This window comes from Monodon monoceros, unplaced genomic scaffold (genome assembly GCF_005190385.1).
Source record: "Monodon monoceros isolate NGI ecotype Baffin Bay Population unplaced genomic scaffold, NGI_Narwhal_1 Super_Scaffold_18, whole genome shotgun sequence".
NCBI lineage: Eukaryota > Metazoa > Chordata > Mammalia > Artiodactyla > Monodontidae > Monodon > Monodon monoceros.
In genome coordinates, this window is record NW_021703774.1 from 160,834,478 (window position 1) to 160,905,739 (window position 71,262).

General features: G+C 45.4%; 1 protein-coding gene and 1 non-coding gene across 5 annotated transcripts; both read left to right on the forward strand.

Moving 5' to 3' along the window:
• The first annotated feature begins 5,560 nt into the window (after window positions 1-5,560).
• On the forward strand, window positions 5,561-42,492 carry PAFAH2 (platelet activating factor acetylhydrolase 2). 4 transcript variants are annotated; one of them, XM_029230694.1, is made up of 10 exons: window positions 5,561-5,696; window positions 6,664-6,817; window positions 7,595-7,691; window positions 11,700-11,768; window positions 12,152-12,293; window positions 13,237-13,350; window positions 17,237-17,328; window positions 18,758-18,928; window positions 21,432-21,586; window positions 28,941-30,074. In XM_029230694.1, the coding sequence occupies exons 1-10, from the start codon at window positions 5,607-5,609 to the stop codon at window positions 29,033-29,035; spliced, it is 1,179 nt and encodes a 392-aa protein (XP_029086527.1). In that variant the 5' UTR covers window positions 5,561-5,606; the 3' UTR covers window positions 29,036-30,074. The 4 variants fall into 4 exon arrangements, with proteins under 4 accessions (XP_029086527.1, XP_029086529.1, XP_029086528.1 ...); XM_029230696.1 differs by lacking the exon at window positions 28,941-30,074 and adding an exon at window positions 42,410-42,492 and having other exon boundaries at window positions 5,568-5,696; window positions 21,432-21,535; XM_029230695.1 differs by lacking the exon at window positions 28,941-30,074 and adding an exon at window positions 27,186-27,518 and having other exon boundaries at window positions 5,568-5,696.
• A 20,339-nt stretch (window positions 42,493-62,831) lies between these two features.
• On the forward strand, window positions 62,832-62,904 carry TRNAG-GCC. The gene has a single exon. It is a non-coding gene; the product is annotated as a tRNA-Gly (tRNA).
• The last annotated feature ends 8,358 nt before the right edge of the window (window positions 62,905-71,262 follow it).

Here is a 71,262-nt window from a genome sequence, read left to right on the forward strand (position 1 = left end):
ATTTGGGTTGCTTCTGAGAGGTCTATTTGACTGGGTAAGTTTGATTGGAGAAAGCTTCTATTCTGGAGTGAGGGGCCTAAAGACTTGCTCACCTTCCAGGTCGGTTTGGGGGGCTTTCTCGTCTTAATCCCAGACTAATCCACATTAGTCCTTTATCTTTTCTGTTTCCTACTGAAACACCTCCAATATCCGCCCTCACCCTTTATTCTCCCACCATCATCTTGCTCTTTCACTCCCGGCGCCCCTGGAATCCCACGGTGAGCTCTCTCGTTCGGAGCCCACAGCCCCACCCCGAGCCCACGGCATCACCTCTCTGAAACGTGGCCTTCTTTGTGCTCCACACTTTTTATGTGCTTCACTCTTACCCTCAGTTTCCTGGTTTTCATACTAGTGAAAGAAGGGTCACCATTCCTTCTTTCACAATCCACGGAAGTGCCCAGGACTGGAAGTCAACCCATAATACGAAATGGAGATGACAGTTGCTCTCTCCGTCTTAGCTTGAGGCAGTGTTGTGGAGCCAATAAGTTAATACGTGTGAAAGTGTTTTATAAACTGTAAAGCCTCCACAAGCGAGAGATTATTTTTATTATAATTATTAATGCTCTGAAAAACTCTTATCTTGGCTCCTTTTATAGCTCTGTCCCCTTGTTGCTCAAACCTGCCCCTTGAGCACTTGGTGTCTCCATTCTCTGAGAGCAGGATGTTAGTTCCTCACTTCCCCAGAGACCACAGACTAATGAGCTCTGAGACTCCAGAGAGCTTTGTCTGGAAGGAAGCCCCAGAGAAGTGCTTGTCTTGGACTCTGTCCTGAAATAGCCAGTGATGAAAAGTCCACACAGCTGGCAGAAGGGTGGTCCCTGAACACTGGAAACGGGGCCCCAGCGGGAGATGGACAGCTGCAGTGTAAGCCCTATCCGTTCCCTCTGGGCTCTTCTGGGCCTGTTTAGTAGACGCTGGTTTGGGGAGGGGTGTCTCAGACTCGAAAAGGCCAGGAGGAAAGAAACCATTTTGTCAAAGGGTTTAATCCAGAAAACCACAAAAATCCCGGAAAAAAAAAAAGCTTACCTGGGTATGAGGAAAGAGAGACATAACATTGTTAATTAATTCCTAGCATTTTATGAGCACTTAAAATGTACCAGGCCCTAGGCAATATCACTTTTCTTATTAATTTTCACTTATGAAGTGTCCTCATTTTACTTATAGGGAGCTTAGGCTGAGAGAGGTCATGTAGTTTGTTATGGTTATAGTACCTTCTATATGTCAGGTGCTTTACATACATTCATTTAATCCTCGTCAGCAGCTTCATGAGTGATTTATTATTTCTACCATGTGGAGAAGTTATCAGAGGCTTAGAATTGAAGGACCTTGCTCAAGGTCACACAGCCAGTTAAGTGATGGAGGTGGAGTTCAGACTGTCACCAAAGCCTTTTTTTCCCCCACTGTACCATATAGCCTAATTTTTAGATCAAAAAGACAGAGATTAAAGATTTGAGAGGGTTTAAATCAAAGCCAAATGAAGGAAGCATTTTTGGGGTCCCTACTATGTGGAGAAAGCATGAAGATAGATGGTTTGGACTCTAAAGAAATGTAAAACACAGTCTACCTCTGTAGGATATCTGAAGAGGTAAGGCATACATGTGTAAAAAATTAAGTAGCATTCATTGGATAAACTGACTGTTGAGACCGGTTATATGCAGGGCACTGCATTAAGCCTAGTAACTGGCAGGAACATGCTTCTAGGCGGCCATGGGGATTAAACCAAGTGGTATCACAGTCATTATCATTTCATTAATATGAAAATGGCGGACTGGAATACCATATACACTCAGTAAATATTTGCTGCATGCACACGTCTGAATAAAAGAAAAATCCTGGGTACCATCTGGACCAGAGGTTCTTGAACCTTGGGGATCAGAAAGCTTGGGAAGCTTTATAAACTAATTGACCTCTGGCAATGGGGGCCCTAAAACCTATATTCCTGAAAAGTTTTCCAGTTGATTGTGATAATAGATTCAGGAACTTCTGATCTAGATTCTACGTGGACCACTTATTGGAGGCAAGTTACTGATTGAAAACTGCTAGAATACGTACTAATTCAAGAGCTGTCCTGAGGCAGCCTGTGATTGGTTATCAGGTGAGGGAGGCAGACAGTACTCAGAGTTGAGAGGAGGGAAGGTTGGAAGGACTTGGAAAGCTTCACAGAGGACCAGAGGTTTCACTGGGCTTTGATGGTTGGGACAGGTTTGGGTGGGTAGAGAGGCCTTTAGGCAGGCACCACCGCAAATTGTTTAGATAAGGTGAGCCAAAGAAGGTAGAGACACCTGGGCTGATTTCCGTGGAGAATTCCATGGCATTTATTAGAAATAACTCTGGATGCTCGGTGTGGATGTTTCTTAGGCAAAATTTGCAAGTCAGATTGGATTTTCCCATCTTCCCATTCTACTTGTGCGTCAGTCAGTATGAGCCCAGGGAATGCAGATTCATTTTCATGTTAGCCGCACTCTGGCCAATTAGCTTCTTTAGTTTTTATTTATTTCCAAGTTTAATTTAGTTGATGACCTTCCCAGAAACTTTGCAGGACTGCCAGAGAGTTGTGCTTCCCTTCTGTTTGGCTGTTCTCAAGTGCCCTCATCCTGATTCCTATCTCACGTAGTGCTCTCTGTTCTGATTAAGACCAACATCTCTTCCTGTAAGACGCTACTATCGTTCTGGTCACGCAGTGTTGAAACCTGACTCATCTTTGGCTCTTCCCTCTCCCATAACTCCCCAGATCCACTTAGTTGCCAGATCCTGTTGTTTCTACTTTTCACACAATCAACATATATTTCCTGGATACTTCCTAAGAGCCAGGTACTACACTAGGTGCTTTAAATGCATTCTTTCATTTTATCTCCATAGCAACCTTAGGAGGATGGGTAGCATTCCCATTGTACAGATGGGGAGTCAGGCTTAGAGTGATCAGGTAACTTGCCCAAGGTAAGAATGCTAGGCAGCGAAGGAGCTGGGCCTCAAACTTGGGTCTTTCAGACTTTATATCTCCCATGTCCACGACCTCATTTCCAGAGTAGATCCCAACTCCTTAGCCTAGCACTTGAGGGACTGCTACCCTCCAAATCTGATCACATCGTCCTTTCTCACCTTGCATCCATCACGAACTTCTCGAGATTTCTCAAGTGTGCTTTCTCACCTCTGTGCCTTTGCTCACACATTCTTCTACTCAAAAGTCAATCTTCCCATCTTCCCCCTGCCCTCCACTTCCAAGCTAAAGGAGCTCTCTTTCTTCTTGGAACTCCCACAGTATTTTGTCGGACCCACTTTTAAGGCAGTGAGAACTTGCCGCTGCTTCATTGTCACGTGGCTGCCGTGTCCTGTGCCCCCTCCCAACCCGCCGTGGGTCCTCTGTACATTTGCCCTCGAGGGGAAAAGGTCAGGGTCTGAGACTAAGCAGCACACGTTCCGCTTCCTTTTGGATGAATGGTCCACTGACTGCCTCAGGGGCTTAGCTTCTTTTAAAAATGAATTAGGTTTATTTTTAAATTTGCTTCAGAGAAACAAAATGAAGAAGTCTGTAGTAGAAAGAATATCACTTATTATCTTCCAAAGTTAAATAGAATGACATTAGTATTATTGCTTGTCTGGGGTTTTCCATTAGATCAGACAATTGGAAGTTGGCAGTGAGGAGATCTATGTGTTATAATAGCTCTGGTGACCTTGAGCAGCTCTCATAACCTCTTAACCTTGATTTCTTCATCAGTAAAGCTCATTTATATACTGGGCTGAGGGGGGGTGGTGGTGCAGAGGATGACTGTGAGGAGAAATGATCTCTAAGTTCTCTTCTTGCCCAGGCATGCTTTGACCTGAACTTTCTGATCCATCCCAGAGCATCTTAAAGAAAGCTGAATAATGTAATGACTGAAAATGTGGCTCAGCACTCAGTGTATCTGTTTAGGTGCTTTTGGTTCAAGCAATAGAATCTAAACCCAGTTGGCTTAAATAAAAAAGGGGATTTATTGGCTCTTGTAACTAGGAGGTCTAGGACTGGTTCAGGTTTCAGGTACAATCTAATCCAGAGATTCTTAAAGTCTTCACAAATATGACTGTATTTCTCTATGATTCTCTCAGCTCTGCCATCCTCCACAAGTAGCTTCATCCACAAGGTAGCAGAGTGGCTGCAACAGTTCAAGGCTTCATAGCCGCACATCACTCTAGCTCAAAACAAGAAAGGACTTTTCCCCCTCAACCGTCAAACCAAAGTCCTGGGCTTTACTCTGGTTGGACCAACTTATGTCATGAGCCCACTCTTCATCCGGTTACTGATGGGGATACCAAGGGATGATTGGCCCAACTCTAGAAGTTAGTGAGGTATCAGCCCCACCCAAATGACAAGGCTTCTGTGTAGGAGGGCAGGATAGAGTGGATATCAAGAAGTTTGATCACATTCTCCACTGTCACAGCCACACCGCCCGTGATCAAATTCTGGCTCTGCTAGCTGTATGTTCTTGGGTAGATTACCTATAGCTTTATTAAGCATCAGTTTCCTTATCTGTAAGATGGGATAACAACACATGTCCCAGAGGATTGTTGTAAGGAGTTAATTAAATAATATATGTATGTAAAGCACTTGGTGTAGTTCCTGGCACAGAGTAAGCGTGATGCTGCTGTGATGATGTGATTGAAGAGGGACGGACAGCAGTGGCATTAACCCCAATTTAAGAAGCAGCCAAGTTACAGGAATGTTTTCTAGTCAGAGCATGCACACCTGCCATGTTGAAGGCTCCTGTTTGATTTTCTGCCCACATTATACTCTTCCGTATCTCTACCCCTTTCTGCTCTTACATTATGTCCTTTCTAGAAATGCTTTCCTTCTCCCCTGCCTCTAAAATCTTCCTTATATTTCAAGGCCTAGCATAAGTGCTTTTATAGTTAATAGTTTCGGTCAGTGATTTTGTATATATGTAACTGAGTCTCTCCATGAACAGGGTCAGTGAGGGTTAGGAGCTCAGGTCTGGATTAGACAGACCCGAGTTTGCCACCTAGAAGCAGTGTGACTTGGGGAAGTTATTCAACCTCTTCATGCCTTAGTTTCCTCATCTGTAAAACAGGGTCTAACCCTCAGACAGTTATTGAGAGAATGAAATGATGCAATGTATGTAAAAAGCTTAGTTCAGTGCTGACACAGAGTAAATAATTGATGGTGGTAATTGTTATTCTTAGCTTCGTGAGGACAAGGTCTGTGTTATAGTCTATGCAGCAGTTACTGCTGTGCTGGGCACATAATCGGATAAACACTTGTTAGTGGGTTTTGAAGAGTATGGAGGCTCTCTTTCCTTTTCATGACCATCTCCTTACCTCTCCACCACCAACAACAGAAAAAGCAGCCCCTAAACCTTAGTAAAGGCAGTGTAGCAAAGTGGATGATGTGGAAGATTGACTGAGTCACCGGCAGGAAGGAGGGGTGATAAGGAGGGGTGGATAGGGGTGGCAGATGACACGAATAAGCAACAGGAAGCTGAGAGGAAACCAGCAAGAGGCTGTTCTGTGTTCCACCCTCCAGCCATCAAGTTCAACCACGGCCCAGGTCGTTGTTCAGTTCAACTGGTGGTGAAATGGGGGTCAACCAGTCCGTGGGCTTTCCACCTGTCACGGGATCCCACCTCGTAGGCTGTGGGGATGTGATGGAGGGTCAGAGTCTCCAGGTAAGTGTCTCCAGCACGTCTCCGCTGCTTCTGTCCTCACGGGACTTATCGGTAGTGAGTCTGATGCTGCGATTCCAGGTGGGGGGAAACTGAGTTAGAGCTGGTCTCGATTTGGTTGTAGAGCCCCCAGGTCTCTTTTCCCTGACCTTTTTCTGCCTCTTTCCAATTAGAAGCATCTCAATAGACAAGAGATTATGGGTTCTTTTTCTGGCTCAGAGGAAATGGGGCCTCTAGCTTCAAAGGTAGCTCTCAAATGTCTTGAGAGCAGATGCCTGATCCTGGAAAGGTTTTGGATCTCATCTTAATCTGAGTGTATGAGAGGAAGAGCCGTGGACCATGTGCCATTGACCTTTGACTCCCTGACCCGGGTAGGAAGACAGTCTCCTTTTTCTCCTCTCCTGCCTTCGTCTATTTCCCTCTGGTACTTTGGTTCGGGACTTTCCCATCATCAGCTCCTAGGTTATTCTCTGCTGGCCTTGAACTCCCCCCTCCCTTGTGAGAGGCACACACTTCCTGGTAACCTCTCAGCTACTCCCATGTAAAATCAGTGTGCTGCTGTTGCTTCCCAGGGGTCAGCCTGGAGGATTGTCCCGGGTGACACACCAATGCCACCCCATTCAGCATGAGGGCTAATCCCTCGCTCCTGGGACTCCTCCAGGCCTGGGCTCAGGGCCAGATTGAAATCTTTTGATATCTCAAGCATTGGGAATATTGTAGTACCCCTCAGATGTAATCCAAAATACAGTTGGCTCTTTGAAATGACATAAGCCTTACATGTATGCTAAACATAAAATTGCTTCTTTCTGGATTTTCTGAATACAAAATTCAGGTATATGAATTGAAGGTAAAGTTTCCCTGTTTTGGTGCTTTGCTGGTGCCCCAAGCTCCTGCTGAATGTGTCTGTTGGGAAATCTAGCCATGCTTGGGCTTCTTGCTCTGAGCTGCTGCTCTCTTTTCTTCCTTACAGGGGAGCTTCTTTCGACTCTTCTACCCCTGCCAAGAGGCAGAAACGACCACAGAGCAGCCCCTGTGGATTCCCCGCTATGAGTACTGCACTGGCCTGGCTGATTACCTGAAGTTTAATAAGCGCTGGGGAGGTTTGCTGTTCAACATGGTTGTGGGTAAGATTCTCTCCCAGCTGCTTGATTATGTTCCTAGGAGATCCCAAGGCAGACACAGTACATTACAGTTTGCATTGCCCAGCCCTTTTGTAGTGGGGCATCCATTAGCCAGTGTGGTATGGAGAGTTGGAGAGAATTATGTACATAAGAGCTTTGGTTATAGAGTTAGACTGTCTTGGATTCGAATCCAGACTTTATCGTTTACTGTGGGGCTTGGGCAAGTTACTTAAAATGTGTCTGAAAATCTGATACTTTTGCAGGGTTATAGTGTGGGACCTGTGTAAAACATGTACTCTAGTGCAGCGCTTGGGATATAGCATGTGTTCCATGGATGGTGGCTATTACTCATTTATCCAGCACGTATTAATTCCACTCTGTGCCAGCTATAGTGTAGATCAAAGAAACATTCTTAACTGCCAAGGAGCATACTGTCTCCTGCAGTTGCCTCTCTAGCTCCTCCCTCTTCTGGGTCAGATGACATTGAATCATCCCCTTTCCCCAAAGGCCCCACTGTTAGGAACTCTACCCACTGCCTTGGCATCTCAGGGACTTACTCTGTAAGTTGTTCAGTACCTCCCCTTTGGATTTATCTGCCCATTTTCTGTTGTGTTTATGCTCCCTAGGGGAGAAGAGGGGAAAGAATAGGTGATTGATTGTCCTGGGCTGCTCGGGCGAAAGGTGGTTCTCCTGAGAGGAGGGCCACATGTCCTCATCACACCTGTGCCCAGGCTGCCCTTCGCATTCAGCCGGAGATTCTATAGCCCTTGTCTCTGCTAGGATCTTGTCGCCTGCCTGTTAGCTGGAATGGCCCCTTTAAGACAAAGGACTCTGGATACCCCTTGATCATCTTCTCCCATGGCCTGGGAGCCTTCAGGTAAGAGCTGCTCTGCCCCAGACCTTGTCATATTCCTTGCCTGTCATATTCCTTGCCTTATTCTCAAAGGGCAGGGAAACGCGTATTTCCATTTGTCAGTTTTCTTATCTACCACGTGCTTCATCCCAAGGCACTGGGTCCACCTTCTCTAGAAGGCCTTCCCCCAGGCCCCTTTCACCCGGTGGAGCCTTTTATATCCTTGGCTTCTCATGTTCCGGCATTTATATAAATACTTGCTTTTAGCTTTCTTCCTCTATAACAGCCTAGAAGTACTAGAAGGGGCTTGAGCTTTATGGTCAGAGAGTCATTTATTCAACCTACACTGAGGGCACCTCGGCCTGGGGCACTGGCACGGTGACGAGGAAGACAGACTCGTTCCTGCTCCCGTGGAGCTTGCAGCCTCAGCTGTAAATCTCAGCCGTACCACCGCACTCTGTGAGCTCGGGACTGTGGTAGAACTCTCTGAGCCTACATTTCCTCATCTGTCAAATGGAATGCCGCTCCCACAGTGTGGGTTATGAGGACTCAGACAGGCACCTAATAGGTGCACACGCCTGCCAGTTTTCCTCTCTGTCTCTCTACGTGGAGGATCGTGGGGTGATGAACTGTAAGATCTCTTTCACCAGATTTCGGGAGACACTGATCCAAGTTTTACAAGTCAGTATCCATTCAGAATTCTCCCCATGAATTCTGATTTTTACACCTTGGTGTGTTATATGCATAGCTTAATAACTGTAGTACATGCGTTCTTATTTAAGCTTGTGAATATTCTCTCTGTAAGTTCATTCATCAACGTATAAGTCTAGTTTATGTCCCAGAGTGTTACACAAAGCCATCTATTTTTGCCTTTTCACACCTCCCACCCCCACCCAAACCATTGTCTACACTGTAGCCAGGCAGATCTATTTTAAAACCAGATATGATCTTGTCATTCCAGCACCTAGAACAGTGCCTGGAATATTGTAGATGCGCGATAAATATTTGTTGAATGAATGAATGAATGAATGAATGTCACTTCCCTATCTAGATCTTTTTAATGGCCCTTTGAACTTAATTCAGCTCTTGTCATTGGCTTACCTGAATGCAGGTCCAGGACAAAGCTTCCAGCCTTGTTGCTTGCTACTTGCCCTACTCCAGCTCTCCAGACAAACATCCCTAAAGGCACCATGTTACTTTCTGCCTCAGGGATTTCATTTGTGCTGTGCTTTGTGGCTGTTCCCTTTGCCTGGAATACTTGCTGTTCTCCTTCTCTCTTCCTCTTCCTCCTTTTCGTCTTTTGCCTGGCTAATTCCAAATTACCTTCAGGGTCTTAGTTTGGGTGTCACTTTCTTAGGGACACCCATCCTGACCCCTATATTATATTAGGTTAAGTTTTCCCGTGGTGTGCTTTCATAAGTACCTCTCAGTACTTAACGTACTTGTAATGAATTAATTACTTATGTGATTATTCTTTAATGTCTGCCTTTTTAACTAGATTGTAAGCTCCACAAAGGCAGAGACCATGTCTGTCTTCTATCTTTCCCAGTGCCTAGGGCATTACCTGGAAAATAGTAGTTTCCCTATGAATATTTATGTTTTGCTAGGTTCCATACATTCAGCAGGTATCTGCTGAGCACCTGCTCTGTGCCAGCTCCTTGGCATGAAAAGAAGGTGGGACATATAGAGATAAACAAATCAAGGAATTTGCATCCACTAGAGGAGACTGAATATGGATTCACATAACTGTAGCACATGGCAGGAAGTGGAGAGCAGATGTGGAGATGAGGCTAGAAAGGCAGCAAGATGGTTTTCTTTTTTTTAATTAATTAATTTTTATTTTTGGCTGCGTTGGGTATTCATGGCTGCATGCGGGCTTTCTCTAATTGCGGCGAGCGGGCTTCTCATTGCGGTGGCCTCTCTTGTTGCGGAGCACAGGCTTTAGGTGCACGGGCTTCAGTAGTTGTGGCACATGGGCTCAGCAGTTGTGGCTTGCAGGCTCTAGAGCGCAGGCTCAGTAGTTGTGGCATACGGACTTAGTTGCTCCGTGGCATGTGGGATCTTCCCAGACCAGGGCTTGAACCCATGACCCCTGCCTTGGCAGGCAGATTCTTAACCACTGCACCACCAGGGAAGTCCAACATGGTTTTCAATGTTGATTTCTTATTCAGTAAATTTAGTACCTGCTGTGTGCTATGCTGGGGTTGGGTTTGCAGTAGTGAATAAAATAGAGATCCTGCTTTCAGATTGTAGTCTAGTGGGGAAAAGAAGCTAAGAAATATTATTTCCTAAGCTGACAGGTATTTTATAGAGAGAGCAGGTGAATACATGACTTTAGAGTGGTCTTTTTGGTCTAAGAGTCTGTATTGAGGCTTCAGATCTCAATAAGCTGGGGTGAATCAGTTATAAATACTCTTCATTAACCATAGTGAAATTCCAAGAAAAGGGGCAGGGAGGTAAAGGGACATGGTTTCCTCTTGTTGCATCTGCGGTTAATTCAGGACCTGAAATCCTTCCCATGAGTCACAGACCTCTGGCTTCCCATCCCAGGGAGGAGTATATATATTTAAACATTACCTAGCCATTTGTAATGTGCCTCTGTCTCCTTTGGTTCCCACACAGTCCTGTGAGGTACGTGGGGAGGGGGATGCATATTTTACAGATGAGCAAACAGGCTCTGAAAGGCAGACTTGTCCAAAGTTACAGTTTAAACTGGGAAGGGATCAGAAATCTCTGGCTCTCAAGTCCAGTTCTTTGCCTCCCTGAGAGAAGTGAGAAGGTGCAAAGAAACTTAAGACACTGACTTTCCGCATCAATTAGGATCTGAGTAAGTTGTATTTCACAGAAAAACCCCAAACAATAGTGACCTAAATAACATAAAATTTATTTTTTGCTCAGATAAAAAGAAAGCTAGAGGTAGACAGAGCTGATATGATAGTTCTACAAAGCTGTCAGAAAACTAGACGTGTAGCTTCTATTTCTAAGGGTATCTCATGACCCAGGCTGCTTTAGGTCTAACCATCACCTCCACAGTCTATGCAATAGGAAGGGAGAACTCTCCTGAAAGTTCTATATAACACAACTGCTTACATCCCATTGACTAGAGCTGCTCTGTCCATTATCGGTAGCTTCTAACCACATGTGCATATTGAACATTTGAAATATGGCTGGTCCAAACTGAGATGTGCTATAAGTATAACACACATTGGATTGCAAAGACTTCACATGAAAAAAAAAAGAGAATGTAATAAAATATTTCATTAATTTAAAAATTTTGATTATATGTTCAAATGATGATGTTTTGGCTATATTGGGTTAAATAATATATATTATTAAAATTAATTCTACCTCTTTCTTTTTACTTTTTAAAATATATCTACTAGAAAGTTTTAAATTACTTAGGAGGATAGCATTATATTTCTATTGCTGGGCTAGAACTTAATCACACAGACAAACCTGGCTGCAGAGAGGCTGGGAAATGTCGTATTTTTTTGCATGACAATGTCTTCAGCTGAAAATTAGATTCTATTATTAAGGAGGAAGGGAAAAATAGGTGTTTGGAGTAGGCAATTAGCAGTGTCTGCCATATTTTTTCTGGAAAGTTGGAGGACAGACCAAAAAAACCCACATGCTAAATCTCAGATGCATATTTGCATATTAAAGAAATAGCCCGAGTCCCTGTCCTCAAGGAGCTTACCAACTAAGTTGGGAGGCATACAATATATAGACAATAAGAATGCAATTGTTTGAAGTAGCCAAACTATTGGGGTTGGGGGTGGAGGAGATGCGTCAGTGTATGGGGTTGAAAAACACGGTGGATTGACTTGCACATGCTCCCTGGAGGAGGACCCTGGAGCCTTGGTGAGAGCAGGGGTATGCTGGCTGGAAAAAGCTCCTGGGCCAGGGCTGCTGCAAATGAAACTTCCTCCATTCCATCTTTTGAGATGGCTACTAGCAGAGCATGGTTGGACTAGGGGCTAAGGGTAGGCCATTCTTTTGATCACTTCTCTCGGTTCCTTCCTGGATCTTTAGGACACTGTATTCAGCCTTCTGCATGGAGCTGGCCTCCCATGGCTTTGTGGTTGCTGTACCAGAGCACAGGTGAGGGATGACAGTCACAGTGAACCATCATGGGTTGGGTGCCTGCAGTGGGCTAAGGTATAGGCTAGTTCCCTATAGATGTATTATTTCTAGTCCTCACAACACTATGCAAGGTAGGGGTTATATTCATTTTAAAGGTGAGGAAACCAAGGTTCAAAGATGTTGAATAACTTGCTGAAAGTGACATAGCTGAATTGGGGTTCAAACCCAGGTCAGTCTCCAGAATCCACATTTTTTTCTACTCTCCTATGTGTGCCCCCGATCTTTTTCCCTATTAGCTAAAGGATAATCTAGAATGTCTTGGCTGAAAAGGAGGATTTGGTAAAGGGGAGAAATAAGTCCAAGTGTCTTCTGGTTTCTCTCTGGTGGCACATGTATTGCAGGGATGGGTCAGCTGCAGCAACCTGTTTCTGCAAGCGGCCCCCAGAGGCAAACCAGCCCAACAGCGAGTCACTGGAGGAGGAATGGATCCCCCACCGTCAAACTGAGGAAGGGGAGAAGGAATTCCATGTTCGGAATTGCCAGGTAGGCTTATGCCAGTGGGGAGGGAGAGTAACTAAGCCTGTCTTCCCTATAAAACACTCACTAAGAAGACTTTGAACTAACCTCTCTTGAAATCTTAGTCATAGTGGTTCTGAGCTTGTCACATCAGAGAAATGAGGTATTAATCAAGACTCTTACAATTGCAAGTGACAGAAACCCAACTTAAGCTTGTTAGGCAAAAAGGAGAATTGGTTGGCTTATATAAGCAGACAAGGGAAGGGCAAGACTGCTAGTCCCAAATGCCATTGGGACTTGTTTTTCACTCTTATCTCTGTCCCTCTGCTGGTTGGCCTCATCTGCTAACTGGCTTACCTTATGAGGTTGCACATGTTTGCCCTCACCATCTGAGAGAATAGGGCTGTTTTGGGGTTGTCCCCAACTTCTACCCCAAGGCGCAAGATGAAAAATCCTGGATAGAGACTCCGAGGCTGGGGAGAAGTACCAAAATACGAAGTTCCCATCCAAAATACATTGCTAAATTTTTGGGGGGAGGGGCAATCCTCAAAAGTCAGGGTTAACAAGAGAAGTAAGGGCAGGTGAGTACTAGGCAGACAAAAACAGTAGACATGTGCTATAAGTGGGCAAGTCGAATCCAGTACTGGGTTGATGATAGGAACACTTTTGTGTCCTTTTGTTGTCAAAGTGCTTTCATATGGCACACTGTATACCCATATTACAGCCCTGTGTACCACGGATAGGTAGGTAGAGTCTGAACAGCAGGGCTGACTTCGTTGTGCTCTTAGGTGGTGCTTACATGTGTGGCTGTGAGGGAGCTAAGCCTTTCTCAGGGTGTGGGGACCACAGTGCTGGATGAGATGTGCGTGGGCACGTCATCTCTGCGTTCTTCCTCGGCTCTGTAGGGGAGCGAGATCCCCGCTGGATGGTTGTGCAGTATTCCAGCTCCCACTGGCACTGTCTATTGCAGGTGCATCAGAGGGTAAGCGAGTGCCTGAGGGTGTTAACTGTCCTGCAAGAGGCCGCTGCTGGGCAGACTGTCCTCAACACCGTGCCTGGCGGGTTGGATCTGATGACCTTGAAGGTATGGCAGCAGATGGTATGACCTGGAGCACATTTTATTCATCAAGACTTTCTTGCTTGCAAATAACAGAAGCCTAACTCACTAGCTTAAACCAAAAGAGAATTTATTGGCCCAACTAAGTAGGAAGACCGAAAGCAGATTGGCTTCAGGCCAGTATGGCTAGATCCAGGGTCTCAAACATTGTCATCAAAGTTCTGGCACTCTCTCCCTTCTCCTGGCTCAACTCCACTCTGTGTATATGGGCTTCATTCTCACCAGACTCTCTCCATTAGGCAAGAAAGGTGGTTGCTGGCATATTCCAAGCCTGCATCTCAACTCAGCTCCAGACCTAAAAGGAAAAGAAACTCTGGTAGCTTTCAGCAACCTGGAAAGGCCATGGCCTGCTTGGGTCACATGCCCCTTCTGGGCCAGTCACTGTGCCAGAGGGATAAGGTATTCTGGTTGGCCTGCCTACGTTATACACCCACTTCCGGGTCAGGGGAACTTGAGCACCAGGACTGACAGCCCCATGGGGCCGCATGGGTGAGGGAGTGATGGTTTGTTCCGCAAAGGAAGAGCTATGGAGCCGCATACAACGCGTGTTGTCTACTGCAGGCTCATTCCTGCCTTTAAAGGAATCCCAAGAATCCCCCAGGAGGAGAGAAACTGTCCCCCCCATGGAATTTGGTGCCTATGAAGGCACATTTTCCTCCCCTATCCAGTCCTTTCCTCTGTAATTTCAAAAGTAGCTCAGGCTTTATTTAGAGGACCAAGAAATCACACAAAAGCATGAAGGAAAAAGAAACGGAATTTTTGGATATTTTGATGTTTGTCCTTCCAGTTCTTTTAAGATGCATTTTTTAAAAAACAATAATGTTGGGCTCCCCTGGTGGCGCAGTGGTTGAGAGTCCGCCTGCCGATGCAGGGGACACGGGTTCGTGCCCCGGTCCGGGAAGATCCCACGTGCCGCGGAGCGGCTGGGCCCGTGAGCCATGGCCGCTGAGCCTGTGTGTCTGGAGCCTCTGCTCCACAACGGGAGAGGCCACAAAAGTGAGAGGCCCGTGTACCGCAAAAACAAAAAAACAATAATGTTACTATTTAATACAAGCTGTTTTGTGGCCCTATTCTTCATTTAGCAAAACAGTATGAATGTCACAGTATGAACGTCTTCTTATTCCAGTTAATATTTTTCTATGGCATGATTTTTTTTTTTTAGGAGTTAATTAATTAATTAATTAATTTTTGCTGTGTTGGGTCTTCATTTCTGTGGGAGGGCTTTCTCTAGTTGTGGCAAGTGGGGGCCACTCTTCATCATGGTGCGCGGGGCTCTCACTATCGCGGCCTCTCTTGTTGTGGAGCACAGGCTCCAGACGCGCAGGCTCAGCAGGCTCATGGGCCTAGTTGCTCCGCGGCATGTGGGATCCTCCCAGACCAGGGCTCGAACCCGTGTCCCCTGCATTAGCAGGCAGATTCTCAACCACTGTGCCACCAGGGAAGCCCCTATGGCATGATTTTTAATAGCCATGTAATATTCCATTGTATGAGTGAGAATGGTATATACATATATATATAAATATAAAATAATTACTCCTTTATGAGGACTTCCTATGATAAGAGCTCTTTTCACAAACATATGCATTGTTATCTCTTTACATAGAAAGAAACCAAGGATCTAAGAGGGTAAGTATCTGCCCAAGGTTACACAGCTAAGCAAGTGGTAGAGTCAAACTTTAATTTGGGGCTTTTTGCCTATGCAGTGTGCCCCAAAGCCTCTTTAGAAAATATCTTTTAAAGGCTCTGGAAGAGTCTTCCAGGAAGAAGCATCAGCCTGAATGGCCAAGAGGTAAGGCAGGACCTGAAATCTAGAGAGCTTTGCCCGCTATATTGGTGTATGTCATCAGTCCCCACCGGATAAACAGGGCCAGGCACCACAGTTCAGGCCTGTGGGCCTGTGGGCCTGAGACAGACATCGGGGGATGGCGGGCTATGTGTAGTTGGATTAGTTAAGAGGCAGCCTTTTGGAGAAACACAGAATGAAAAAAGCTAAGTGAATTTTTATCTATAAGATTGAGCAAGATCCAAAAATTGATTACTCACCCTGTCGGCAAAGCTGTGGGGAAGTAGCCTCTGCTCCGTTGCCAGTGTGGGTGCGGATTGCCCCATGCAGGGCAGTTTGGCAATAGCTCTCAACAGCACGAATGCACTAGTGTTTGACCCGGCAATGTCCAATTCTGGGAATTTATTTTACACATCCCTGCACACATGTAACATGATGTATGTACAAGGTTATTCATCCCAGTGTTGTTTGTAATAACGAAAGATTGATAGTATCCTAAATGTTCACCCATAAGTGACCACAGCTGGTTTAATAGATTATGGAACAATGGATGTATTATTTTGGATAATACTAATTGCTGTAACACGTAAGCCCCAAATCTCAGTGGCTTAACAAAGAGAAATTTATTTCTCTCCCACATGATCCAGGCTCCCTTCTTCTAATCGCTCCACCCTCTTCCACCTGTGAAACCCAACTTCACCATGTACGTTAAGCCAGGAGTGGGAAGGAGCATGGAGGTTTGCATGGAAGAGTTTTTATAGACCATGCCTGTAAATGGAGATAATCACTTTCATATTCTATCACAAGACCACTATCGCTCACATCAAGTCACAAGGCCACATCTAACTGCTGGGAAATAGAGTCTAGCTGTGTGTCCAGGAAGAAGAACAGTTTTGGTGATCACTAGCTGTCTGTACCATGGTGAAATCAAATGTAGCTGTAAAAAAGAATAAGGAAGCTTTTACAGTGTAAAAGGGGGGAAAGTATATATTCATGTTTACCTGTGTAGGCATAAGTAAGCTCTGTAAAGACGCAAGCAACTTACCTGTCTGGGTAGGGAGTGGGCAACTGTGTGGACAGGGAATAGGGTAGGTAGGAGACTTCTCTATATACTCCTGATTTTAGAGTTATGTAGATATATTAACTTATTAAAAAAGCTGAAGAAACCTTGACCAATCCAAAGGTACTGAGCAAAGAGGGGAGAATTTAGATACAAAAACTTGGGATAGAAGTTGGGAAGAGCAAAGGACAACATGGGTTCAGGGCAGAGGCTGGGCAGCAAATCCTGGAGAGACTTTTTTGAGCCCCTTAGGAGGCAGCTGCAGTGGTTTTTTATATAACCATGTCCTGAAGGCTTCTGGGGACAACCAGAAATAGATGCTTGCAGAGCACGTTAGAGAGAGCAGGCTCACTTTGCTAGATAAAAGTCAGGACAGATGTCAGAGGAAGTAGAACCTGAATTGGTTTTGGTACAAGCAGTCCTTGCTTCAGAGCAAAGTGGAGAGGCAGTAGGAGCGTCCCCATTCTGTACTTGACTTGGAGCACGTGTCATCCATCCCTCTGGTTGGATTGGTTATAAGGCAAGGATCTAAATAAAGTGAATTCTTATTCTTTTTTTTTTTTTTGGCCGCACCGTGCGGCTTGCGGGATTTTAGTTTCCTGACCAGGAATCAAGCCCTGGCCACCACAGTGAAAACACTGAGTCCTGATCACTGAACCTCCAGGGAATTCCTGACAGTTCTTATTCTTAACGTGCTCTTATACTGATAGGTCATATAATTTCTGTTTATTCATAGATATTTGAATATCTACCTCGTCCAGATATTATAGGTGGCAAGATTATTAAAATAAAGATGAAAAATGTGGTTTTCAGAATTCGTGCCTACAGAAGGCTGTTCAGTCCAGGGATGGCCTGACCCGTTGCTCTCCAGTGGGCAAGAGGTGCTTAATACCGTGGTTTTGGAGGTCTCGCCCACTGTATTGTGTTTCTGCATCATTGTCTCACTGTTTCTTCCTCTTGCCCTTGAAGAGTTCCTAAAAATGCACCCCTGTGTTTCTGACCTTTCTCAGGGCAGCATTGATGTGAGCCGCGTGGCTGTAATGGGACATTCATTTGGAGGGGCCACAGCTATTCTGGCTTTGGCCAAGGAGACCCGATTTCGGTGAGTTTCCCAGTGATGCTGCTGTTAGCTCCACACACCATACACTCATTCAGCATGTATTTTGTGCTAGGTACTGTTTTGGGAGGTGGGGATTCAGTGGTGAAGAAGAAAGCAACGTCTCTGATTTCATGGAATTATGTTGCTGTGGGAGGAGACTAGCAAACAAGTAATCAAATCCCTGGCACCCAAGTGCAACGAAGAAAGTAAAATAGGCTGATAAGCTGGAGTATGTGGACGCTTCCTGGAGAAAGTGACATAAGCTAGACTCAAAGGCAAAGAAGCCAGCCACATAAAGGTCTAGGAGAAGATCATTCTAGGCCAAGGGAACAGCTAAAGTCCCTGAGGTGGAAAGAAGCTTGCTGTTTCAGTGTGGGAGGACCATAGTGAGCGAGGGGGAAGCAATTCGAGGTGTGATCAGGGAGATAAACAGGGGGCCGGTCATGGGGCCTTCTGCAGAGTAAGGAAGTTAGATTTTATTCTGAGTATGATAGGAAACCACTGAAAGATTTTAAGTATAGAAAAATCTTATTTACATTTAAAAACCACTATGTGAAGAGTGGGTTGTAGCAGGATAAGACTGGAAACAAGGAGGCTAAATAGAAGGAGGCTATTTCAGAGTCAAGGTGAGAGATGAGGGATTTGCTTTAGGATGGAGGTAGTGGGATGGAGAGAAGTGAAGGGAGTCAGGATGGGTTTTAGAATTTTCAGGACTTAGTGATGTTTGAGGTGAAGGAAAGAGAGGAATCAAGGTTTTTCATCTGTGTGCCCATCATTTGAGTGGAAGATGATTGTCCTTTATTGAGATGGAGGAGACTGGAGGAGCATTGGGGGTGGGGGATAGTAGGATGCTAATCTTAGGGCCTTAGTTTTGCCCTTGGTGACAGAGATTTCTGCTGGACAAACTGGCCATGACTTTGAGTTGTGGCAACAAGGAGGCTTTCCCTGACGTTCCTGCCACGTATGCTCTGGGCTTACTTAGCAGCTTGTGCAATCAGGACACTAAATTGTATTTTGCTACCTTGTGTGGTTCTATCTCCACTGCTAGTCTGGGAGCTCCAGGAGAGCAACAACTGTGTCATTTATCTCTAAATCCACAGCACAAGGCTAAGCACATAGTAGGTACTTGATGAGGTGAATGAATGAATGAGTAAATGAATGAAGTGCCATTCTGTGTGACTCAAGTCAGCTGCCTGAGAGTAGCTCCAAGAGAAGGAGGAGGTCTGATCCTTGTTTTCAGAGAGTTTAAAAATCTAGAGGATTTTTGGCGATAGGTAAAAGTGATCTCTATCCAAGATCCTAACTGAAGGGTATGGGCCCTGGTTCCCCTTCCTGGCTTTCTGAGCTTTTTACCCCACCGAAGGGAGAACTACCCTAATTGTTCTTGCTTGAGTTTCTACGTGGCAGTTCCATGTGTCTGGTCCTGTTCCAGGTGTGCTGTGGCTCTGGATGCTTGGATGTTTCCTCTGGAACGTGACTTTTACCCCACGGCCCGAGGCCCTATATTTTTCATCAATGCTGAGAAATTCCAGACAATGGAGAGTGTCAACTTGATGAAGAAGATTTGTGCCCAGCATGATCAGTCCAGGATCATAACTGTCCTGTGAGTAAACTCCAAGATCATGATCCCCAGTGGCCTCTCCATTTTCTGCTCAGCTGTGGCTCCCGTAATTTCCTCTAAATTATCCAGAAGTTCTACCCATTGATAGAATACATAAATACCTCCTGAATTTCAAAATCTTAATTCCTTTGGAATTTCATATCTGTCCTTCTTTAACACTTAGCTCTACCTACAGTGATTTATTCACTAGCTTATATGACTTTATGACAGGGTGTTATGGGATTATGTGTTAGAGAGGAAGAAGTGTGGGTCTGGGTGGACTCCAGGAATCTCTAATCTCATTTGGGAATTTTATTGAGTCTTTTGAAGAGTATGGATATAGTAGACCTTTGACACTCACAAGATGGATTTTTAGAGACCTTCATGAATACCTAAATTCAGGTATCTTCCATGAACCATCTATTCTCTGCCTGAGAGAAACCATATTCTCTTCACTTCCATCATCAACACTGTCAGATGGTTTGATTTTAGGAGGCATTTTTCACAGAGAGAAGATTTTGAGTGACTTTAAGAAATGAACTTTAGGGCTTCCCTGGTGGTGCAGTGGTTAAGAATCCACCTGCCAATGCAGGGGACACGGGTTCAAGCCCTGGTCCAGGAAGATCCCACATGCCGCGGAGCGACTAAGCCCGTGCACCACACCTACTGAGCCTGCACCTAGAGCCTGTGGGCCACAGCTACTGAGCCCGTGTGCCACAACTACTGAAGCCCACACGCCTAGAGCCCGTGCTCCACAACAAAAGAAGCCACCGCAATGAGAAGCCTGCACACTGCAACAAATAGTAGCCCCTGTTCGCCACAACCAGAGAAAAGCCCACATGCAGCAATGAAGACCCAACGCAGCCAAAAATAAAATAAATAAAATAAAATAAATAAATTTATTAAAAAAAAGAATGAACTTTACATAGGAAGTGGCTTAGAGCTACAGATGCAGGACTAAAGTCTCACTGACAAGTCTCTGACTTGGTCCTGCCCTGTACTTGAGCCAAATAGCCCACATGATTCAAGGATCCCAGGTCCTATTTCAGCGAAATGACAAGTAACTACATGTCATGGCCCTATGGACTCATTCAGGCGGTTGAAATGCCAGATCCAAAGCCCGGACTGCTAGGGGTCTGCTCAGTAGGCCATGGCTTCTTCCCTTGCCCATCTTGGCCCAGGCTGTCTTCCTTGGGGCCAGCCCCTCTCCTTTCATGTTGATTTCATGACAGCAGCGGACTGCTTGACAGTTTCCCTAAGCCATTCAGATCCAGGATAACTGTGACCTCTGGAGGGGAGGGAGAGCATTTGGGAAGGGGTACACAAAAACTGCGGATTTAGCTCTGTTTTTTTATTTTAATAAATTTATTTTATTTATTTTTGGCTGTGTTGGGTCTTTGTTGCTGCACACAGGCTTTCTCTAGTTGTGGAGAGTGGGGACTATTCTTCGTTGCAGTGCGCGTGCTTCGCATTGCGGTGGCTTCTCTTGTTGTGGAGTACAGGCTCTAGGCATGCGGACTTCAGTAGTTGTGGCACGTGGGCTCAGTAGTTATGGCTCACAGGCTCTGGAGCGCAGGGTCAGTAGTTGTGGCTCATGGGCTTAGTTGCTCCGCGGCATGTGGGATCTTCCCAGACCAGGGATCGAACCCATGTCCCCTGCATTGGCAGGTGGATTCTTAACCACTGCGCCACCAGGGAAGTCCCTGGATTTAACTCATGACGATATATTATTTCTTAAACTGAGTGCTGGATACTCAAGTATCCATTATATTTTTCTTTATACTTTCGCATGTACCTTAGATAATAATCCCTTTTAAAGTCAGTTTTTCTGCATGATATCAAATAGAGTTTAACATTTAAATCTTCCTTCCCTCATTGAATTGACTAGTAAATTTAGTTATGAGTAATTTAGCTAGAAATGAACCTAGTGAGAATTTCACCTTCAAATTAAGTGCATTTGATGTCAAAGGACTTAAATTCTGATCTAGAAACACTCTTTTACAAGCACTTGCCGTAACTTTTCTGATTACTTAAAGGCAAGTTATTTCTTTTTCCTGTTTACTTTGTGTACAGTTCTGAGCTAAAGATGGAGCTGTTAAGTTTTGTGAATGTTCAGAAGTCACTGGGTAAAAACCATGGGGTGATAGTTTATAATAACGTGGGAATGGCAGGTGCTGCAGACCTCGCCTCAAAGCCCCATCCGCTCTCCAGCTGACTCCGCCTTTTCCCTGCATAGTCCGGCCTTATGGTCTAGGAGTTGAAGCAGCTTTGAAGCCAGGTATACCTCCTTTCAAATCCTAGCTCCATCCCTTACTAGCTGTGTGAACTTGGGCAGATCATTTCTCTCCTCTGGTCTGTCAAAGAGGAAAATACTTCCCTTGCAAGATTGTTGTGAAAATTAAGTGAGATAATGCATGTAAAGCACCTTGCACATTGTAGGTGCTTAAATATTTATGTGCCCTAGCCTCCAGAGCCTTACCAGATACTTGTTTTTCTTTTCTTTTAGTGGTTCTGTTCATTGGAGTCAAACTGACTTTGCTTTTATGGCTGGTAACTGGATTGCTAAATTCTTCTCCACTCAAACCCATGGGAGCTTGGACCCCTATAAAGGTCAGGAGACTGTGGTGCAGGCCATGTTGGCCTTCCTGCAGAAGCACCTTGGTAAGGAGAGAACTGGGGCTCTTGGGGCAGCTGGTGGGGGGGTCTCTTAGATTTCCCTGCACAGTGGTCTATACTGACATGTCTCGGATCAGGGAGATTTATGGCAAAATGTGAATGAAGGAGAGAGTTACATAGAATTCTAGAAAGAACACTTAGCTGAAAGTTTGGAGATCCTGATTCTGTCTCTACCACCTGAATGACCTTGGCCTAGTCATTTAACTTTTCTGAGCCTTGGTTTCCTCATTGTAAATGGAACATTCACCTCTCTCTACTCCACTACCTGTTCTAACTCATTAGCACTCACCTTATCTGTGTTGTGGAGGAGGTTATGACGATAGAAGATGGGCTAAATTGTGGAAGTGCTATTTACAAAAAGAAAAAGTATAGAAGGATGATGACTAATGTCATAAATCACAGGCCAGCAAATGGCCAGACCTGTAGAGGTCTTTGGTCCAGCCTCCCACCCAGAGAAGACATCCTCTCATATCTTCCCTGCTGTGTGGTCACGCAGCTTGGAGAGTGCGCTGCTCTGAGGGTCAGCCCTCTCCGTCACAGGAAACTTCAGTAGTTTTAAGAATTGATATTCTAGTTAGGCTTTTTTTGGTTACAAGGACTAGAGATCCACTAATTTGCCTCAAGAAGGAAGGAGAGTTTGTTTATGACAGTACACCTGGCCAGGCAGGGAAGGGAAAAGTTACAGGAACCGAGGTAGCTTGTAGGACTGACTTCTCTCTGTCCCTCTCTTGGGCTCAGTCTCTCTGTCTCTTCCTCTCATGACATCTCTGTTTCTCTTTGCTCCGGTCTGCATTTTTCCTCTTTCCACTCTGTACTTTTACTCTTGCTGAGAGCATCTGCGTATTCACTGTTTCTGCTTCCTTATCACTTCGGTTGGCTTGAACCCCTTGCGGCTTGTCCTCTCCCCTCGTGGCATCCTTTCATCTTCCGCTCCCTCTGTTCACCGCCATACTTCTGGGATTTCTTAGACCAGATTGCCAAGAGAAACAACTGGGTTGTACCAGCTCATCTTTACGGGCCAAAACACATTGTAGGCCACTGCCCAACACGGGCCCAGAGCTCTCTTGATCAGAGGTCCCTTTCTGATCCAGTCAGAATGGAGTAGGCTACCATTATCTGTGCAAGGCTGATCCCTCAGCAGGTGCTAGGCAGTAAGGCAGCTTCCTTCAGAAGGGAAGTTAGGTTTGACCTAACTCTAACCTAAGACCAAGATCTGACTCTTTGTAACTCCTCCCCACTTGCCCTGGGTATCCCCTCAAGAGCTACCCCGAGAAGCCTCAGACCGCTGTACATGGCAGCTCTTTAGATATTTGAAGTCACCTATGGTGTCCTCTCTGAGTTTTCTGTTCGTTAAGCTAAATGTGCCTGGTACCTCCACCTGTTCCCTGTGCAGTTTCCCGTGGGGCCTTTATTTCCCCCTTTGGATGTGCTGTTTGTTGGTGTGCCTTTTAACGTGTGCTGCCCTGACTTGAACACGACATGCCAGATGCGGTGTGGCCAGTGCCTGGTACAGCAGGACTGTCACCTCTGAGCTCTGGACCCTAGACTTCTAGTTGGATGGCCTGAGTGTATTAACCTTTCCACCAAGTGCCAAACAAATCTGATTTGGATTGACTTTGCTTTTAAAATGTATCTGTCCTATTTCGAATGTATTGACTTTTTGAACCTAAATTTACATTTTAATATTTATGCCTGTTCATTTCATCTTGCTCATCATGAGCCATTGTGCCCGCATGGGTTTAGAGCCTTTAGGGTTAATAGAGACCTTAGAGCATCATTCTTTTTTTTTTTTTTTTTTTTTTGCGGTACACGGGCCTCTCACCGTTGTGGCCTCTCCCGTTGCGGAGCACAGGCTCCGGATGCGCAGGCTCAGCGGCCATGGCTCATGGGCCCAGCCGCTCCGCGGCATGTGGGATCTTCCCGGACCAGGGCACGAACCCATGTCCCCTGCATTGGCAGGCGGACTCTCAACCACTGCGCCACCAGGGAAGCCCTAGAGCATCATTCTTATCACTTGGTAGGAGAGGAATGGATCCATGTCTCGAGACTTTAACGGGGCCTGATTACACGGTGCTCAGCCCACTTTCCCTGTTTCCTCTTAGGCATCATATCATTAGGGAAGAGCTAAAGATGACAGGGGAGCCCACCATGGCATTATTGCTCTCCCCTGAGTAGCAATGTCCATCGAGCTAAGATACTCACTATTGGAGACCAGCAGAAGATTAGGAGAGTCTTAGATTGTAGCAAGATTGTTGAGGACGTGCTTTATGCCAGGCCTTCTGCTAAGTACTTTAGTTACATTAGCATGTATAATCCTGCAGATGGCCCTTTCTGATGGGTGCTTTTATTATTAACTCCATTTTACAGACGAGGATACTAAAGCTTAGAAAATTTAAGTAATTCATCCAAGGTTATCTGGTTAGTAAGTGGCAAAGCCCGAATGCCCCCTAGGCTGTCTGATTGGAAAGCCCAGGTGCTTCATTGCTGCACTGTTCTGGCAGTGGCTCTGCTGACCCAGGGATGCACTGAGTCTTCGGGAGACACAGAGGACAGGCCCTAACTCTGATGGAACGGAAAAGACAGCTAGGAAAGGAGGCTCCCTAGACAAAACGATGCTTGTCTTTAATGTTAGAGATGAGTAACGCTCACTAGGCAGGGAGGGGCCAAGGGTCTTCTAGACAGAGGCACAAAGACAGGTGTGGGCTTGGTCAGTTTTGAGAAGCTGTGTTTAGTGTATCTGGAGTTCAGGATAGTGAATTGTTGGAAGAGAAAGGTAGAGAAGTGGGCAGAAACCAGATCTAGAAGCCCATGTATTTGCTGAAATAAATTTGAATTTTTAAAAAAATTTATTTAATTTATTTTAAATTTATTTTTGGCTGCATTGGGTCTTTGTTGCTGCGTGTGGGCTTCCTCTAGTTGTGGCGAGCGGGAGCTACTCTTCGTTGCGGTGCACGTGCTTCTCATTGCGGTGGCTTTTCTTGTTGTGGAGCACGGGCTCTAGGTGCACAGGCTTCAGTAGTTGTGGCTCGCGGGCTCTAGAGTGCAGGCTCAGTAGTTGTGGTGCACAGGCTTAGTTGCTCCGTGGCATGTGGGACCTTCCCGGACCAGGGATTGAACCCATGTCCCTACATTGGCAGGCGGATTCTTAACCACTGAACCACCAGGGAAGTCCCATAAGTTTGAATTGGGCTGTGAGTGTCCTTGGTGGGTTCTAAGCAAGGGATTGTCATGATTAGACTTGTGTTTGTAGTCTGGGTGCATCATGGAGGATGGGTGAAATGGGGCAGGTTGAGAGCTGCCCAGCAAAGAGCCCAGCTAGGAGGCTCTTGCAGTATCCAAGTGACTAAGAGATAGGACAGTGAAAAAAGGCAAAGGCTCTCAGCTTGGGGTAATTAGTTTTGCTAAGAAAGAAAAGCTTTTTGGTGGCCATTTCCCACAGTACATTGTCACGTGGGAAACTAAAATAGGTTGTAGGTGGCTCAGGTGAACTTCTCACCACTTTTAAAAAATACCTGTGATCCTAAAAAATACCTCTGAGCGCACATGTTCCGCTGACACAGGGATTGTGTTACCTTCTGTTAAGAAGATTTGTGTTTCTTTCATACGAACTACATGCAGCTCCTGTCTCCAGCTACTCATCCTCCCTCCCACTCTCCTGGAAGACATTTCACACCTTCTTCTTTCTCTTCAAAGCTCTAACACCTTCCCCCCCATCCTGTCTCTCAGCTGCTTAACTTTGTCTCCCACTTCACTAAGAAAATGGAGGCAGTCAGTACCTCCTCAAAATCCCAACGCTGCATCTACCTACCTTTTTGCACACACTCAGCTTTCCGTCTGGTTCCTAGAGGTTCCTGCTCCGGTCGCCTAACTGGGCCAACCCCTCCCCCCGCATGGTGGATGTCACCCTCTTTGGTCTGCTCAGGATGATTGTGCCAGCAATTCTTTCCTCTTTACCTTAGATCATCAATTTTTCCCCTCTGCTGGTTTATTTCATGCTGAAATTTCTCTTGAAAAGAATCTGTCTTGACCCACACTTTGCCCCCCAGTTACCACTCTGTTTCCCTGTTCCTCATGATAGCGAACTCCTCACAAGAATGTCTTCACTTTCTCTGATTCTTCTCTTCCCATTCTCTTTTTTTAATAAATTTTGGCTTGGAGACTTTTTTTTTTTTTTAAGAAGATGTTTGGGGTAGGAGTTTATTAATTAATTAATTTATTTTTGCTGTGTTGGGTCTTCGTTTCTGCGCGAGGGCTTTCTCTAGTTGTGGCAAGCCGGGGCCACTCTTCATCGCGGTGCGCGGGCCTCTCACTGTCGCGGCCTCTCTTGTTGCGGAGCACAGGCTCCAGACGCGCAGGCTCAGTGGTTGTGGCTTACGGGCCTAATTGCTCCGTGGCATGTGGAATCTTCCCAGACCAGGGCTCGAACCTGTGTCCCCTGCATTAGCAGGCAGATTCCCAACCACTGCGCCACCAGGGAAGATCCCCATTCTCTCTTGAACCTACTCTATTCAGCCTTTTGCATCCCAGTCCTCCATGAAAACTGCCTTTGTCAAGGTCACCGGTGACCTTCACAGCACTAAATCCAGCAATCACTTCTCCTCATTCCTCATCTCACTGGAACCTCAGCAGCTGCGGACAGAGTTGGCGACGCCCTCCTCTGTGAAGCCCTGTCTTTACTTCCAAGACGTCCCCCTGTGACTTCCTCCCCCTCAGTGTCTGCTCCTCCTCCATCTGCTTTGCTGCTTCCGGGACTCAGGGCTTGGACCGCTTCTCTACCTGTATCTCCTCATGTCATCTAGTCTCATGGCTTTAAATGCCATATCTGTGCTGACAACTCTCCAGTTTATGTCTCCAGTTTGATCTCGCCCATGAACATCAGATTTATATAACCCACTACTCAACATCTCGACTTCTTAAGGACATCACACACAAGAACGGCTTTCAACTGCAGTCTTTCCCTCCTCAGTTAATAGTAACTCCATCCTTCTAGTTACTCAAACCAAAGTCCCCATTCTTTTCTCTTACACCTCCCATCTAATCCCTCAGAGAATCCTATAGGCTCTACCTTCAAAATACAAATGGAAAGTAATCACTTGGGGCTTTCCTGGTGGCACAGTGGTTAAGAATCCGCCTGCCAATGCAGGGGACATGGGTTCGAGCCCTGGTCCGCGAAGATCCCACATGCCGCAGAGCAACTAAGCCCGCACGCCACAACTACTGAGCCTGTGATCTAGAGCCCGTGAGCCACAACTACTGAGCCTGTGCTCTTGCGCCCACGAGCCACAACTACTGAGCCCACATGCCACAACTACTGAAGCCTGCATGCCTAGAGCCCGTGCTCCGCAACAAGAGAAGCCAGCGCACCACAACGAAGCGTAGCCCCCACTCGCCACAGCTAGAGAAAGCCCATGCGCAGCAATGAAGACCATGCAGCCAAAAATAAATAAATGAATAAATAAATTTATTTTTAAAAAAAGAAAGTAATCACTGGTCACCACCCCAACTACCATTCTGTCCAACTCTTCTCTCACTTAAATCACTCTAAGAGTTTCCTAACTCATCTCCCTACCGCCACCCTACACAGTCCTTTCTCAATGAAGCAGCCAGAGTGATTGTTTCAGAAAGGAAGCCAGATCTTGTCACTCCGCTGTTCAGGATCCTCCAGTGGCTCCCATTTCTCTGAGAGACAAAGCCAACACCCAGCGTCCCTCCTGCGGCTGCTTCCCGGGCCTACTTCACTGTCGCTGCACAAGCCTCCACACCCCAGGCACACTCCCGCTTCACACCTTTGCACTGCTGTTCCTGCTGCCTCAAATGTTCTTCCCGTGTAGTCTCATGGCTCACTCCCACCTCCACATTTTGCTCAAAGCTCACCTTCCTAGTGAGACTCATGTTGACAACCCTCTTTAAAATATTGTACTGGGACTTCCCTGGTGGCGCAGTGGTTAAGAATCTGCCTGCCAATGAAAGGGACACGGGTTCGAGCCCTGGTCCGGGAAAATCCCACATGCCGCAGAGCAACTAAACCCGTGTGCCACAACTACTGAGCCCGCGTGCCGCAACTACTGAAGCCCACACACCTAGAGCCCATGCTCTGCAACAAGAGAAGCCACTGCAATGAGAAGCCCACGCACCACAACGAAGAGTAGCCCCCGCTCGCCGCAACTAGAGAAAGCCCGTGCGCAGCAATGAAGACCCAACACAGCCAAAAATAAATAAATAAATAAATTTATTAAAAAACAACCCAAAAAACCATTGTACTGTCCCTTCCTCCTGTCACCCCCATCTCCCGGCCACCAGCACTGCTTCTGTCTGGCTCTCATTTTTGCCACAGCGCTGCTCACCTTTTCATATCCTATGTAGTTTGTTTTGTTTGTTGTTATCTCTGCCTCCTAGATTGTGAGCTCTGAGAGGATGAGGGTTTCTATTTGTCTGTGGCTGTATTTTTGGCACCAAGAACAAACCGTGGCACATAGTGCTGTGCTCGGTAATTTTTGTATTAATGAATATGTCGCTCTGTTTGCCGAGGACCTGTTCCATGCCAGGTTCTTGGCAGGGCCCTGGGGATCTGAAGCTGAAGGAGAGTGGTCGCTGCCTTCTGTCCCAGGTTTTTTGTTTGTTTTGAACAAAAACACCATTTGCCTGCTCAGCTGTGTCCTACTCCCTCAGCCTGCGGCCTTGGACCCTTTCTGACTGTTCTCGCCAAGTCATTAGATCCATCTGCTCGTGGTCCCAGGGCCCTCCGTTGAATTGTACCCGGTGTTATGCTGCTTCATGATGTTGCTGTCCTATGCCCTTCACTGACATGGCCCCACTTCCACATTCACTGGTTGGCGTGTGAAGGATCTGTTCTTGCTCAGCAATATCCATGGGCTTGGAAGTGGGCTTTCCACTTTCTCACCCTTTCTGACCGGGGTTTGAATTCTGTCTCTACCACTCACCATCTGTAATGGCTTTGGACAAATCAGGTAGCTTCACCGAGGCTCAGTTTCCTCAACTGTGAAATAGGGCCAATATGGTACTTAACACATAGGGATATTATGAAAATTAAATGAAACAATGCATGTTTAGCAAAGTTCCTGGAATGAGTTATCCTTCAATAAGTGCTACCTTCTGTTATTATTATCGTTACTGAGTTGTTATGGGTCAAGCAAGTCATTTATGAAGCACATGTATGAATAGTAGTTGTCATTATTTCTTCCACCATCACAGCCACCGTAACCAGTCCTTTTAGTATCCCAGGTGCTCCTCTCTCTAGTGTGACCCAGTAAATCCATGGTAGCTACTCTTTGATCTAACCTTACAACCGTTTACCTAACCTGGATTTTTTCTCATTCAGACCTTAACGAGGACTATGACCAATGGAACAACCTCATTGAAGGCATCGGACCATCACTAACCCCAGGGGCCCCACACCATCTGTCCAGCCTGTAGGCACAGCGGGTCATTTGTGAAAGGTCACTGAGATGAGTTCCCATTGGGGGCCTGCCCAGGGACACCCATGTCCTCCTATCAGGAAGTGGTCATCATGACCCTTCTGCACAGATTGAGAGGATATAATCACACTGCTGATTGGATAACCGGGTACTTGGATCTTGGACTTGTTGATCGTAAACTCATGTTGGGACTTGGGTCACTCACTGATTGGCAAACTGACTTTCTGGGGACTGAGCCCTGATGGTGTGGGGAACAAGCAGTGGGACGGGGCAAGGGAGGACCCAAGCCCCAGGCTGAGCACTGTGAACGCTGTTAACCCAGCCAGCTGACTCCCTCATCTTGGGCCAGTGTGGCTTCTGCAGTGGAAGAAATGGAGCCAAAGGATGGAGGGAAAATTCCCACTGTCCGGACCTCTAGCCCAACCTGCTGCTATTTCTTCCTCCCCCTCCCCCTTCTCCCTCCCCAGTGTTGCTTGGTGAGTTCTAAACACTTTAGGTAGCTTTCTAGGATATGGACCACCATCAGATTTTCTGTTTATTTTCAAGCCTTCTCACTGCATGAAACATAGTCTCAGGCATTTAGTCAGGATGAAGTTATACTTGTGAGCCCGTGGAAGGGGCAGACAGCATTGTCCTGATAGCATAAGGAGAGAGGCTGAAGGGCAACGGGTACCTCAGAGGCTCTGAATGTCTTAGAGTTTTGCTGAAAATGTAGCTTGACAGGAAACAACAGACGTAGGTTGGGGTGGAGAAGGGAGAATAACATTGTTAAGTAGCCATTTGATCAGGCCCTCACCACAACAGTGAGGGAGTTTGGTCGGTTCAAATTCAGGAAGCCTTCCCTAGAGAGAAGTCTTAGGAACACTTTGGTCTTGCCTCTTACCTCAGATATCGTGAGCCTCCAACTTGCTCAGAATCAGGGTGCTGTAGTTGTCTTCTGGCTCTGAGGCCTTAGTCTCAAATTTAAGTCAAGATATAGGTTGAATTTCCATTCTGTTCCATTTTTAATATGAATGATATTAATACTCATGTTTGCCTAATGATATGTTTGCCTAGAATATTTTCTGTATTTAAGCTGCATTACAGCAAGATGGGGAGCCATCTGGAAGTAACTTTTCCTTCTGTCTTTCTTTGATTGCTTACCACTTGTACCCATGTGGAAAAAAACTTTGAAAGGAAAGGAAGTCTTCCTAGTGATCTAGTTCAAAGCTGTCTGGGAACATCAACCTGAAACACCCCTCTCCACTACTCTAGACCTCTCACCTTGGTCCAAGTAGGGCACCCCAGAGGAAGCAAGAGCAAGAGGAAATGCGTCTCTATGCAACAGGGCCAAGGTCAGTGTCACCAAAGCAAGCTGGGACTGTCTCCCATCTCTCAACAGCTATTCTTTCTCAGAGGTGAAACACCAGATCCATTGAGGCTGTGGACCTACCTGGGGAGGATCTGTGGATTCCAGTGAGACATAGCATAAGGAGAATATCGTTAAAGCCCTGGCTGTAGAGTTCTATAGCGTGGTTTTGAGTCCAGGCTTCACCACTGCTAGCTGGGTAAATTTGAGCAAATTATGTTCTCTTTTTAGTCTCAGTTCCTGCATTTCTAAAATGAGGATCTGCATTCTGAATAGTTAGGAGGATTAAGTGAAAAGATGTATAACCCATGGATTATTTAAAAGTATGTTTCCTACTTTCCAAACATGTGAGATTTTCCTAGTTACCCTATGGCTGTTGTTTTCTAGCTTAACTGCTTTGGGTCAGAGAAAATGACCCACGTGGTTTTCATTCTGAGACTTGCTTGTTGCCTCAGTGTGAGGTCAATTTTGTAAATGTTCCATGTATACTTAATAAGGCTGTACCTTCTCAAGTTGTTGCCTCGATGTTTTTACTCAAGAACACATTATGGATTTCCTTCTATGAGAGCACATACAGATATATTGTAGGGCCTTTTAACCCCTAGACAGGGACCAGAGCCCCTCAGCAATCACAGAACCAGTAGAAGCCATCCCTTGTGCCTGGGGCTGGTTCTGCAGACGCTGAGAAGTCAGTTCTGACAGCATTAGAGCGTGAGACCCAAATTCTGCCTTAGACCCATAAATAATGCAGGTATATTTTGTAAAGACCTGGACCCTTCCTAGAGAAAGAAGTTGTTCGGAAACTGGATCCATCTCCTCTATTCAGTTCATGTTCTGGTAATGACTCATTTATCTGATGTCATTGGAGTAGGTGAATTTTCCTCACTGAAAATTATCCTTTAAGCCACACAACATTATATTGACTATAATATTGAAGGGTAATTTACCAAAAAGATAATGCTCACATTTCTTAATGTGATCTGACCTCATTTAACTTTTTAGAATGTTTCAGTCAGGGTAGATTCAGTTATACAGTGGTAACAAGCAATCCCAGAAAGCAATAAAAGTTTATTTCTTGCCTGTGCTTTTTGTCCTCTGTGGGTCAGCTCGAGACTCTCCTCTGCATCATTTTTTTTTTTTTTTTTTTTTTTTTGCGGTACGCAGGCCTCTCACTGCTGTGGCCTCTCCCGCTGCAGAGCACAGGCTCTGGATGCGCAGGCCCAGCGGCCACGGCCCACGGGCCCAGCCGCTCCGCGGCATGTGGGATCCTCCCGGACCGGGGCACGAAACCGCGTCCCCCGCAAAGGCAGGTGGACTCTCAACCACTGCGCCACCAGGGAAGCCCATCCTCTGCATCATTTTTATCCTCACTTGGGGAACCAGGCTGGCAGAGCTGCCATTATCTGGAAATGTTGCCATTGGCCATGGTGGAACAGGAAGAGAACATGGTGAAGCACCCACTTAGCCCTTAAAGCTCCTGCCCAGAAATGACCCTCATTATTTCCATTCACATTTCATTGGCCAAAGCTAATCATCTGGCCGTACCTAACATTCCATACCATCCCCAGAGAACAAAACCACCTGTGACCAGGTCTAATGCCAGCGCAGTGGCGCCCTCTGATCTGTGAAGATATGGAGAGCTGTTTGCACCTACACTACGTGGCTCCCAGCTGCTGGCCTCTTAGTTCTTTTCATTGCTTTTCATAGTTTGTGTTGTCTCCCTTGTGGTCAGCCTGCCAGCCATTACTCTTCACTGCCTTGACTGTGCCACCCCCCAGCAGCTCTCCCTGTTCACTTCAAATTTATAACTTCTGATCAGCCATGTTATTTACAACTGTCTCAAGTAAAACTAAATAGTCACTGAGAGAGGGCTTTAGGGACGTTCCTGCAACTAGAATGCACTGCCTTTAGTGCTTAGACTTTGTAATCCTTCCTTTGACTGCTCAGAGGGGGTATCACAGGCCTTTGGTCTTTTGTCCAGTTTTTTGTTAGCTTCCAGGGAATCAGAGGGCACCAGTTAAATGGCCGTTTAAATAAGCAAGGTAATCCTGCATATTAATTGACATGTGCTGATAAATTGCATTCTAGTGAATCCTTTCCAAAAGCAAAGAAGATGTCTTGGGTTTCTTTTGCATCTTCTTGCTCCCCATCCTGTTACAGGACCGTACCTGTGGAGGCATCCTAATGGTATAGGTATATTGTGAAGTTTCTGTGCACAGAGTGGTGTGTCAGTCAGGAAGGATGGTAAGTAAATACAGGATGGGATGAAATTCCTCATCCCTCCCACTTCCTGGACGTGTCAGGCTAAGACTGATGGGGTTCTTGTTATGCTCTCAGCACTCCCCAAGCCCCTTGCCAGCATGTGTCCTGATACAGCTCCCCTGCTTGCCCTTCTTCAAGAAGACTACTGGGCTCTTGAAATGTCAATTGATGGATCCCAACTCTACGTCTTGGCCTTGTGGGGACCTTCGTCTGCCCCCTTTTTCTTCTGGGGTACCACTTACCCCTGGGCCTGCAAAGTGACAGACGGACAGGAGAGGCCCATACTCTGTACTTGGGATGTAGGAAGTCAGTAGGAAGCTCACTTCTGTCCCATCACAGGCAGATGCAGAGGCGAAATGTCCCTGGCCATAGCTGCATGGAAAATGGTATTATCATCATCGTAATAGCTAACATTTATTGGGCCCTTACTGTGTGTCCCAGACTGCTCAGAGCTTTACCTGCACCATCTCATTTGCTGTTCACAGTAAGCCCATGAGGTCAGGTGGTATTAGCCTCATTTTATGTATGAGGAAACAGCCATAGAGAAGTGATTTGATCAAGCTCTCACCAGAAGGAATTTGGCAAAACTGGAATTTAGGCATCAAAATCCAAGCTCTTAATCACTGGGCCATACGGCCTAATAGATACACTTGGTTTTGCACCTTCCCCATCTCTTTAAACTGTCAGGTTCTGGACTTCCCTGGTGGTGCAGTGGTTAAGAATCTGCCTGCCAATGCAAGGGACACGGGTTGGAGCCCTGGTCCGGGAAGATCCCACATGCCGCGGAGCAACTAAGCCCGTGTGCCACAATTACTGAGCCTGCACTCTAGAGCTGGCAAGCCACAACTACTGAGCCTGCATGCCACCACTACTGAAGCCCGCGCACCTAGAGCCCATGTTCCGCAACAAAAGAAGCCATCGCAATGAGAAGTCCGCGCGCCGCAACGAAGAGTAGCCCCCGCTCGCCACAACTAGAGAAAGCCTGCATGCAGCAACGAAGACCCAACGCAACCAAAAATAAATATAAATAAATAAATAAATTTACAGAAAAAATAAACTGTCAAGTTCTGAGGAGTGTAATTTCATGAGATTGAATCAAGAAGGTCAAACTCTCCAGCAATTTCTATATGACTTGTACTGAGATTCAGCAATATCCTTAGTGCTACTGAGAGGTGGGTTTTGGGGAGAGAACTGAGCTTTGCCGAGGACTGTGGGCCAGGTGCTCTGCTGATTTGCCAGATGAGGAAAACAGTTCAGGGACGAAGAACATGGTCAGAAATCAGACAACTCCACCGCTATTAGCCCTGTGACTCTATGCTAATTTGTTCACTTTTATGAGCTTCAACTTCCTCATGTGTAAAATGGGAATTCTGGTAGTATTTACCTCTTAGGGTTGTTGTAATAATTGAGTGAAATAATGCATGTTAAGCGCTTAGCACAGTGTCTATATTAAGGGCTTAATAAACATTAGCCATCACTAGTATTGTTCTTTTTTTTTTTTTTTTTTCTCACAGGCCCAGCTGCTCCGCGGCATGTGGGATCTTCCCAGACCGGGGCACAAACTCGTGTCCCCTGCATTGGCAGGTGGACTCTCAACCACTGCGCCACCGGGGAAGCCCCACTAGTATTGTTTTATTTGGTCCTCCTTACATACCCATAAGGTTAGGTATAATCTGCCCTTGTGCTGAATGGCCCCAAATGGTCTCGGTCTAATTCTTATTCCAGCTTCTCCAGTTTCAGTGAGCTTCCTCACATGAAGCTTGCTAACTGCCACTCGGCTACTACTGTCGTGGGAAGGTGGAGCTGGATGGAGAGAGACATTTTTTCCATTCTTTTCGCTCTGATCTCCCTGCTCCTCACATCAAAAAATCAAAATCCACACCACAGTTCTAGCTGTGCAAGTTCTCTTCACCACCAGGGAGAGGCTACACTCCTAGGTTCTGGTTTGGGTTTTAATTTCACACCCTATCATCCAAACACACACATCTAAGCACCAGATGTAAACTGAAGGTCCTGAAATGTTGAGTGGGAGACTCAGAGAAGGTCTGTGTAGAAGTTGGCCAAAGGGACGAAGACCTGAGGATAGGGAGTTTGTTATGGAGGCTAGTTTATGAATTTTTGTCTGCTGCCTTTGAGTCTGAGGTCAGGGGGTTAAAGTGCCCCGTGACCTCCTCAGGAGAAACTCCCAGGCCTGAGAATGGCCTATGGATGACCTCTGCACAGCTCTCTCCCTCGCTGCCATATCCGATTCCTGTGAAGTCCTCTTGTTTCTTCCCTCGCCATGGTGCTCACGCCCAGCCCATCCTTTCCATTTCACTTGAGTTTCGTCCCTCCATCAACTCACCCTGGAATAATTTTTACAGCCTCCTGGACTCGAACCTCTCTTTTCCCTTGCATTCTGCCGCCAGATCTGCCTGACACACCATTTTTTTTTTTTTTTTTTTGCGGTACGTGGGCCTCTCACTGTTGTGGCCTCTCCCATTGCGGAGCACAGGCTCTGGACGCGCAGGCTCAGAGGCCATGGCTCACGGGCCCAGCTGCTCTGCGGCATGTGGGATCTTTCCGGACCGGGGCACGAACCCGTGTCCCCTGCATCGGCAGGCGGACTCGCAACCACTGCGCCACCAGGGAAGCCCGACACACCATTTTCATAACAAAATACCAGCCTGGAAGTGTGGTCTAACAGAAAGATGACCAAACTAATTGTCTGGAGCCCCGGGTTCTTGTCTTGACTCTCTCCCTGTCCTTCACTCTGTGACCTGTGTGTATGCTTTCCTCTCATGACTTCAGCTTCCCTATCTGCCAGCTGGGATGTGGGGTGGTGGTTGAGTCTCCGTCACCGAGTTGTCAAGAATCTACAAGATTCCCTTTCCTCCGTAGAATTGCATCTGTGCCCCTCGCTGTCTGTTCTCGCCTCACCTCTCCTGTCCTCTGCTTCTTTACCATGCATTTTTCTTTTTCCCCTTAATATGCCCACCCATCCCCCAGACAAACATGCATGCCCTTTCTCGTGATGTTTTTGTGCTTGCGGGGCCTCCCAGCCTCTTTTCTGTGCATCCAAACACCACGATTCGTTTAGGCCCATTTCGAGTTCCACCTCGTCTACGAGAGCCTTCTTGATTAGATTCAGCTAACATTTGATCTCTTGGCCTCCTGCTCCCCAAGAGACATAGATTCTGTGCCATATTTAGTATTTCACTTTATTACATTATTCCAGGAGCAGGACCCATCTGTTGGATGGGAAAAGCATCCTCTTGTTGACTGACATGGGGAGCAGAGATTGCTGTCCCCTCCCCACATGCACCCATCAGCAGGCTTCTTGTTCCCCAGCCAGACTTGGGAGCAGCTGGTGTTCGTCCAGCCCTCAGATGTCTCCAGCTGCTCCTGCTTCCTTTTTTTTTTTTTTTTGGTTTTCCCAGGTCCCAGCTGTGGGGCCCAGGGCAGAGCCAGTGACAGAGCGGCCAAGGGCAGGTGGAGTAAACTGAGATCCATGGACATGTAGCATTTGAGAGTTAAAAAGAGGGCAAAACTGAGCACAAATCCCACCAGTGTTGAATGAAGGAAAGCAGTTTGCCAGCTTATTTTTCCCATCTTGCTTTCATCTAAAAAAAGAAGCTGCTCAGAAATACAGTCCTCAGCCTGCTAAACCAGATGGTCCCTAGATGCTCATCCTGCCAAGTGTGCATGTATAATTATTCATTTTCATGGAATCACACCCAGGTCTGAATTCAGACACTGACACTTTCTTTTGCCATTTGATCTAGAGCCAGTGAACCCTTCTGAGCCTTTCTTTCTTTTTCTGTAAAATGGGGTCACTAAGGTCTGCCTTGCCCACCTCGGGATTTTTTGGGGGGAGAGGGTTTCAATATAAAATGTAAGAGCACTTTGTAATTTACAAAGCACTAGACAAGTACATGTTGCTGTTAATAATAAAAGGGCCATATTTTGTTTTTGCCATAGTGTGCTACTACTTAATCACTTGTTCTGTGCCAGATACTGTGCTAAGTGTTTTACCTACCTTGTGGCATTTAACCCTAACAACATTCCTGGAAAGAAGTGCATGTTGCCCATACAACAGATCAGGAGAGTGAGGTTCACAAAGATTTGCTAGTCCAGCCATAGTCACCGGGCATGTATGTAAGTGCTGGAGCCAGGAACCTAAACTTTTGGGTTCCAAAAGCAGTGCTCTTAATTCCTGTTCATTCCTATCTAGCAAAAAGAAAGCAGTTCTTTACCCTATGGAAGCTAAAATACCCCACAGTTTGATCTCCAGTAAATGTCCTAAGCAGTTGGGTCATGCAAAGAGTCATAACTGTTGAAGACCTGACTGAGTCCTAACAGTATACCTTGAGTTGCTTTTCTAGCAGTAGAGGTAGCCTGGTTCCATCCATCCATCCATCCATCCATCCACTCATATAAAGTTAACAGTTCAGACAACATATCTATTAGTACTGTACTCTATAAACAATGGAGCCAACCAGCTGGCAGAAAAAAAATTTTAAGTCTGTAACCCACATATTGTAGATTCATGATTTTCAGCTCTAGATGCACATCAGAATCACTTTGGAACTATATAAAAATACAGATGCCCTGGCCATGTCTCCAGAGACTCAGAGAAGCTCATTCAGAAGGAATAATGTGGGGACCAGGTGTGTGTGTGTGTGTGTGTGTGAGATAAACTCTAGGGGTATTTCTGATATGCAAGGGTTTTGAAAACGCTTGCTATGGTTGAACACTATTACCCTATTTTACCTTCTTTTATGGATCAGGAGTAATTGCTAGCTGGAAATATAGAATCATTAAATTTTAGAATTGGAAGAGCCCTTACATCTTTTGGTCCAAGAGGAAACCAAATCTCAGAAAAATTCATCAGGTAGTTGCCAGACTTTAAAATCCAGATCTTTTGACTTCCAGTCTAGTGCTTTAGATACATCCATGGGTAAAGGGTTTTGTCGAATTATTAAGAAAATCCTCAGGACCCATTCACCATGACATCCATGATTTCCAGCCACCATACCTTGGAGTTTTTGTAGGGAAGGAGCCTGGACTAGACTCAAATGGCCGTTCTCATATGTGTTCATTCATTCTATAAGTGCTTACTGAAGCCTGCATTATGGCTGGCCCTGTCCTCCTGGAACTGGATCTAGAGGGCAAGAAAGGCAAGTCATAGGAGGGCCCCATGTGATGAGTGCTATAATAGGGAGCCTATCAAGCTCAGAAGTGGCACACAGTGTTCGATTCAACTTCAGCAGAGGAGAGGCTAAAAAGTCTTCACAGAGTATCATATACTTGAACCTGTCTTTTGTATCAGTTAGCTATTGCTGTATAATAAATCACCCCCAAATTTAGCAGCTCAGAACAGCAAACATTATCTCACGCTTTATGGCTCAGGAATTCTAGAATGGCTTAGCTGAGTGGTTCTGGCTTAAGATCTCTCATGAGGTTGCAGTCAAGATGTCAGCTGGGATTTCTGTCGTCTGAAGGCTTGACTAGGATTGGAGGATCCACTTCCAAGCTGGCTCACTCACATGGCTGTTGGCAGGAGGCCTCAGTTCCTTACCACGTGGAGCTCTCCATAGGGCTGCCGAAGACATGGCAGCTGGCTTCTCCCAAAGCAAGTGATCCAAGAGAGGATAAGGTGGAAGCTGCAATGTCTTTTATGACCTATCCTTGGAAGTCATACTCCATCATATCCACACAGGTCAGGCCTATTCAGTGTGGGAGGGGACCACACAAGGGCATGAATACAACGAGGTGGGGATTATTGGGGGCCATCTTGGAGGCTGGCTGCCTTGTTGTTGAAGACGAATGGAGTTTTCCAGGTAGATGAGGGAGAAGAAAGGCCTTCCAGGCAGAGGAAATAACATGTAAAGGCACAGAAATGTAAACATTAGAGCAGAGCTTGGTCAGGACATCGTAATTGGCTTGGAGAAAACAGGTGAGAAATAGGGATATAGGGGCACTTACTGAAGAAATCAGAGAAGGCCTTCTATGCCAAGTGAAGGAGTTAGGCCTTTATCAGGTAGACCAGTGGTTTTCAAACGTTTCTGCATATTGGAATCACGTGAGGAAATTTTAAAACTTCCAATGCCAAAGCTGCACCTGTATCAATTAAATAAGAATCTCTGGGAGTGGACCAGGACACCAGCAGTTTTTAAAGTTTCTCACTTGATTCCAATATGCAGCCAAGGTTGAGAAGCAGTGCAACATCTGCTCACCTAGGAGAAGAAATATTAGAACCAGAAAGGCCCTGTCATCAGTACTCACCCCCTCACTCAGGTATTATACGTTTCATCATCTCTACCAACAAGTAAGCAGAAATATCTAAACTTTAGCAGCCCCGAGTAAGTTCTCAGCATCCTAAATTGCCTGTTATTTATAAACTTCCAAACCTAATGTTGATGCCAATGTTCTTAGATTAACATAAGCACTCTAGAGGGTTTTTTTTCTCCCCACTTAACACTGTGTCATATATGCATTTCTGCGTGGTCCTCACATCCAACAGTCTGAGGCAGTAGCGTGTAAAGGTTAGGGGCACGGCCCTCCGAGTCAGATGGACCTCTGGGTCTGAGTCCTGAGGACATCATCACTTATCAACTTGTTGGGTGATTTAGCCTCTCCAGCCTTCAGTTAATGCATCTGAAAGATGGTGATAACGTCTACCTCAAAAGATACTTGAGGATGTTAAATGAGATCATGTGTGTCAAGACCTCTGCCTCGTGCCTGGCATGTAGTCAGTGTTTAATAAATGTTTGTTATTATTCAGCATTCCAAATGGCATTTTAATACTCTGTTGCATCAACTCTCCCCCGCCTCCCCTCCCCCTCCCCGAGTCTGCTTAGCAGTTCTCTCCGTTGCCAGGGTATTTGAGCCATTTCTAGTTGTTTTTAGCTATAATATTATACATTTCTTTGTAGAAATTGGTGGGGTGTTTTTTTTTTAAGTTATTTCCCTAACTTATTAGGTGTGGAATCTGAAGATTGGAGAGGTAAAGTAACTTGTCAAACAAAGGTCATACTGCTTTTTAGTGGCAGAGCTAGGACTAGGGACCAGGTCCCAGACACCCTGAGTCTTAACCGTTTGTTCTTTCTACCCTGCCACCCAGCCCTCATACTCACTGGAGACTTGAAGCCTGGCCCTTCTTGCCTTCTATTCTCCAGGCTGAATGAGTCAGATGTCCCATTGTATCCTCTGACACCTCCTGTCCCACCCTCTCATCATCTTAAAGGTCCCTCATCATCCCAGTATAATTGGAGCAGCGTCTCTTCTCGTCCCCTGGGGAGTGGGAGCAGACGACGACTAATGCTTTGGAGACCCGGACTCATCTCTCGGCCCTTCTGGATCTCTGTTGGTTGATGTTGTGCCGTCAGACAGGGATGGGGGTCCTGTCTGATTCAGACATACCCCTCCCTCCTACCTGGACTGCTGTCTGACTTTATCAAACCCACCTTCTCAGAACAGTAGAGTTTAAAGGGACCAGAGAGACCATTCTCTATCCCAGCCCCTGTTATTTTAAAAAGTGAAGAAACTGAGGCTCAGTGATACAGGTTGATCAGTAGCAGATCTGGGACTGGGACCCGAGCCTCCTGACTTCCAGTGTGGTGTTGGGGAGAGGGCACTGGAGCCAGGCAGGCCGGGGTGTGAGTCCCAACTGTGTGAACTTGGGCAAGTGAGTTAAATGATGCTCAAGTTCCTTTTCTGTAAAACGGCGATACCCAGCTCGAGGATGTTACAAGGGTTAAATGAGATAATGAACGTAGAGAATGGAGCACTGTGCTCAGTAAATGGTAGTTATTAGGTATAGCACAGTAGTTATTAGGTATTAGGATTTAGAGCTTGGGCTTTGGAATCAGAGAAACTATTCAAATCCTGGACACCCATTTATCAGCTACGTGGTCTTGGACGACTTGGTTTAAGGAGATCTTGCTTTAACAAGAGCTAGTACTTACTGAATTTCCTTTTTCTAGGCGTTATGCCAAGTGCCTTAGAGATCTCATGTAACTTTCCCAACAATTTTTTGAGACAGGTAACATCAATATTCTGATTTTATGAATGAAGATACTGAGGCATGAATCAATTTATTTTCTGATTAATCTCTAGTTTGAATTCTTTTCTGCAAAACACACCCCTCTTCTCTCCCTCATTGCCTAAGAATTTTCTCCTGCCTTTGAGCTTTGGAACAGGCTATAGTCTCTCTCTCTCTCTCTCTCTCTCTCTTTTTTAAAATTTTATTTACTTTAGGCTGCGTTGGGGCTTCGTTGCTCTAGTTGCGGCAAGTGGGGGCTACCCTTTGCTGCGGTGTGCAGGCTTCACATTGTTGTGGAGCAAGGCTCTAGGCATGTGGGCTTCAGTAGTTGCAGCACGCAGCTCGGTAGTTGCGGCACGTGGGCTATAGGGTGCACGGGCTTCAGTAGTTGTGGCACACGGGCTTAGTTGCTCCCTGGCATGTGGGATCTTCCCAGACCAGGGATCAAACCCGTGTCGCCTGCTTGGCAGGCGGATTCATAACCACTGTGCCTCCAGGGAAGTCCCCAGGCTATAGTCTCTTAAATGACCCCTCACCCCCTTCTCTTCACCGAGTTCTCTTCCTCTACTCTTTCCAGCATTGCTGCTAACTGTCCTCCTCTAAGAATCCTACTTTGTAGGCCTCATACCAGCTGCCCCAGCATCTTCTCTCTCCTGTCTGCTGTCAGCTGTGGATCTATTCCTCAGGTTTGTTAGTTTTACTTTTCTTGGTATGTATCTCCTATCCAGGTCCTCATGGTGCACCCTGGTTCCCCCTTAACACAAAGCACTTCCCACGGGACAAATGTCCCTGGCCAATGTAATGCAACCAACATCATACCTGCTTGTGTCACTGCTGGACCAGGTGCTGGGTGCTGTCCTGACCCTTGAAGCCAGGCTGACAAATCACATACTGCTTACCCCTGCTCCACAAAAGCGAGACTCAGATTTCACACCCAAAATGTGCAAGTCTGAAAACATGAGTGCTGGCAAAAATGTGGAGCATTGGACCACTCATACCCTTCTGGTGGGACAACCACCCTGGAAATATAGAGTCGAAGATGCTCATATCCTCCAATCAGCAAGTGGCATATGTCTAAAGAAATCCTTGCTCACACATACCCGTGTACAAGGAAACACATACAAAAATGGTTCTTGCAGCATATAAATGTTTCTTCATAACAAAAGTTATTGCTTCCCAGAAAGCTCCAGCTAGACTTTTTAAAAATAATGAAAATACTGAATTTTTTAAAAATCACACTTCATTAAATGTTTTATTGTGGTAAAATATATATAACATAAAATTTACCATTTAACCATTTTTAAGTGTACAGTTTTGTGATATTAAGTACATTCAGGTTGTTGTGCAACCCCAAAATCACGTTTTCTAATGTGCATATGTTTAAATATCTAGATGGTAGAACCTAGTAAATTAGGAAATACCTACGTTATTAACAAAACATTAAATAGCCACTATTTTCATTCATCTTAGCATCTAACTGCCTCTTTTTTCCTGTTGACATATAGATATATGTTGTTATTTTTTTTCTCTCTAATCCTTGTGCTTCTATTTTTTCCAACTTTAAATTATGCAAAAATTCAAACAGAGAAAAGCTAAAATAAAAATACAAGGAACACCTTTAAATCCACCACCTGGATTTAATAATATGGAGGCTCTTCTCATTCTTCTTCAGTTTATGAAATGCCACCTTCGTAAGTCTCTAAGGTTAGTTTCTCTCTTTCCTGTCTCCCATTCAGGTCCATTTCGTGCTGGGATTCCTTTTCCATTTTGCTAGAGTATGCATACTTTTTTGAAATGAAGCATGAGAGTGAAACTTGTAGGACCTCAATCTTGTGTATGCTCATTTGGCTGGGGAGAGAATTCTAGGTTCAAATTCATTGTTTCTCTCAGAACTTTGAAGACCTCACTTTTTTGTCTTCCAGCATACAGTATTGTAGGTAAGAGATCTGATGCCAATCTAAGTCTTGGTCCTTTATTTCCAGAAACTTTGGAGGCTGACCTTTATCCTCAAAGGTCAGAAACTTCACCAATATATGCCTAGTTATGCATCTCTTTTTGATCGAAAGACATTTATGAATAAAGGAGTTGGTTGATTCGTATACACAGATAGCTGGTTTAGGTTTCCTCTGAAGCATGTAAGTTTTCCTTTCACAGAGGATCTCTTTCCTGAGTGGGAGGTCTGACCGTGGGCTCTGACAAGCGGACAGGGCCTGTCAATAAGAGGCTTCTCTTTAGGCAGTCTTGGGATCTCCATAAGTGCCAAAATAAAGAGTGGAATAATGTGTTAGGGGTCTGTTCGTTGCAACTGACAGAAAACAGACTTGATCCAGTTTAAACAAAAATAATTTATTGGCTTAGGAAGCTTGAAGTGGGGTTGCTGACTGCATGGTGGCAACATGGCTGCCAGCAGCCCCAGATTCCCTTCATCCTTACAGTCCATGATCCTGGAGGAAGATCCTGAAGATGTTCTCTCCAGGGATCATATTGTTAGACCCCATGGAAGTAGGCTGACTCTGCTTGGATTCCGTACCCTCCTCTTGGACCAGTCACTGTGGACAGGAGTTAGGTACTGAAATTGGCCAGGCCTGAGCCGTGGCCCACCTCTGATGCCTGGGGCAGGCATGGCACTGTGACTGACTGTTCCTAGAACCATGGGATGGCAAAAGGGCAGGCAGCCTCCCAAAGGGCAGAATTCCAGGCAGACGGACCACCCATATCCTCACAGGGATTCTAGGGTATTTCATTCCCAGATGGAGTTGTTTCTCTCTCTTCTGGGACCTCTGGCTTTTTCACTTGGGAATCCTCCCTAAGATCTCTCACTTTGTTTAGAAAGTACTTCCAACACCTTTAGCAGATTTTAAAGCAGCCATTCAACCATGGATGCATTGAAGTAGCACTATTCATCTGAGGAAATTTACCCTAAAAACCAAATCATTAAATTTGTATATTTTTTTTACTGTCAAGTGACACATGTTAAGCAGACATCCTCGATTCCACTCTGAGCCCCAGGTAATGCCAGCTCTCACCTTTGGAAATCAAGGACGGAGAGGGGCTCAGAGACATGGTAGAAGTCAGGAATGGAGTCAAGGTTAATGATGGAATGAAAGTCAGGGGTAGGGTGAGCATCAGATGGAAAGTAAGGGTTGGATATGTCTTTTATAAGCGACTTGATAGTATTTAAATGGTAATTTTATATTTTGACTCAATTCTATCAAAATGTCTCCCATGTCAAAATGTCTGCCACATCAAATTGGCTTAGCCACACTGCCCTGCTTTGAAGCACAGTTAGACTGAAACTCAGATGGCTGACTCTCAGGCCAATACTCTTATCAGATAGGGCACAGTCTCCCGGCAGATTAGGTTTAGGCCGGGGCAGGACAGATTCCAGGCCCAGACTCTGCCCTCATTTTTCTCCCACAGTTCACTGCCTGAGCAGTTGGCCTGAGCAGACGCTCCACCCATCCTTTGTCTCACTCCCCACACCCCCTTCCTCTCCCTCCTGGGTTGCAGATCTGGAAGGTGAGTGTGGAACAGGCAAGGGTGAGCTAGCTGGCTGCTTCCACTCCCAGCCCCCATCCCCAGCCCCTGCCACTCAGTCTCTCTAGCCTCCTTGTCTTTGATAAATAAAGCTGAGGCCCAGAGGATGCCCTTACTTTCCTGCTGCACCCAGTTTAAGCTTGGGAGCTGCAGAGCCTGTAAGACTTCCTCTAAACTTCTTTGGGTGGCTGGGAAAAGAGGCCACAGCCCCTGGATCCCGGGGCTGGAGCCCAGGTGTAAACAGAACAATTGCCTGCCCAGAGAGCAGTCCCTCTTCACTTTAGGGTTTTAGCCTTGAATCGCTATTTTTATTTAGTTATGTTTTTTGTTTTGATTTCTCTTTGTTTTTTCCCCCCTATGTATTTTCCCACACCTCCCCCTGCCCAGCAACACCATTCTTGGTTAAAAGGTGCTGTCTTAGTCAGTTCAGGCTGCCATAACAAAGTACTACAGGGTGAGAGGCTTAAACAACAGACATTTATTTCTCACAGTTGTGGAGGCTGGAAGTCCAAGATGAAGGTGCTAGCTGATTTGCTTCTGGGTGAGGGCCCCTTCCTGGCTTGCAGACAGCTGCCTTCTCTCTGTGTCCTCACATGGCAGAGAGAGAGTGATCTCTCTCTCTCTCTTCCTATAAAATCATTAATTCTACCGTGAGGACTCCACACTCATGATCCCGTCTATACCTGATAACCCTCCCAAAGGCGCCACTTCCAAATACTATCACATTGGGAGTTAGGGCTTCAACATTCGGGGGGAAGATACAAACACTCAGTCCATAATAGATGCTTATTATATAAAATTTTGAACAATACACAAAAATAAAACAGGAAAAGCACAACATATTCTACCATCAAAAGATAGTGTTAGAAACTTCTAGCATATTTCCTTCAAGTATTCCTCAACACTTACATTATTTTTTATTTTATTTATTTACTTATTTATTTGCGGCACGCAGGCCTCTCACTGTTGTGGTCTCTCCCATTGTGGAGCACAGGCTCCGGACACGCAGGCTCAGCGGCCATGGCTCACGGGCCCAGCCACTCCGTGGCATGTGGGATCTTCCCGGACTGGGACACGGACCCGTGTCCCCGGCATCGGCAGGCGGACTCTCAACCACTGCGCCACCAGGAAAGCCCTATTTTTTATTTTTTAAAACTATTTATTGGCTTCCTTGGTGGCACAGTGGTTAAGAGTCCGCCTGCTGATGCAGGGGACATGGGTTTGAGCCCTGGTCTGGGAAGATCTCACATGCCGCAGAGCAACTAAGCCTGTGCGCCACAACTACTGAGCCCACGTGCCACAACTACTGAAGCTCGTGCACCTAGAGCCTGTGCTCCGCAACGAGAAGCCACTGCAATGAGAAGCACATGCACCGCAGCGAAGAGTAGTCCCCACTCACTGCAACTAGAGAACGCCCGCGTGCAGCAATGAATACCCAAAGCAACCAAAAATAAATATATAAAATAAAAAATAAATTTATATTAAAAAAATATTTAATTTATTTTATGTATTTATTTTGGCTGCACTGGGTCTTAGTTGTGGCATGCTGGATCTTTAGTTGAGGCACGCAAGATCTTTTAGTTGTGGCATGTGGACTTCTTAGCTGTGGCATGTGGACTTCTTAATTGCGGCATGCATGTGGGATCTAGTTCCCTGACTAGGGATCGAAACTGGGCCCCCTGCATTGGGAGTGCAGACTCTTACTCACTAAACCAGCAGTCCCCAACCTTTTTGGCACCAGTGACCAGTTCTGTGGAAGACAATTTTTCCATGGATGCGTGGTGGGGTGGGGTGGTTCAGGCAGTAATGCGAGCAATAGGGAGTGACGGGGAGCAATGGGGAGCAATGGGGAGTGATGGGGAGCGGCAGATGAAGCTTCGCTAGCTTGACCGCCGCTCACCTCCTGCTGTGCGGCCCGGTTCCTAACAGGCCTCGGACCTGTACCAGTCCGAGGCCTGGGGGTTGGGGACCCCTGCACTAGACCACCAGGGAAGTCCCAACACTTACTTTAAAATATATATATTATACATAAAACTTTGTGTCTTATAAACATTTTCCCATACTAAACAATCTTTACATTTTATAATATTTATGTATTCACCATTTTAAATGAGTGAATAATATTTTACTCTATAACTGTACTATAATTTATGTAAGCAATCTCCTAATGCTGGATGCTGAAGTTGTTTTTACTTTTTTACTGTAAAAATTAACGTCATTTCTTGTGATGGAACTATTCTATGTCTTGACTATGGTGGTGATCCCACAAATCTACATGTGATAAAATTGCATAGAACTAAATAAACACAAATGAGTGCACACAAAATAGTGAAATCTGTCGATTGTTTGAATGGTAATTCCTTGATTATGATTATACAAGATATTATTGCAATAGACTGAATGTTCTTGTCTCCTCAGAATTCGTATGTTGAACCTAATCCCCGTTGGGATGGTGTTTGGAGGTGGGGCCTTTTGGAGATGATTAGGAGGATATTCAGGAGGGAAGAGCCCTCATGAATGGGATTAGTGCCCTTATAAAAAGGACACCAGAGAGTTCCTCCTCCCCTTCTACTATGTGAGGACACACTGAGAAGACAGCCATCTATGAACCAGGAAAGGGGCTCTCATTAGACATGTAATCTGCTGGTGCCTTGGTCTTAGACTTCCCAGTCTCCAGAACTCTGAGAAATAAGGGTTTGTTTTTTAAACCACCAAGTCTGTGGTATTCTTGTTCTAGCAGCCCAAACAGACTAAGACAGTTACCACTGGGTTAAACTGGGGAAGGGTATATGGAATGTCTCAATATTATTCTGTAAAACTGAATGTTAATCTAAAAATTAACTCAAAATAAAAAGTTTTTGAAAATCCACTATGGTCGACATCTTTTGTATGTACATGTGTACATCTCAACTCCTAATTAGTTCCTTAGGGTAGATTCCTAAGAGAGAAATTACTCAAAAGAAAATTGAGTAGAAATAAGAGCTCTCAATCACAGCACATTGAGGTTTATTGGCTGTCACCCAAGAAGCTTCCTGGGCATGGAAAACTGATCTGTATGTCAGCAGAGGAGGAGGGATTAGCCGTACTCACAGACTGTTCTACAAACCCTGAATGCCAGTGCACTAATTTACAATGAGAAATGTAAGTGGAGGGGACTAGACTCTCCTTTCTCTCCCCGTAGACCCTCCACTGGCAGAGCCATGTTATAATCGGAAGATTGATTGGTGATATGGGTGCAGTCAGAGCCAGGGGAATTAGGTGACATGATCAAAATGTTCAAGATATCAGGCCAAGGCCTGCTACACACGTCTCCATAGTAGGGCTAAACCACTGCCACCAGTGACACACAAATGGGTTCCTGGGCCAGGGCACCCTTCACTTAGTATGTAGTGCTTGAGTGGGGACATCCTATGTTTGCCTCTGTAACTCTCCACTTCTGTGCTCCCAAGGTTTACTAAGCCCTGTTCTATACACTACATTGTCTCTTTAGTTGTGTGAATATATTCTAGCGAGTTATAGTCAAATCTTGTTGGCCTGGGAAACCATCTGTTTCTTTAAGGCACTTGTCCTTAACCCCTGGCTCAGTGGCCCTCTGGAAGGCTCCAATCCCCTCTGAAATTGTATGCAAAATTTTGAGTGTATGGTCAAATGTGCATTTTTCTGGAGAGAGAGTTTGTTGTGTTTATCGGATTTTCAGAAAAGGATATTAATTTAAGAGTGAATGTCATGTGGTCCCCAGGTTCCAGGCCTGGTAGTGAGGGTTTTACATACATTATCTCATTTAATCCCCTCTGAGGTTAAGAAACATCCCCAAGTTATCAGTTGGGGCAAGTTAAAGAACTACTGCTTTAAAGTGACTTTGTGGGAATTCCCTGAGAGTCCAGTGGTTAGGACTCGGCGCTTTCACTGCTGGGGCCTGGGTTGGATTCCTGGTTGGGGAACTAAGATCCCGCGAGTCTCGTGGCATGGCCAAAAAAATAAATAAATAAAAGTGACTTCATAAATCTCTTCTCTGATACAGTCAGTGTCTGTGCTGCAGGGAAGTCTTATCTGCACGCCCCCCCCCTTATCTTCCTAAATGAAAAAAAAGTTATTGGCAACAAGCATACATACGATCCATACCAAACAAAGCTGTGGAATGGCTTTGTTGGTTCTTCCTAGAGACTGAGCTCTGTTGTCCGCCCAGCAGCTCTAGTTACCTGTTTTATTTTCTTATACACAGATCCCTGTGTGCACTCAAATTAACTTGTGAACCAGCACCTCGTATCTGCATCTCACCCACTTTGACAGCTTGGATGCCAATTTCTCCTATAAATGCCTTTTCTTCCAAAAAGCAGGCCCGCTGCCTGTTTATTCTGTCGGAGTCTAGAACCTTCAGGTTTTCTAAAGGACCATTGGGTTGCTTTTTATCAAAAGTGGAATGCGTTTCTGCCCACTTTCCAATAGAAAGTCAGGCAAGAGGTTATTCAACATTCACTTATTCACTGAATGATTCACTCATTTTCCAGACACTGTTCCTAGCCGCTAGGGATATGGATAAAAATCTTTGCCTTCCTAGAGTGGAGGTTGTGTGGGAAGGAAACAGACAGTAAGCAAATAAACAAGTAAAGATACAGTAGGCCAGATGCTTTTAAGTGCTGAGAAGAGAAAGAAAATAGGGGGACTTCCCTGGTGGTCCAATGGTTAAGACTTCGCCTCCCAATGCAGGGGGTTGCGGGTTCAATCTTGCTCGGGGAGCTAAGGTCCCACATGCCTTGTGGCCAAAAAACCCAAGAAAACATAAAACAGAAGCAATATTGTAACAGGTTCAATAAAGACTTAAAAAAAAAAAAGGTCCACATCAAAAAAAAAAAAAACAAACCTTGAAAGAAAGAAAGAAAATAGGGACAGGGCATAGAGAGCCCCAGGAAGGAGGCAGTGCATGGTTTACTCTGGGTGGTCAGAGAAGGCCTCACTGAGAAGTGGCAATTGAGCAAAGATCTCTGTGGTGTAGCAGAGAAAATGTGGGTTTAGGGGGTCAGACAGGCCTAAGTTCAGATCTTGGCTCTGTCCTTTTTATTGTGTGACCTTGGGCTATACACTTACCCTGAGCTTTAGTTTGTCCATTTACAGCAATGCAAGTAAAAGTACCTACTTTATCACGATGTTGGAATGAAATATATAAAGGATCTGGCACCAAAACTATACATGGGAACCACTGTCATAGCATTTGCTAGATGACAATGAGAGTCCATTCAGTCCAGGATTCTCTTATTTTTGGAGGGTCTCACTTGGGTCTGAAGGACCAAGGAGTGGGGCTGAGTCTCCTTCCCTTCCTGAGTTCTGCACCAAGATGGGGTATAAATTTTCTCCAGGGATGATTTAGATGAAAGTCACTCTGCAGCAATATGAACACTCCTCTCTGAAAAGAGAAGCTCTTCATTTGTAAGAAAGACTCCTCATATTTCTCTCTTCTCTCTCTCTCTGAGAAGGGTGTGGTCTCCAATCTAGTTCACTGATTGCAAAAACCTGGGTTGATTCAACACACTTGATCTCCTTTCATCTCTCTACCACTTGCTTAAAATAAGAGCTCATTGCTATTCTGCCCACGGCTGCATCTAAATCATAACTAGGTTGGGTGTTGAATACATTTTTCTCTCTTCTGTTAAATACCATTTTCATCTGTGCTGAGCCCACAAGCCCTGAGACGACAGTGTCTGCTTTAGCGGCCCACACGTGGGCCTGAGGGAATATACGGGTGTTGAAGGACCCCTCCCTAGCTCAGAGTGAGACCCCCTCCTAAGACCTGTTTTTCTCCCACCGAAAATCCTTCTATACCTGCAGCTAGCCAAAGCCACCTTCCAAGCTGTCACCAGTTCCTCCTGCTGTCACCATCTTTCATTCCTTGGTGAGGGTAAGAGGGCTTTGTGAGCCTTTGAGTCTCTAGTTTCTCCTGCAAAGGCTTGAATCTAAGCACCCGCTGGACTCAAGTCTCCCCTTTTTTTGACTCTTGTTATAGGAGATAGAAAATTAGCAAAATGAGGAATTCAAGGAACTCCAAAAAGCAGTTTCATAAACATGAATTAAAAGAGACACGACTTCTAAAAAGAATGATGTCATACTCTAAATTCAGCCTGAAACTCATGCTTTTTCATCTCTGATCTTCTCTCTTCCGAGCTTTAACTCCTCCCACATGCTTCCTCTCCTCCTCCTTCCCATGAAAAGGGTCAGCATTATTGTCATCATTTTAACAGACAATCACATCAGCCCCACTGGGGAGGGAGTCAATGACTTGGTCCAGATTAGGATGTGAGGCTTCCCTGAGGACCGACAGGATCCTGAAGTGTCTCTTGACTGCCTCATCATTTTAATCACTGTGAATTTTTCCTTTTCAGTCAGCCTCCATGCACTTGTATTAAGAAATCCTTGCCCCACCATTGCAGACATCAGGTATAAGGAAAGGAAAAAGGGTAAGTGGCCCATTCTGCTTTGAGAGAACTGAAGGTAACTGGGAAAGCCAAGGGTAAGGGCCCCAGAGACAGTCAGGAATACAGGAGAGAGGATCAGAGGCAGCCTCTGCCTCTCAGCTGGAGAAGTGGCACTATGAAGGAAAGGGTTCCAGCAGTGGAGGTGGATGGCATTGAGCCAACTACAAAAATGGCAAGAAAAGACTCTGAAGCTAGTCATCCTCTATGCAATCCTGATTCTGCTATTTCCTAGCTGTGTTGTCCTAGACAAGTTACTCTGCCTTTCTGAGCCTCAGTTTCCACATCTGTAAAATGGGAATGATAATATTTCTACCTTGTAGAGTTGTTGTAAGGAATACATGAGATGATACATAAGAAAGTGCCTAGCATAGTATACAATAAACGGTAGCTATAATTATTAAATGTCTACCGTGTGCTAGGCACTGTGCCGGTTACTGGAAATACTTGAATAAAGCAGATTCCTCCCCTCTGAGGAGTTTATTTTGTGGATAGGACAGGCAAGTAAATATTTACCGAACAGTACAATAGGAACGGCACTGTCTATAGCTTTGGAATAGATCTCCCTGTCTCTAGGTGAAGTTAATTGTGTGGGAACAAAGACTGAACTCGTGACCTTAATAATGGGAACATAAAAAAAAAATAATAGCAGATAGCCACTGGCTATTTCCAGGGAGAGGGTATAAAATGTCACGGTAGTCAGCCATTTCATTTTATGCTCTGCAAGGCCTTATAATATTTGAATAACTGAAGAGGTGAGTGTGGCTTTTCTGGAGCCTTAATAAAAGTAATTGTCCCTAAGGCCCTGTGCCTACCAACCCCTACCCCAATGAAGACCAGCAGGGTCGGGACTGGTATGTTACTGACCTCCCACCCACCTCTTAGAGGGGAAAATAAGTAGCAAAATGGCCAAAGGGTAATCTGGGAAGAGGCTGCTGGCTGGAATCTGGTGAATCTATTACCTACCAGTAAGTAGATCATTTTTATGAGGTCAAGGAATTTAGGAAAATGCCTTTTTGCAGGTTTAGATTGAAGTGAAACCCTTTACCCTGCCCTTTCCCCAGCTGGCTATAGGGCAGTGACAGGAAAGGCAGGAATGATATGACAGAGGGCAGCTTGTGCCAGTGACTTCTGCTTAAACATAGAGCTCCAAAGCCATGTCCTGGCACAGGTCTGAACTTGAGGCCTTGTCCACCTTGCCTTGTATTTGCCATGTCACTTTTGTCTTTCCCCTCATATGCGTATGATAATTTAACAGAGAATAAATTCTTTTACGCCCTGGATGGCCACAGATTCTATAATCGCCCTGTGAAGCAGACACATGCCACTTCTTAGGAACTGAGGCTCAGAGAAAGTAAATGACATACCCAAGATCAAATAGCTAGAAAGTGGAAACCCCAAGACTGGAGCCCAGCTCTGCTGGCTCTGGGCCCAGTGCTTCCACAGTTTCAGATGCCTTCTTCCTTGGGCTGTGGATTTGGGCTTTTGCTAAGAAGGAAAGGTTCCCCGCAAAGGACCAAAGGATCCTTAGCCTCAAGCTCTCTTCCTTTTCCTGACACCCCTTTTCATGTGGGACATGAGGAAGCCAGTGGTGGCAGTGGAATGAGCCCCAGCTCCAGAGTCAGGAGGTCAGAACTCTCCTATGACTCTGTGCCATCTCTCCTGTGGCCTTGAGCAGGTCACGGTACCTCTCAGCATCTTGGAGTCCTTGTCTACCAAAGGGAGTCATATTCCTCTCCCTGCCTACCTCTTGGGTATGATGAGAATCAAAGTGACAAACAATGTCAGAAATGCTTTGAGAGCCTTAAAAACATGCTAACAAATGCAAGGCATGATTCTGAACATCTTCACACAAAAATGAGGGCTGGCGGCCCTCAGATTGTTTCTTTCATTCATTCACTCAATGCTGGAAAAGTGTTTATTCAATACTTCCCCTGTGCTAGATACTGTGTTAAGTACTGGGGACCCAAGAAAATCCCCAGGCTATGAGGAATTCAAAGGGAGGAGAGACAGATCTAAACAAATAATTGGCACATAGACGTGAGGGCTTTTATAAAGATGTCCACAATTGGGGAGACCTTTTACTGAGGTGTCCAGAGGTGCTATGAAGTTTAGAGAGTGGTACCGTGAGCAACAGTTAGAGCCAGAGAAGGTTCCACATAAGGAGAATGAGAAGGAGGGTTCTAGGGGTGGGGATGGAGGGGCAAGGACAGAGGAAACCATGTGCGCATGGCATGGGGGAGTATAGTTTAGTGTAGCTGGAGCACAGGGTATTGGAGGGAAGTCTGGTGGCTGTTTCTCATTGTTGGGATGGAGCCTAGCGATCACCCTGGAGTTCTCTTAGGTGTGTATGTCTGTGTGTACTGGCTGCAGGAAGAAGCCCACGTAAATAAAATTCAGTGATGGAACTTCGTCATGAGATTCCACGGGGAGAGGGGAGATTTTTAGGAAACAATCTCAGCTACTAGCTGGACATGCTCTGGATCCCTAACCTTCCAAGTCAGTGCAGAGCTATTCAGATTACAACCTGAGCTCCAGGGTCCCACCCTCTCCATGAGCACCTCGTGTTGGTTGTTGGTGGTTCCTGAGAGACAGAGGGTCCAGTTGTATTGGTTTGCTTCTGACCGATGTAACGCCCCATCAGGCAGAGTTTTGAGCCCAGCAACCATGGTACGAGTTGGTTTCCATACTCGGGCCCAGCATACATCAGGTCATCCCATCCTTGGTCCAGTCCTTGAATTGGTTTTAATCATAATCCACTGCAAGCTTATGCAGAGAGAACTCAGGACGCCTTCCTCAGGGCTACTAGGAGGGGGGCAGGTGCTCAGCTTTCCAGAACTCACCTCCTGGACGGCATTTAATCTGCATAGACTGCATTGTCTATTCTCCGAGCCCTTTTCAGTTGTGGCATTACAGTCTGTAGCTGCCATTTCATGACTTTTTCTCTTCCTTAATTTATCTTGATTTTGATCCAATTTCCCCTGCGAGAGCTTTGTGGATTTCTCCCTGAGACAGAGAGAGTGGAGACTTTAGTGATCACAAGTCCAACTTACTTCACCAATGGGGAGAGCGAGGCCCAGAAAAGGCAACAGACTTGCTCAAAGCCGCACAGCAAGTTAACTGCAGGGCTAGGCCTAGAACAAGTCCCTTGACTCAAGCCAGATTTTTTGGTTGGTGCATAAAGGTACTTCTGTGCTATTGAGGTGTTCAGGAACCCACCTGCTGTGTACGAGGCAGTGTGCTGGATCCTGGGAAGAGGCAGCCATATAATCCCTGTCCTCTAGGACGCTTATAGCCAGGGTGTCGGAGCACAGATAGAAAAAGATAGCTGTCCAATTAAAAATGGCCCTGGAGGAAGTCAGGCAAATTAGGAAGTTAGGCAAATTTTACTATGTCCAAGGGAGAGGTCTGTAAACCTCTGAATACCTGCCTGACCCACCGTGACGTTCTGAGAAAGGTGATCATCAAGATTTTTTGTGTTTCAGGCTTGTGAGAACCAGACAGGCGACAGTAGGCCTCCTGGGCCCAGCCATGGGCCAGCAAAGAGCACTGAGGGAATGGAAAGGGGTAAGATTGGGGACCTGGGTGCAAGTGACCTGTCCCTTAAGCCATCTCTTTTTGCAAATCCCTACTAGCAGCCCAGAGCAACTAGGAAGAGGGACGGGGTCTTTGAAACACAAATCACCAGTGATTACAAGGCCATTGGGCGTAAGGCTGTCTTTCCTCTCTCCAAGGGGATAAGATTTATAAAGGATAAGTAGTGTGTTTTTTTCTAGCTGGCCCAGGGTGCCTCCCATGCAATGGCTAGAGGATGCTGTCAGAGGCAGGGAGTGGCAATTGACCGGTTTCCAGAAAGGCAAACTAAAACCCAGCTCCAAGGTAAGCTCCGGAGCCTGGACCCTGGCAAATTAGTCTTTTGGCCTGGTTGCCATGGAGACAGACAGGCAGCAGCTGCGCGGGAAGAGGGACCAGCAGCTTCACCAACATCTAGGATTGAGACAGCCATGGTGGGGGAGGGGCTCGGCACCTACTTCTCTCCCCCAGATACAGAGGTTCCTGTCTGCCCCCCAACATCCAGACTCGCAGGATCTGGTGAGTTGCCAGGGTCACAAAAGGAGACATGGCAGTGCTGACTCCTGAAGCCCCAGTTTTCTGCTTCCAGGCCAGTGCCCTCCTGCTGCCCCACAGTTGCCTCCTGCTCAGCTTTTGGAGCAAACAGACCTTCCAGCGCTGAGCTCCTGGGCCCCGGGAGGGTCCCCAAGCTCCCTCTTCGGAGGGGATAAGTCATTGGAGGTGAATCCCAGAGTGTTCGCCACCAGAGGCCAATTTGGCCCCGTGCTCTGTTGCTGTCTCTCTGGAAAACCTGGCAGGGGCTGTGACCAGCCATTGTCTGGGAAAGGAGCTTGAAGCTGAGCCCAGAGGGAACTCGGTAAATGATGGGGTTTATTGTTCCCTCATTTGACACTACACTGATATCATTAATTTGTGGCTTCAAGCCCTGTCCTCCCTAACCAGGAAGAAAGAGTCCTGGCTCTCCCCTCCTATGGGTTATTTCTGGAAATTGAAGGTAGGAGAGAGGGGGCCTGGGATCCAGATCGCCCAAGTCCACTTTCCCTGCAGAGCGGCTAGGAGGTCTTGTCTCAGCGTCTCGGTTTCCTCAGAGGAGAAACGAGGCTGGTGTCCTGGTGTCATCTGGGGCTTTGCGCTCCTGGGCATTGCATGTGAGCAGGGTGGTCACCTGAGAATAGAGCCCTAGTGTGGAGGGACAGCAGAGAGCTGGGGAAATGCAGAGGCTACTGCCTACCAGGAGGGCTTTTGATATTGCTGTTTTAATTATGGAGGTAGTTCATGGGTGGGCATAATTAAAGAAAATGTCAATGCCAAGGTATATAAAGTAAATTGAGAAAATGACCCATCACCTTAAGTCCCAATCCCTCATCCCTGCTGGAAACTACTGATAATTTTGTGGTGTATCTTTTCAGATCTTTCTCTATGCTTATACTTTTGCCCCTGTTATTATTATTTTTTAAATCACACGAATGATATGAGAACACGTTTTATAAAAGATGCAAACACCACAGATAAATGTAGAGTCAAAAGGAAAAGTGTTCTTTTAGTGTATTCCCTTTGCCAGAGGCAGTTACTGTTAACAATTTAATGTCCTTCATATATTTATGTCCAAACACAGAGTTTCAGCTTTCCTTTCTTTAGCATAAATGCAGTCATAACATCCATATTGTTCTCCAAGTTGCTTTCCCTGCCACAATAATATGTTACTCTGCAGATTTTTTTTAATGTTGGTTTGCCTACCCCATTCTCCATAACTGCTGCTTCGTATTCTGCATTATGGATGTTCTGTACTTATTGAAGTGGTCTCCTTCGATCGATGCTTGAGTTGTTTATGATCTTTCGTTATTCATAATAACACTTTGCAAACCTGTGCATCTATTTATGCAGGGTTTATTTCTAGAAGTAGAATTGTTGGGTTAATATGTCTGTATATCTTTCATTTTTCTAAATACTGTGGGGATTTATTCTTAAATTTTGTTTTTTAAAGATTATCTAAGACATAGATGCCCATTGCAAAAAAGTGGGTAAGTGTACAAAGCTATATAGGGGGGAACAAAGTCACTCACAGTCCCTCCACCCAGCAGTTATGACTGTCTACTTTTCGGCAATTATTGTCTATGCCTGCTATTGTTACAGTGATCAGAGCATATTGCATAGATAATTCTCCACCTGGCTTTTTTAAAAACGTAATGCTATGAGCATTCTCCTACGTCGCTAAAATATTTTTGTAAACACCCTTTCTGTGATTTTATGACAGTATTATATGTACATACCATAATTTTCTTTTCTCTGTTGTTGGACATTTTAAAAAAAAATCTATTTATCTATTTATTTTTGGCTGCGTTGGGTCTTGGTTGCTACTCACGGGCTTTCTCTAGTTGCGGTGAGGGGGGACTACTCCTCGTTGCAGTGCGTGGGCTTCTCATTGTGGTGGCTTCTCTTGTTGAGGAGCACAGGCTCTAGGCACGCAGGCTCAGTAGTTGTGGCACACAGGCTCAGTAGTTGTGGTGCTCGGGCTTAGTTGCTCCGTGGCATGTGGGATCTTCGCGGACAGGGACTGAACCCGTGTTCCCTGCATTGGCAGGCGGATTCTTAACCACTGCGCCACCAGGGAAGTCCCCTGTTGTTGGACTTTTAAGTTGCCTACATTTTCCTCACTATGATCACACCTCAGTGAATATCTTTTTGCATAAATCTTTGTCTGAAATCTAATAATTTTCTTAAGCTAGATTCCCGAAAGGAGAATTACTGGGTCTAGAGGTAGGAATTTTAGTGAATCTATTTTTTTAAGTTGAATTTTGAATTGCTAATACGTACACATGGTAAAAGTTCCAAAGGTACTAAAGATTACACAATGAAAAAAATGTCTTTCTCCTAATTGGTCCCTTGGCTGTGGTTTTCCTTCTTAAAGGCAACACCATTACCTGTTTGTGTATCTTCCTTCTGGAAAAAAAAATTTTTTTATATATATATTCCTCTTTCCATATAAAACTTGTAGCACATGATATACATACTTTTTTCTCTTTTCACTTAATATTTCTTGATGATTGTTCCATATGTAAAATAGAGAACTGCCCTATTTTCTAGAAATACTACATAGAATTTCCTTAAATGGAAATGGTTAATCAATTGGTACATTTGTACATTTTTAGGTTGTTTCCCATCTGTTGCGATTCAAGCAGTGCAGTAATGAATGTCCTTCCGTATATACCATGTTCTCCATGTGTTAGTGCATCCATCTGTAGAATAGATTCCTTTAAGCGGAATTGCTGGGTCCTAGGGAATATGCATTTTACATATTGATAGTTATTGGTATCTCTGCAGAGGGTGACCATTTCCTCATTAAAGGGTGTGGACAGTTTTTTAAGGTCTTGATTCAAATGGCCAAACTGCTTTCCAGAAAAGTGTTACCTATTTACACTCTCACCAGCAATACAGTGTCCTGTTCACTCCTCCCACTGAGTAAAAACAGTATGGTGATGTTTGCAGTGTTATTTTTTCAAAAGGATTACCAAAAGTAAGCCAATAGTTACTTTTTAATACTTTTTAAATAAAATAAATAAAAAAACAGGATCTGGGAGAAATTCCTAATCCCAGTTTTGCCACTGTGTGCGTGACCCTGGGAAATTACTCATCCTCTCTGAGCCTGTAATGTCTTAGAGTTGTCATGAGGAGGAAATGAGATAATACACCTAGTACAGTGCTTGGCACATAGCAAGGGCTCAAAAGGTGGTAGCTAAGAAGAAAATTTTGTTAAGGGAAATTAACAAAAAATCCCAGCCCTCCAAGTAATCCCGACTGTGAGGGGAAGGGAGCCTTCCAGGCTCTTTAAGTGGCCTGGGCGGTGCCAGCTTTGTTCTTTCCCTCAAATTATCCCACTGATTTTTCCTGCCTTGGGGAGGAAAAAGGAAATCTGGCCACCAGCTCCTGGGGAGAAACACCCCACGCCAGGACTGGCTCTTAAGAGGGGCTGGGGGCCGGGACCTCACCCAGCTTCACCGGATGCCTCTCGGAGGAGCCCAAGCAGAGTTTAGTCGTCGCCCTCCCTGGAGGTCCCTTTCGCGGAGCTGACACCCTGATCGGAGGCTGGGGAGAGAGAAGTGCCGGCCCAGCCTTTCATTGCTCCCTCAAAGCGAACGGCAGACGGCCGCTGCCCGTGCTTCGGTGGGCGCGGCTGGGAGGTCCCGGTGAAATCTCCTCTGTGCCGTTCTCTGCGGCTCTCGCCCCCTTCCAGCCCCTCGGCCGCCGGCTGCAGGCCCCGCCAGAGGCAGCCCACCCTCTCCGAGGTGCTGCAAGTGGCAGGGAGGTGTCGCCAGGGCTTGGTGCTGGATGCTGCGGTCCGGCTTGGCGAGCCTCTGCCCGGATTCAGGGCGGCCACTGTGGGCTCCACAAGCCCGGCGAGGGTTGGCCGCCCCCTCCTCCCAGAGGAGCTGCTGCCCTGAAAAAACAGGCTGCTGGAGACGCCATTTCTGGTCCCACCCTGTGTCGGCTGAGGAAGAGCCAATCACCATCCTTGTGTGCAGCTCTGAAAACTGCAGGTAGAAACTGCCTCGGGTGGGAGAAAAAATCTGCGGGGCGAAGCCATTTTCTGGGAGGATTTGCAATCATTTCTACTCACAGTATAATCACCATGCTGGAGAATTTTAGCCATGCCGTCCCCGCCCACCCCCCTTACACTGGGGTCTTTCCTGGATTTTCCAGGGAGAGCTAACAGGGGCAATACGGCGTGGTGCAAAATTGTGCCTCGGGTACCAGCTGAGGAGGGGTCTAGCCCTGACCCTGAACTTAGCCTGTTCAGTGACTGTGAGAAAGCAGTACAGCCCCAGGCCTCATTCGTCTCATTTAAAAAAATGTAGGGAAGGAATAATATCAGACCATGTCAAGGATTGGTGGTGTTGTGGGGAAATGGATTCTCTCGATTTGTCCTTATCTAGTAAAACCGAAAATATTCATACCCTGTGCCCTGATAATTCTCTTTCTTGGTTTCTACCCTGGAGAGATACTTGCACATGTATTCAAGAAGGCTGTCCATTGCACGACCATATCTAATAACAAACCCTTGAAAACAGCTCACTGGCCATGAATAGGGAAAGTATAAATAAAATAAGGCCCGTATTCATGAGTCACTATATTGCTGTTAGAAGGAATAAATTAGATCTATATATGCAGAGACGTGCATAGAGTTCAAAATCTATTAAGTAAAAACAGTTGTAGAATAATGTATACAACATAATACGGTTTTTGCAACATAGCAAACAGAACTGTGGATTTTCTGTATCTTCAAACATATGTAATAAGAGAAATTTTTTTTTTAATGAAAGGACTGAAAAGTGACTTTCTCTAGGGAGAGGGGCAGGGAGTTGGGATGGTGAGTGGAGGTGAACAGGAACCTCAGCTTTCTTTGTAAATTCTAATTTTTTTCTTTAAAACAATGACAGTGCATTCCTATATTAAGGAATTTTAATTTTTATGTATTTATTTATTTATGGCTGTGTTGGGTCCTCGTTTCTGTGCGAGGGCTTTCTCTAGTTGTGGCAAATGGGGGCCACTCCTCATCGCGGTGCGCGGGCCTCTCACCATCGCGGCCTCTCTTGTTGCGGAGCACAGGCTCCAGACGCGCAGGCTCAGTAATTGTGGCTCACGGGCCCATTTGCTCCGCGGCACGTGGGATCCTCCCAGACTAGGGCTCGAACCCGTGTCCCCTGCACTGGCAGGCAGACTCTCAACCACTGCGCCACCAGGGAAGCCCTATATTAAGGAATTTTAAACTGCATATTCATAAAGAAGACACTGGAAACAAATGTCAAAATGTAAACAATGGTTTATTCCAGGTGATGGGAAATATGTGTTATTTTCTTCTTTGTACTTTTTGGGGTTTGTTTTAGTTTTTAAAAATGCAGGGATAGGGCTTCCCTGGTGGCACAGTGGTTAAGAATCCGCCTCCCGATGCAGGGGACACGGCTTCGAGCCCTGGTCCGGGAAGATCCCACATGCTGCGGAGCAACGAAGCCCGTGCGCCACAACTACTGAGCCTGTGCTCTAGAGCCTGCGAGCCACAACTACTGAAGCCTGCGCGCCTAGAGCCGATGCTCCGCAACAAGAGAAGCCACCACAGTGAGAAGCCAGAGCACGTCAAGGAAGAGTAGCCCCCAATCCCGACAACTAGAGAAAGCCAGCGCGTAGCAACAATGACCCAATGCAGCCAAAAATAAGTAAATAAAATAAATTTTAAAAAAATAAGTAAATAAAGTAAATAATAATGCTATTTTACAAGGAAAAAGAATGCAGGGATATTTGTACACCAGTGTTCATAACATCATTATTCACAATAGCCAAAAGGTGGAAACAACCCAAATGTCCATCGAAGGACTAATGGATAAACAAAATGTTGTGATAGAATATTAGCCTTAAAAAGGAAGTAAACTCCGACATGTGCTACAACATGGATGAACTTTGAGGGCATTATGCTAAGTGAAATCATCCAGCCACAAAAAAACAAATACTGTATGATTTTGCTTATATGAGGTACTGAGTAGTCAAAATCATAGAGACAGAAAGTAGAAAGATGGTTGCCAGGGGTTGGAGGGAGAGGAGAGGGGGAGTTATTGTTTAATAGGGATAGAGTTTCAGATCTACAAGAGTTATGGGAATGGATGGTGGTGATGGCTGCACGACAATGTACGTGTATTTATTTATTTACTTATTTTTGGCTGTGCCGCGTGGCTTGAGGGATCTTAGTTCCCAGGCCAGGGATCGAACCCATGCTCCCTGCATTGGGAGCGTGGGGTCTTAACCACTGGACTACCAGGGAAGTCCCTATGTGTACTTTAACAGAATAAAAAAAAAAATTTTGTAAAAAAAAATTCAATAGAAGACATAGCTATTTAACAAAATCCTGCTCTCAGCCATTCCATCAATCTAGTAGAATACATCATCAAATCTAAGATGTTGTCAACTGTAGAATGCACCATTATTTCATGTAATACCAAGAAAGAAAAACTGGTACCAGTTAAACTCTGATATCAACCGATTAAAAGACATCCCATTCCAAAGATGGTAATTTTTTTTTTTTTTTGCGCACGCGGGCCTCTCACTGTTGCGGCCTCTCCCGTTGCGGAACACAGGCTCTGGACGCGCAGGCTCAGCGGCCATGGCTCACGGGCCCAGCCGCTCTACAGTATGTGGGATCCTCCTGGACCGGGGCACGAACCCGTGTCCCCTGCATCGGCAGGCGGACTCTCAACCACTGCGCCACCAGGGAAGCCCAAAGATGGTAGTTTTTTAAGTGCATCTTAGATTCAGTAGAATATAGTAAGCAGTTTATACACTAAATGATCACCTTTTAAAATCCACCTGCAAAGTTCAGATTGGTTTTTAACTGTAGCACACCTGTCCTTTGTTTTTTGAACAGACTGTGTTTGCAAACCATCTCAGAAAAATAAATGGTGACTTGTCTACCTAAAAAAAAAAAAAGAAAAAAAGAAAAAAAGGCAGGGAAGGGCTTCAGGAGTGACTGTGTGACCCATCAAATCCCTCAGCTCAAGAGCCTGCGATCCTGTGATTCTAGTCATCATCCTTAAAGTCCTCGCCCTACCCTGAAGGGCTTTCAACGGCCCTGGTGCTCCAGCCTCCACCCACTCCGCAGTCTTGGGTGCAGTCTCACCAGTTGAAGCCGGAGGGCTCCAGCCAGGGCAGGCCACTTGCAGTTCACAACTGTGCTAGGCTCACTCTCTCTTCTGGGCACTTATTTGTACTCTTTCCTCTTCCTGGCACCTGTTCCCTTCCTCTCAGCCTGCAGAGTTCCTTGAGGTCTCCCTAGCTCAGCTGCCCCTTTCCCTAGCAGGCCTTCCCTGCTGTCCCTCCCCTGCCTAGGTTAGCCGCTGCTCCCTGTACCCTCTCAGTACTCTGAGCTGATTGCCATTTACTGTGAGCTCTTGGGACCAGGGACTTGCCTTCCTCATTACTGTACTCCCAGGGCCTAGCGCAGGGCTGCCATCTCAGAGTCCTTAGTGACTATCTGGTAAATGAATGTCCAATTAGGATTAAAAGCAGCAAACTCTTCTCGGGCTGTTTCCTGCTATTCATTCTAGAGACTCTGAAACTCTGGGGGTTCCACTTGCATAAGGTAAAGGGCAGAACCAGGATTTGAAACCAGACTATGGCGCCAGAGCCCACACTCTTAACCACTATGCTTTAAGCCCCTAATGCCTCAATTTGTTCATGAACCAAATACGTGCTGAGAGCCTACTATGTGTCAGGCACTGTTCTATAGTAATAACGAAAACGGACACAGCCCCGATTCTCACGGATCTTACATTCAAGTCGGTGGTGGGGAAGAGACAGAAATAAATAAGTGTATAATTTGCCTATTTGTGATAAGAGGGAGGGAATATACAGGACAATGGGAGGAACAGGTTGGAGGGTGGGGGAAGACACACTTAGTTTGAAACACCTAAGAGACAGCCAAGTGAAGATGCAGAGTAGGAGTTGGATAAATGTCTAGAGCCCAGGGTGTAAGCCTAGGCTAGATAATACAAATTTGGAAATCAGCAGCATAGATGGTATTTAAAACCATAGGACTGGGACTTCCCTGGTAGTCCAGTGGCTAAGACTCTGCATTGCCAATGCAGGGGGCCCAGGTTCAATCCCTGGTCGGGGAACTAGATCCCACATGCCGCAACTTATTATCCCATGTGCTGCAACTAAGACCCGCCACAGCCAGATAAGTAAATAAATAAACAATTAAAAAAATAAATAAATGAAAATAAAACCATAGGACTGGCTGAGATTGCTAGGGATGTGATTGTGTATAGAGAAGAGGTCCAAGTACTCAGTCCTACCATACTTAGAGGTGAAAGAAATGAAGAGAATTAGCAAAGGAGACTAACAGGGAACAGCCAGGGAGGTAAGAGGAAAACTAAAAGAGTGTAGTACCCTGTAAGCCAGGGAATAAAGTGACTCAAGGTCAACAGCGGCAAGGATGACGAGATGTGGAGTCGGCCGTTGGGTGGGGTAACGTAGATGTCATTGGTGATCTCGGCAAGCAGTGTCTGCAGAGAGAGGTGGAGCATGCACCTGCATGAGGAGGGTTTAAAGAGAAAAGGCAGAGAGGAGTCGGAGACAGCAACGAAGACGGCCCTTTTGGAGCATGTCGTTATAAAGGCTGAGCAGGGAAATGGGGGACTCTGGAAGGAATTATCGGTAGGTTTAAGGCGGAATGAATAGCAGCCTGGAAATACGCTGATGCAGGGAAGACGGATGCAGGAGAGGGATGTGAGACAAGCATGGGTCCTAGGTCCTCCTCTTCATACTTCTACCCCTCCTCTTTCTCCAGCTTTGTTTCCCTGGGCTTTCTCCTTCTTTCTTCTCCTTGCCCCACTCTCTCTTCTTGTCATGAGCCACCACAGTCAACTTTATCTCTGCGAGCATGCAGTGCAGCAATTCACTCTTTCTGGAAAGTTAGCCAGGTTTTATCTTGACCTTTCTTCCTACAAAGCAGTGCTCCATCAGGCCACTAAAACAGGATCTTTTCTGTCCCACATGAGGATGACCACCAGAGGCCCCAGGAGCCTCTCCTCCTGCCTGTTGTCATATACCACCGGTATGGTTTGCCTTTTCTTTGGTGTGTATCTTGTGAACCCAGCTGAACTGTAAGGACCTTAAGGACAGGGACCCCACATGATGCTTCTTTGGGTCCCTCATGATACCTAATTGGGTGTTGTGCAGAGTATTCATTTACTCAACATTTATTGAGTACCTGCCGTGTGCTGGGATCTGTGCTACGTGATCCAGATCAACCGTCCCTATCCTCAAAGAGCTTGTGGTCCAGACAGGAGGCAGACGTGTAATCAAATAACAGCAAATAAAATGTTGAGTTCTGTACTAGGGAAATGTAGGGTGCAGTGGAGGCTTAGAGAAGGAAGAGGTTAACTACATGGGGGATGGACAGGGAAGACTTCAGGGGGTCTTCCCTGGGGGTGGCAATGAGAAAGCACTTGGAAGATGGCCAGGAGTTTCCTGAGCAGCTGGAGGAGAGAGGGTATCAGGCAGAGGGAGAGTGCAAAGTCACGGAGGTGTAGAACAGCACGGCATGTTTGGAAAAGGACAGGTCTTTTGATATGATGGTACAGTGGGGAGGGGCACTGCAGGAACAGTGGTGGGAAAGGATCCTGGAGAGACAGAAAAGAATTGGATTGTGGAGGGCTGTGTGTGCCAGGCTAAGGAACTTGGCCTTAATCCCATAAAAGGGAAAGATGGGATCAGACTTTTAGAGAGAACCCCGTGGTGACCGTGGAGTAGAGGTTGACTTGCTTTTGGCAGCCATGGTATGAGAAACCGTTTACTTATATTTAATTAGATGCCGACATGGTATGAGAAACCGTTTACTTATATTTAATTAGATGCCGACATGGTATGAGAAACCGTTTACTTATATTTAATTAGATGCCGATATTTAAAAATCAGGCGGTTTCACAAGAAATCCTAAATTCCGGCTTCTCTAGCCGCACATTGTTCTACGATAGCCATCAGCCAAAGCTAGGTGGGAACCTTCTGTTATGGATTGAACTGTGCCCCCCCGAAGATGTTGAAGTCCTACCTGTAACCTTGAAAGTGACCTTATTTGTAAATTGGGTCTGTGCAGATAGATGATCAAGTGGAGATGAGGTCACCAGGATAGGCCTTAATCCAGTATAACTGGTGTCCTTATATAAAGGGGAAATTTGGACACAGACAGATGCACGTAGAGGGAGACAATGTGAAGACGTGGGGAGAATGCCATCTATAAGTCAAGGAACAGCTGGGACTACTAGAAACTAGAGGAGAGCACAGCACATTCTCCCTCCCAGCCCTCAGGAGGAACCTGCTGTCATCTTGATTTTGGACTTCTGGCCCCCAGAACCGTGAGATGATAAGTTTCTGTTGTTTAAGCCACCCAGTTTTTGGCACTTTGTTAAGGCAGCCCCAGGAAAGCAACGCTCTCGCTTAGATGCGGCCCGCACTCTCCAGTGATTTGAGTTGGTAAATGCCTATGCTGGGAATGGATTCGAGGAAGGGGACGGACTGAAGACCATTTAGTAGCTGGTCTGTGGTGATGCAGTAAAGTGGTGGGGAAGGGGGAGCGGTTTGTGAGAGCTCTGCAGAGCTAGTGCTTGCTGATGGATGTAGGGCTTAGCAATAATCCCAGAAAGTCTGTAAACCAGCTCTGAGTTCCAGAGCCGCATCATCTGGTTTTCTTTCCCTCGTGTATTTTCTCTTCCACAGCATCCCACCCTTCTCCACCTGACGCCTCAGCCACCTCCACCTTCCGGGCTTGAATTCTACTCAGTGTATAACTTTCACCCTGCCTCGGAATGGGTGTGATTTCAGCAGCCTTCCTTTCAACTTCCTGTGACAGCTGTAACCTCAGTTCTCACTGAATTACTAAGACTGCTGATAAATGCCAACTGCTTGGAAGTTTTTATAAGTAACTAGGAACGTGTTTTGTGCCAGGCCATGGGAAAATGGGCTATGGAATGGCCCAGAAATTTAATGAATTAAAAATAATGAGTCAGGAATTCCTTGACAGTCCAGTGGTTAGGACTCGGGGCTTCCACTGTGGGAGGCCCAGATTCCATCCCTGGTCGGAGAACTAAGATCCTGCACAAGCTGCGCAGAGCGGCCAAAAAAAAAAAGTAACTCCCTGCTGTTTTTAGGCCCATATGTGTCCATTTAAGAAAAAGACTAGATCTAAGATGAAAATCATCTTCCCAGCCCCATGTGGGAAGAATGGTTCATTTCCCTGTTCAAAGTCCCAACAGCCCAGCAGAGGGTGAGTGCTTCTACCTCACCATCCCCATGCCATCGCCACCTTTCGTGTCGTATTTTGATTATTTGGAAAAGGTTGATTGGAAGGAACAATAGAAAGCGACCTGCCCACCCCTCCACCCCCCCACCCCCCGCCAAGCCTCCCCACTAAAAGAAATGTCACTGGCTAAGGAAACAGGATGCTACCTGCGAGGCGGTATCCTGAATAGGATCCTGGAACACAGAAAGGACCCCAATGGAAAACTGGGGAATCCAGTTAAAGCTGGCCATTTGGTTAATAGTGCTGTACCAGTGTTAATGTTTTAGTTTGGATAAATGGACCATGATTATGTAAGATGTTAACGTAGCGGGGAGCTGGCTGAAGGGTCTATGGGAACCCTGTGTACTACCTTTGCAACTCTCTGGAAATCTAAAATGATTTCAAAATTAAAAGTTTAAAAACAAGCTAAATATATATATATTTAAATGTCTCTGCGATAATACTGGTCCAGAATATACCCTTAGTTATGCTGTCTGACCCTCAGCCCTAAGTGTTGTTTAATGGCCAAAAAGACATCAGATGATTTGGCATTTGCCGACTGTCTATTCATGGCACTGTAAGGATACCAAGACAAAACCATATAGAGCCCTGCCCTGAAGGAGTTTACTCTCTAGTGAGGGGGACAAACATATGTATAAATAGCTACAATACCTGGAGAGTGGGTGGGGATCAGAGAGATTGATCAAGACCTTGAAGGTGGAGAGAATTTCAATAGAGACAAAAGCCAAGGACTCAAGGCTGGGGGTTGGTGTCAGCAAAACGTATAGGTGTGTGACTTTCCAGGGAGATGGGAAGAGTCCAATAAAGCTGAAACTCGGAGGGGTGGGGAGAAGTGGGGACAGAGGTCTTAGAGACGTAGAAGGACCTAAGCTCAGTGAGGAGGACAAAACTCCTTTCTATTTTTAATATATAATTGTTTCATCATTAATAAAAGGAATATATGTTGGAAAATCCAGACTATTTTGCCCCCAGAACAAATATTTTGGTGCATTTCCTTCATTATATTTTGTTCCTTGTAGTTGAGCTCATACTATACGTACAGTTGGGTAGCCTTTGTTTATTTGTTTCATTTAGCTTAATATCACGAGCCTTTCCCCATCTCATTTAAAAAGAATCTTAAAGCACGAAGGGAGGTCACTTTCCTCTTAATGCAAGAATCCTTCTTCACCATCTTGGTGGCTGGCTGACAGATCTTTGTCTGGACACCTCTCCTAGCAAGAATCTCATTTATTCTTTAAGACATCCATTCTATTGTTAGCTAAGTCCAGTGACCACAGAGTTCTTCCATGCATCTTAATTGTGCTTCCCTCCAACTATCCCTTTTTGAAGATGCCAGATCTTCAAATACATCAAGAATCAAAGAATTTCAGGGTTTAACTGATCTTGAGGTAGGTTGCAGTTACCTCAAATGCCATGCCAAGGACCCTTGGACTATAATCCAAGGGAGTCATCAATTTTTTTTTTTAGGTTTCAGGAATTTTTATTTTTCTCATGTAATGTGCCCCAAAGTTTAATTCATCAAATGTTTTCAAGCAGAAAAGTCATGTGATCAGAGCTTTGCTTGATGATAGCTGTCACTTATTGAAGGTTTATTAGGCATGAGACATAATGCTAGATACTTTACACATATTATTTCATTTAGTCCTGACAACAACCCTATGAAGTAGGGGAATTCTCCCCATTTCACAGATGAAGAAACGCAGGCCCCAAAAGAGGAAGTCACGTGCCCAAGCTCACACAGTAGTAACTGAACAGTACCTACAGCATCATTTAAAGCACAGATTCAAATTCCTGCTTGTGTAACCTTGGACAAATGTCTAAAGTTCTCTGGGCTTTCCTCCCCCCATTCGTAAAATAATAGGGTTAGGCTAATAAAACAGTGTACAGTGAGAGCTAAAAACACAGACTTGGAACCTGGCTGCAAAACGTCTGTGCTTCTCTGTGTGTGGACTAGTTGGTTAAGTGACAATCTCTTTGCAGGCCTGCTGCTAACATTTGCCAGACCCAAGTCAGGAGTATAAAAGGGAAGCCCATATACCTTACGTCTAAGCATTTAAGAGTTATAAATCAAGCTAACAAACCATTTTCTAAAAATATATGCTTTATCCTTGTACTTTGACAAGTATACCTCCAAAGTAACTTAGAAAGCCAGGTTTTGAGTTGAGAATTCTTGGGTTCCTTGGAGTTCCAGGTCAGACTGTGGCTGAGCTAGATACCTTCTCTTCCTATTTCTGGCTCCTGTGTACACTCCCTACCCCCCAGCCCCCATGTGCAGGATTTATCCACACCCCCTACGAGCAGCCAGCCTACAGGGGTGTACTCATTGGTTGGCAGGGAAGTTTGCCCTTGGGAGGATAGACCCAGGGAAGGGGCTGGTGCAGTTGCTGAAAGTAGACTCTGGCCATTTGGACAGGGAATTCTGGAGTCCCAGTTCCCAGAGTATGGTCTAGAAGGGTGCCCAGGCTCAGGGTGGGCATGGCTTCTTGGCCCCAGGGGACTCCTCGCCTATGAAAATGGGCACAGCTGGAGGAGGGTCAGAGTGAAGCCCTTTAAAGTGCAGGGCCTAGGACAAGGACCCTGTTGACAAGTCTAGGAAGATACTGTCTCTTTGTGCCTTAGTTTCCTTTAGAGTGACCAACTCATCAGGGTTTGCCTCGGGCTTTCACAGTTGTAGCACTGAAAGTCCTGAATCCCAGGAAAAACCCTTAGTCCCAGGCAAACAGGGACAGTTGGCCACCCTCACTTCCTCATCTTTACAATTGGGTTAATAAATCTCATAAGATTGTTCTGGGGATTAACATGAGTTAACAAACATGGAGTGTTTAGACCAGTGCCTGCCATGTGGTAAGCAGTCTATAAGTATGTTGGCTATTATCATTTTTTTCAAATTTCTTTACTGTAGTAAAATATATATAACATAAAATGTACCATCATAACCATTTTAAAGTATACAGTTCAGTGATATTAAGTATTTCATAATGTTATGCAACCAACACCACCATTTATCTCCATAACTCCTTTCATCTTATAAAACTGAAACTCTATCCCCACTAAACAATAGCTCCCTATTCCCCCTCCCCCCAACAGTCCCTGGCAACCACACTTCTACTTTCTAGCTCTAAGATTTTGCCTACTCTAAGTATTTCATAAAAGTGGAATTAGGGACTTCCCTGGCAGTCCAGTGGTTAAGCCTCCGCACTTCCACTGCAGGGGTCACGGGTTCGATCCCTGGTCGGGGAACTAAGATCTCGCCGCCACAAAATGTGGCAAAAAAAAAAAAAAAGGAATAAAAAGAAAGTGGAATCAAACAGTATTTATCTTTTTTTGACTGTCTTATTTCACTTAGCATAATATCCTCAAGGATCATCCGTGTTGTAGAATATGTTAAAATTTCCTTCCTTTTAAGGCTGATTTATGTTCCATTGTATGTCTACACCACATTTTGTTTATCTATTCATCTGTCAATGGATATTTGAATGGCTTCCATGTTTTAGCTACTGTGAATAATGCTGCTATGAACATGGATGTACAAATATCTCTTCAAGACCCTGCTTTCAATTATTTGGTGTGTATACCCAGAACTGTACTCGCTGGATCATATGACAGTTCTATTTTCAATATTATGATGAACCTCCATACTGTTTTCCACAGTGACTGTACCACCTTACATTCTCACCAACAGTGCACAGGTTTCCAATTTCTCCACATCCTCATCAGCACTTATTATTTTCTGTTTTTTTGATAGTAGCCATCCTAATGGCTATGAGGTGACGTCTCATTGTGGTTTTGACTTGCATTTACCTCATGATTAGTGATGTTGCTTATTTGCCATTTGTACAGCTTTTTTGGAGGAATGTCTATTCAAGTACTTTGCCCATTTTCTTTCTTTTTTAAAAAAACTTTTCATTGAGGTATAATTGACATATAACATTATGTTAATTTCAGGTATACAACATCATGATTTGATATTTGTAGCAGCAAAATTGTTACCATAATAACATCTAATTAACATCTGTCACCATACATGTTACAAAAATTTTTCTTCTTGTGATGAGGACTTTTTAAGATATACTTTCTTAGCAACTTTCAAATATGCAATGCAGTATTATTAACTATAGGCACCATGTTGTACATTACATCCCCATGACTTATTTATTTTATAACCGGAAGTTTATACCTTTTGACCCCCTTCACCCATTTCACCCTCCACTCTGGCAATCACCAAGCTTTTCTCTGTATCTGTGAGCTTGTTTTTTGGTTTGGTTTTGTTTTGTTTTAGATTCTACATATAAGTGAGATCATACAGAGTTTGTCTGACTCATTTCACTTAGCATAATGCCCTCAAGGTCCATCCCTTGGCCCATTTCAAATCAGGTTGTTTTGTTTTGAGTTACAGGATATTAATCCCTTGTAAGATATATAATTTGCAAATATTTTCTCACTTTCTGTGGGTTGCCTTTTTACTCTGTTTATATTGTCTTTTGATGCACAAAATTTTTAATTTTCCTGAAGTCCAATTTTTCTTTTGTTGCCTGGTGTCACACTAAGAAATCATTGCCAAATTCAACATCATGAAGCTTTTGCCCTATGTTTTCTTCTAAGAGTTTTATAGTTTTAGGTCTTATAATTAGATCTTTGATTCATTTTGAGTTAATTTTTGTATACGGTGTGAGGTAAGAGTCCAACTTCATTTCTTTGCATGTGGCTATCCAGTTGTCCCAGCACTACTTATTGAAAAGACTATCCTTTCACCCATTGAATGGGTCTTAGCACCCTTGTCAAAAATCATTCAACTGTATATGCAAGAGTTTATTTCTAGGCTCTTTATTCTATTCCATTAGTCTATATATCTGTCTTTATGCCAGTACCACACTGTTTTGACTCCTGTAATTTTGTAGCAAGTTTCTAAATCAAGAAGTGTGAGTCCTCCAGCTTTGTTCTTATAGCTACTATCATTTTAAAGGTTCCATTCTATTAGAAAATGCTAAGTTTCTATAAGTGGAAGCTTGAGTGAGAAAGAGGGAAGAGTTGAGTTTGACTGAAGTTTTAGATCTGGAGGGCAAGAGTCTAGCAAAGCCTCTAGCAGAATGGGGAAGTGAGGTATGGTTGGTGGGAAGATGTTAGTTCAATGTGGGTCTTATAGAATTTGAGGACCTTATGGGGCATCCATGAG

What these genes read in the sequence shown, in the direction of transcription:
- PAFAH2 (XM_029230694.1), top strand. Translation starts at nt 5,607, where the DNA reads ATGGGGGTCAACCAGTCCGTGGGCTTTCCACCTGTCACGGGATCCCAC. An exon ending in CATGGCCTGGGAGCCTTCAG is followed by an intron (nt 7,692 to 11,699) that starts GTAAGAGCTGCT and finishes CTGGATCTTTAG; the next exon opens with GACACTGTATTCAGCCTTCT. An exon ending in TGGATCTGATGACCTTGAAG is followed by an intron (nt 13,351 to 17,236) that starts GTATGGCAGCAG and finishes GACCTTTCTCAG; the next exon opens with GGCAGCATTGATGTGAGCCG.